A 72,089-nucleotide genomic window follows, 5' to 3' on the forward strand; every position below is an offset into this window, starting at 1 on the left:
CATATCAAGTCAGTCCATAAGTTCGTGCGTTTTTTAAAGGTGGTTTTAAAATTATTAAAAAAAGAAGTTTAAAGTATTTATTAGTCAATAATATATTTTCCTTCCTCCTGAAGTCCTGAAGTCCAGGGAAAGGTGATAATCACAATGTGCAATATCCGGAGAGTATGGTGGATGCGGCATTAGCTCCCATCCGAGCGCGTTCAGCTTGAGTATTGTTTGCCTTGCGGTACGAGGTCTTGCGTTATCATGGTGAAACAAAACTTTGCGTCTATTCACTAAAGTCGGTCGATTTTTTTTAAGTGCCTCATTCAGGTTTGATAACTGATGGGAATAATAATCAGCAGTTATCGTCTGGTTTGGTTCCAGAAGCTCATAATAAACAATGCCGACCATATCCCACCAAATAGACAGGAGAATCTTCTTGGGGTGAATGCCATTTCTAGGGGTCGGTTCTGGTGTTTCATCTTTATCTAACCATTGGCGTTTGAGAACAGGATTATTGTAAAGGACCCATTTTTTATCACCAGTAACGATAAAGTTCAAAAAACTTTCATTTTCAAGCCGTTGCAGCACACACGTTGAGAGCACACATTCATTTTCTGCTAAAGGTTGGCGACGCACAATGGGAGAAATGGTCAATCTAGCGACGCTTTAGCGAAATTTTTAAATTCAGATTTCTCCAAATTTTGTTTGTTTTATTGAAAATTTATTTCCTAATGGGGTCTTTTCTGGTTTCGTTTTTGTTTTGTTCCAAATATTCACATATCTGTGAGCTTTCGAATTTAACACATGTTTTAACAAGTGCAATAATTACTATTTACCTATTTTTAAGTGCAATTTTGTTGAACTGAAAAACTTAAATATACAATTTTTTAATAAGATTTGCGACTTAATTATTATAATTTGATATGTGTTAAATAAAAAAAAGGCATTGTGGTCTGTTAATATTTGTTTTAGATCTTTACACTGGAAAAAGAAATTGTCCTATATCAAAGTGTTTTTATATATGTAATCCAATGTTCCGTAGAAAATAACTGTGGTGGATTCGATGGGATTCGATTCAATGTTTGTATAATTTGTTAAAATATGTTGTGGTCTACGTCTTGTCAAAAAATTGGCTGCAAGTATTTGCAAGTTACTGATTTTTTTCCTTTTTTAGATACTATGGTAGAGTCTAAACGCAACCTTTTTTTAATATGGCACAGTGAACCAGTACCAACAAAAAAATTTCTAATGGTTGAAAATCATATATTTTCTAACGTCATTGATCGCTCAAAGTATAGTGAAGGGCAAACTCGCAAAATTCAAAAACAATTAAGAAATTTCATAAGCAAACTTGTAGAAAAGTGGAAAGAATGTCATAGGGTTATGTCAGTGTTCGAAGAGCGAAATAAGAAATGGTTGATGAAAATATAATTGTTTCTAAGCCAACTGTTGATCACCGTATACAAAAACCTTTTTCAGAGTGTACAATGAAAACTCAAAAAAAAATTGCATCAATTGTTAACGAAACACCTAACCAAGAGTTAATGGTAGCGGCAAGCGTAAGTCTTTACAAAGCTGCACTGTGGGCCAGAAGACCAAAAAATTTGGCCAAAAGTCATTGAAAGATTTTTCAAAATGCAATATAGTATCATCATATAGATAAGTGAAAGTAGTTATTTTGTAAATGTTATAAGTTTCAATGAAATATTTAAGCTTGTATAATAAGTTAATATAAGTGTAAGGCTTAAATGATCACCATATAGCTATTGTTCTAAACTGTCACTGTTTTACTGAAATGTAGTATTTGTCATTAATTATATTGCATTTTCTCATTAGTTGCAATCATGTAGTATGTGAAAATAGTCAATAGCTGAAAAAATAAATCTGATGTTAGAAATATTGAGAATAATTGTGAAAAATTTTGTTTTTTTTACTACTTGTTAATACGCCGATTGAGCCTTGCGCAAAACTCCAGAAGCTATTAACAATTTCTTTACATTAACGTCTTCAGTAGTTCATATGTAACAAGCTAAAGGTGCGGTTTGCTGCGGTTTTTCATTTTCTTTTTAAAAAAATGAAGTTTTACTGATCTATGCGCGAGTTGACTGTATATCAATCATTTGCCAATAGGGTGTAAAAAGTTAACCAAGTATTAAGAGTCACACAATTTTGACTTATTTAATTCATAATGACTTCATTGAAGAAAAAAGAGGTTTTTCAAATTATGTTAGGTAATAATGACATGAATATAACCATAACCGTTGATTCAATTTTGACTAAAATTGGTATCAATAAATCAGATGTAGGTCGTAAAGGATTGGAACGCTTGAAAAATGCTTTAAATAGTTTAAAATCAAAAAGAAATGCAAAATATCAGCATTGCAGTAGGAAAATAGCTGTCTTTGAGTCACAAAATTCAGAGTGGTTAGATTCTGAATTTACTATTCCTGACTTAGACCTCACAGCTAAAATAAGTAAGACTGAAATACTTAAAAGAGGTCGTCCATCGCTCGATTTTGCAGAAAAATCTACTAGATCGAAAAGACGAGAAGTGTCTAAAATCAGCGAAGAACATGATAATGATCGTCAGACACTATTAATGGCTACTAGTCATGCGGCACGAGTTTCAGGGGAAGCAGATTTGCGATCGGTACTTAACGAACTTTCAAAAAGCGAGGAACAGGCTAAGAAAATTAGAAAAATAATAACAACACCTTTTCCTACAATAGAAAAGAAAAGCCCAGAAGTGGCTTTAGCATTTCTTTTCGATAATTCTATGCTTAAACGAGTCTATCAGAATATGCGATTAGCGACCAAATCTAGTGGAGCAGACATTTGGCCTGCGTATAATGCGATTAGAGAAGTCAAAGAAAAGTTAAGACCGTCGAAAGAGTCAATTAAAATTTCTGAAACGTTAGCTGAAGTATCACTTCAAGAACTTTTAAACCACACGGTGAATAGAATAATAGAACTACAAAGAGAAGTTTTACACTGTCTTATTCAAAAAAATAAAATTACTGAGCTCAAAACTGTTCTGATGTGTTCTTGGGGATTTGATGGGAGTAGTGGGCATTCGCCTTACAAACAAGGTTATGATAGTGTCAATGAGAAACAGACTCCTACAGATGAAAATCTGTTCGTTACTACACTTATCCCCTTAAGGTTATCAAGTGAAGTGGATGTAATTTTGTGGAATAATGTTACATCTCAGTCTCCAAGATTTTGTCGCCCTATTCAAATTCGATACGCAAAGGAATCAACAGAAGTAATTCTCACAATCTGGTGTAAATGACGATATTTGACCTCGTAGAGCAAGCAATTAGTATTTACCTATTTTTAAAAAAATTTATAAAAAAAATAAAAACCAATAAAATAATATTTAAAAACTTAAAAAAAATTTAAAACAACAAAAAATTCAAAAAAAAAAGAAGGAGTCTGAAGTCGCACTTATTATGTAGGCTAACTGCAGGCGTGTCTCTTTATCTGACACCATTTTCAATTGCTTAAATCTAATTGCAGATTTGTCAACAGCGATACAAAAAATCCCGAGTAACAAGTTTCAAATTAATCAGATAAAATTTAAAAAAAAGGTCCGTATAAGGGATTCGACATTTTTAATTTCTAAAATCTGGCAGCAGATTCGTAATCAGCGCCCCCAAAAACCCCTAAATACTAAGTTTGGTAAAAAATAATTAATTTTAAAAAATGTATGTCCGCCATATTGGATCCGCCATTTTGAATTGTTGAAATCTGACTTCATATTCGTAGTCAGAGACCCCAAAACCTGTACATAGCGGTATTAAAAGTTATAAATTGCTGGTGTTTTGGGAATTATGAATTTTGGCCACTTATAAGGGTCTCCTGGCCCACTGTGAGCTGGAAAAAGAAATGCTTCAAAGGTTGTTTCAAAATTGTTTGCAGAAAGTTCGACTGCTTCGAAAATACTTAAGTCTGTAAACTCTGAACAAAAAACCCCAATTCCGTATACACCTGAGGAAGCTTTATCTCTTTATATAGATGGCGGATACTCAAAAAGGTCGTAAATAATGCAATATAGTGCCAAAGAACGAAACTGCAATATTTATCCAAGCTACGATATTTTACTTAAGGCTAAAACAGAGTGTTACCCCAGTGACATACACGTAACTGAACTTTCAGCGGAAGTTGCCCTGCAAAGTCTTGTAGGCCATACTGTTGCTCGTATAGTACAAGGATTTTCAAAATCTTTTGAAGGTGTTTTGACTGTAGGCAATATTAATGACAGCATAAAAGCAATATTTAAATGGGGTTGTGACGGCAGCAGTGGTCACTCCACTTACCGTCAACGTTTTAGTGCTTCTGATTGTGAAATAACTGATGAGTATTTATTTGCTGTATGTATTGTGCTTTTACAAATTAAAAAACGCTGTTCTATGGCAAAATAACAGGCCTTCTTCAACTCGGTTCTGCAGACCCATTAAAATAATTTTTGAAAAAGAGTCAGCGGAGTTAGTGAAGGTTGAGATAGATAATATTAAAAGGCAAATTGTAAGCATTGCTCCGACAAAGTTGAGTTTTTTCGAAGTAGTACATGAATTCCATTTAACAATGATTGATGGGAAAGTTTTTAACACTTTAGCGGGCTCATCATCGCTGGCCTGTGGAATTTGTGGAGCAACACCAAAATTGATGAATAATCTAAATAATGTTCAATTGAGACAACCACAGGAGCACTTGTATGAGTACGGATTGTCAACACTTCATGCTTGGAGACGGTGCTTTGAGAGTATAATTCATATTGCCTATAGAATACCCATACAAAATTGGCAAATTCGTGAAGAAAATAAAGAAATCGCTCAGCAAACCAAAAGAAAGATTCAACTTGAGCTAAAAGAAAAAATGGGTATATTGGTGGACATTCCCACGAAAGGATCAGGCAATACAAACACTGGGAATACTGCAAGAATATTTTTCCAGCACCCAATTTTAGCCTCTACAGTAACTGACGTAAAAGTAGAACTTATAAAAGGCTTCGTATAATTTTGCGTACTATGGCATGTGGGTATGCAGTTAACATAGAGACTTTTCGCATATATGCCTGGAATACAGCAGAATTATTTGTTTCCGAATATCCTTGGTTTTATATGCCTCCATCTGTACATAAAATATTAATACACGGAGCAGATATTATTGAAAAAGTTTCGCTACCAATAGGAATGATGTCAGAAGAGGCACTTGAGGCAAGAAATAAAGATTTTCGCAGTTATAGACTGAACCATACGCGAAAAAACTCAAGGTTGAATAAAATGGAAGACTTAATACACACTCTTTTTGTTTCTTCAGATCCTATTATTACATCTAAATCTAAAAGCCCCTCCAAGTACTCCAAAAATCACATTGAAATAAATGATGAGGTCAAAAACCTTATTTTACATATAAATGATCTACCTGACGGCAGTAATTCTGAGAGCTCCGACTCTGAATAGTTTTTCTTTTCTAATAAAACATAAAAACATAGAAATAAATAATTAACACATATTTTTAGAATAAAGTAATGTATTTTTTCATTGTATTTAAGAAGCTATTTAGAAAGCGCCGCTAGATTGACCATTTCTCCCACTGTGCGACGGAAAGTCTATGCGGAACCCATTTTCCCAGCTTTAAAACCTTCTCCAACTGAACCAGGTGCCTGTGAACTGTTCCATGCGATGAATTTAACCTCGGAGCTATCATATCGACTGTCAAATTTGGCTCAGCTTCCACGAGTTCGAGCAAGGCGTCGGAGTTAAAGACTTCAGGACGACCAGCGCGCGGGGCATCCTCCACGTCGCAGTTACCACTTCGGAATTTTGAAAACTACTTTTGCGCAGTCCTTAAACTCACGGTATCCTCTCCGTGAACAGTGTTTATTTCTGCAGCAGCAGTTGTTGCATTTTTACCACTTTTATAAAAAAAAAACACAAAATATGCCTCTTATACGCGTTCGCAGATTCCATTTTATTTTTTAACAACACGTGCTTCTATCCGCGATTAAAATCACTTGTTGAATGCACAATACATCAAATAAAATATTAATAGTTCCATTATATTCAGCGAATAATTTGTCAAAAAACATTTTGTAAAGCACAAAATATTTAATATTCATGCAGATTTATTACATTTTAATACGTTCACATATGCATTAATCACCTATAAATCCACCAAATTAATTTACCCGTTCACATATGGCAGATTACCTGAAAAATTTACAATCAGCTGTCAATACTGCTTTGAGAGGTTTTTCTTCATAGAAATTATTTTGGTGGAATATTTCAGTGTTTTTGGCTTTCTTTAATTATTACTAACGATATGAAGAAAATACAAGGAGAAGGAATAGCTAATTTAATTGCGCAATTGGCTGTTAGTAATGAGGCCTACAGGGGAGACCACATAAAAAAAAAACGCGCTGCAGACTCTACCTCTTAGGTGGTGCGGAAAGGAGTCTCAGTAATTTATATAAAATATAAATATAATTGCGTACAAAATTAACAATACAATAATAACAATAATAACATAATAACATCTCTAAGAAAAGTAGAAAAGTCTAAATGCAATGTACATATATGATATTCGTATACGCTTATTGGCTTCGCTTATGTATTGGTTGCTCCGCTTAGCAGCTCAAAATCATAAGATTAAATGAAGATAGCGGAAAAAACTTATAGACAAAAATGTTTACAAAAGAATGCTCTATAAAAAAGCTCTGATGTATATTTTCCATAAAATCAATAACAAAAAAGTTATTACGCTTGAAAAAAATGCATCCCTTAATTTTTCGCGTAATTTTGTTTATAACTTCTTTATGATTAATTTTACAATAAAAAGTTTTGAATGAAAGTTGTAGATAATATTATTATCTATAAAAAAGTATTTTACAAAATGTTCGTAACTTTCGGAATTCACGAGATAAACGCAAAAAACCAGTTGCACCCTTATTTCTAAGATGGCGGCCGCGGGACACAACCCCCGACCCCGAAAACTCAAACTTAAGTTCACAGTGATGGGCTTTACATAATAAAACCATAAACTCGCATACTCCTAAAATTACTAAGTTAAATCTTCTTTTGACTGGACTAATTGCCACATCTAGCAAGGCAGCTTTTGAAGAATGTGTTAAAAGAGTTGATCCGAAGCTTTTGGACGCCTGCGCTTCGACGACAGCTCTTTTCACCGGTAATAGTACCTCATAGTACACTTCTGGCTAAGGCATACAATACATGCATACATACATACATACAATAGTACATCATAGTTTTCATATACGACTGGATCTTACTTAAGTCATTGGTGGCAGATGAGATTTCTGTTTAGAAAAAGCAATGTGAATAGAATTCAAATTCTCTTTGGTTTCAGCAATTATTTTGCCAAGGATGCCAGTTCCCTTAAATTATATTAACATGGTCGCATAATCGCATAATCGTGATTTTGATCTGCTCTTATGAAAAAAGCATTATCGATTCATTCATTCCATTTGATGTTTTTCGTAAAAGGTCTACACTGTACTTAGAAGAAATGTGATATTTCTTTGTTTAGGCAATAGCTTAGGGTAAAGATCACTTCGCCGAAATACTTTTGATAGTATTGATCCGAGAATCCTCTTTAAGTCGCTTAAAAATAGCCATTATTAGCTGAGGAAACTCAATATACTTTAGCATTTATGCATTGGGTACAAAAACAAATAAGCGATGGCAGTGATTTAATTGATAACCCTTAGTCGGCATAACGACGCGCATAAACAACAAAATGCAAGCTCAGCTACATACAGTGCACTCAACAATTATAGCACTAGGGCTTGTTGACAAGTCCTGGCAATGTATTTGCTTCTTATTTAATTTTACTAATTTGCTTAAGAAAATATATAATAACAATGGTTCTACAAAGCCTGATTTCAAACATTGCGCAAATTAAAAAAAATCAACAAATCTTCATCAAAGTAAATGAATAAATAAAGAGTAAGTGTGAAGAGGCTCAATGTGCATTTTCTCCATATAGCGAATGCTCAAAATTTTTCAATGGAGAAAAATATAATACAAGTCAGAAAAAAAAATGATCACAAATCCATTCGAATTTTAAACCAATTCAAATTTACGCTTTAGCATCAAAATTAAATGCATACCCGAAATTGTTCTAAAAACTCTGATTAAAAAGTTTGAAATTTTGATTAAATTTTAGTTTTTGGTTCTTGAAGGAGAACGAACTATATTTTCATAAATTTAAAATCAAATAAGAAACAAATAGATTGTCAAAACTTGTCAATAATTTCCTGTGTTATATGTACTTATTAAACGTACTGTATGTAAATTTTAAAAATATATGCATATGCAGGATTATTCTCAGGTATGTTTATGCTTCGTATGTATGTAGGTATTTATGTTTGCATTTGTGCACAGAATAAAGTGATTGCCGTTTATTATAAAATGTCCAGCTACAGTCCACACCAATTTCAGTTGCATTGACTTCGAGCGACGAATAAGCTAAAAATGTGTAAAATAATTGTTCAACTGCTGAGTTTTCTGTGCATTATTTTGTGCAGCGCACAAACAGTGCACTCCTGCCAATTATTTGTGCGTGACCCGTCCCCACTTTTCTCAAAAACATTCGGCTCAAAAAACATCACTTTCAGATCCACCGAAAACCATATAAAGCTTAACAAGGGTGAATCTATACAGGCATACTGCGGTAGTGGCATAGTCGTTACAACAAAGTAAGTAGATTTAAACATAGTTCTTAAAATCCTAGAAAAATTTCCGTTGCGTTATGCCCATAAGTTTTATTATTTTATTTATTTACCCATGAAACAGCTACAATGACCAGAGACACAATCAGTACAAAATGGCTTCATTTTTTTGTGATGAAAATAATTATATTCAGATCAGAGGACTAGATTTTGACAGTACAGAAGAATATACAATCTATTGCTCCTCGTCATCTAGTTCAAGCCTTTACGAAAGCAAAAAAAAATTGCCTAATTGTGATGAAGCCCTGAGCTATGGAATTGGTGAAAAAATTCCCTTAATAGGAACGATTATTAAGCTTGCGATATGCTATGACATTGAAACATTTGAATTGAAGTATGCCAACTACATAGCATACGAGAAAAAGGATATTTTGATTTCTCCCGAGGTAAGACACTCTGCACGTTATAGCACTGTTATATGCACTGTTAATGAGTTACTAGTGACTTTTTCACACCTAATCTTGTGAGGTCGCAAAATAACACCACGGTTATATTGAGATTTTTAGCACAACTGGTACATATGAAAAAAATTAACTGTTAAAAACCCATCAATATAGCGAAAAGTAAAAAAATGGAGATTATCCAAGGAGCACCCCTTCTATTTTTTGCCAAAAAGTGTATGGCGCCATACTAAAGTGCGCCGTAGTCCACTGTGGGTATGAAACATCAAATGGTAGAAAGTTTTTTCTTCTCCGCGTGTATTTCTGGCGTGAAAAAGTTTCTTATAAGTTCCTCTCTCCCTGCATTTGTGGAACAACATCAATGCGTACACCACAATTTGAAGGAGGCGCTCAGCCAAAGATGCCCGCGTCAATATTACATTTCTACTCGTATATTGTTCGAATGCGTGCACTGCGATCGCTTTTTTCCGAAAAAATGTCAAGCATATAAATTTTTATAAATTATTTTATAAAAATACCATGACTTATCATCAGACCTTTATTGATGTCCATTAATGTTTTTTTTTTTTAATTGTGATTATAATCTAAGATTAGATTTTTATCCTAGTCCAGAATCCGCATGTGAAATTTTTGGGTGTTGCGGAATTATATCATACTTTTGAGGGAAATAATCTTGCATACATATTTGACCATGAATTTGGATACTATCGCAATAAGTAACTGCTGTATGAGTCCCACTGTGATCATTTTGAACCAAAAGCTTGACTAAATATTTCTCAAAAAGCGCAAAAGCCTTTTAATGCTAGAAAGTCCAGCGCGGTTATATTTTGGTGATGCAATCACATTTTTAATAGAGCGTCTTCAATCGTATTTTTTAATACTGAAATATTTTTTCCTCAGGGAAATATATTCTTTCATCATCCTTTCTAAGTAATTAAAACTTTCGGTCTCCTTAATGTTAACTAAAAATAATATTTAACATAGTTGGTTTTTTTTATTATTTCTTTGTCTAAAAGTCAATTTAAAAAGCTTCATCAGAAATATTTAGGCTGTTTTTGCAAAACTGTTACTGCTTTAAAGATATTTATTTCAGCATTCAATTTTAATTCATCTCTACTTTTTATTTAGCAAAGTGTAAATAGCAAACTGGGGGTGGAACTCGAACAAAAGGTTGACGATCTTCAAAATTACTTCGATTTTATGAGGTAGGTATCGTGGAGTATTTCAACTCCTCGCTTTTATAATAATTGCTAGCACTTCCAAATATTTCTAAATTAAACACCCACGTTCTTTTTGATTTTTTATTTTTTTCTTCAGTCAACAATCTTTTAATATCTCCAGAGATAGGGAACCAAATACATTTTTCAGAGCTTTCAGCTTTGATTTTGAAAGCATTCTTCAAGATGAACAGTTACGCAAACAGCTCGATAAATGGACTTATATTTTTAATATAATGTGGTGGAGCCAATTGCGCCAAAACAATTGGCGTTTTTTCCTCGATGCCTTAAAGGAACGGGCAAATTCTGAAAAATATATGGTGTTTGTTGGATCTTACGGGAACGCAACTATGCCCATAACAAGAAGCTCTAGCGACCCACCGGAGGAGTTGGCAGTGCAATCATATGGCTTAAAAGTTTCGGCGCCAATGTTCGTCTGGGCATATGTGAAATTACTTTCACCCAGTAAGGCAGAGGAATTCGTATTAATCGGACACAATTCTCCCTACGTAAACCAATTTTACTTTTATAAAATTATTCAGTAAATATTTGTTGTGTTTTTATCTTTTTCAGATGGAATCTCCAGATCATACCGAATTTTGTACGACTGATATTTGTGATAGTATTTTATGGCTGAAGGAAAGTAAATTTGGCCATCTTCGGCGTGTACCCACATTGGGCTACACGTTTTGTTGTCGGGCAGAAGAGGTAGCGAAGATAATAGATAATTTTCCTATGCCTAAAGGAGCACTCGAAACAACCACCGCAGCTGCCGTAGACCTTACCACGTCAATGACATTTTTATAATTTTTATGTCTTTTTTAATATTTGAGCTACTTAAACTTTAATAGAGTTCTGAATTGAATAATAGCGGTGAATTATAATAAATTAAAAAAATTTAATAAAACGTTAGCGATTTCCCAAATGAATGCTCTATCATTGGTAAAGTTTCTCTTCTTGTACTTTGTCGCAATATCAGCTCCTTTGGATGGGTTTTGTTCTTGTTTATTTATTTGTTTTGTGGCCCATTTTTATGTATGATACTAGCAAACCCGGCCCCCTTCGCTGGGCACACTAAAATAGAATAGATATGGTTTAGAACAGAAAATATATGGTTTTCATATTATTTATTTCTTTATTCTTTATTCAAGCGCTTTGGCATAAACAATATTTTTTGTTTTTCTATTTGTTTTTGAGTAAATATAAAATATAAATTGAAAATCAGGAAAAAAGAAGATTGTTTTTAAATTTCAAATCAACGCATATGAATAAACAATCGTCTTTTTTCCTGATCATCCATGAATTTTTCGTTTCAATTTATATGTTTTATTAAGCATTGGATCTTTTTTAACCATTATCCATTTATATTTTTCAAAAAAAAAAAACGAAAAAAAATTTGTTTTCCACGAACACATAATTTCATTCGGATTTCACATTAAATTCTCAAATTTCGTAAGAAATTATTCACTGTTCCAAAATCCACTCCAAAAAAATTCACAAACAATTTTTACATGTTGCACTTACGTTTTTTCCTTATGGCATCCAAATCAGAAAGAAATATTGACACATTGTAACTCACACTGTCAATTTGACAGTTCAGTTCCGCCCCAAGCGTTAAGGGGGGAAGCTGGTCTAGAATTTTGAAAAAATCGAAAAATTTTTTTTTGTCTTAAAAGGTGCTTTAGGGTCTTAGAAATAATATACCAAATGAGGGATGCCAGCAAAAATGTCTAAATGCCCAAATTTTTCATTCGACGGCAGTGCCTCGCAGGTATGCCCCGAACGCTACTTACAACTTTAAACGCGTTTTTCTCGAAATCACTTTTTTTAAACTGGCCGAAGACATAACTCGAACAAATCTTTACCGATTCTTACGAAATTTTGACAATACATTCGAAATACCTTTCTCCGGAGACGTACGTAGGATTTTTTATTTATATTACATAGTTTTTTTTTAATCAACAATTTTATGTCGTTCTTTATAGTGAAAATTGTAACTTTTTGTTCAAACGTGCACCATTTCGCGAAAAAACAAAATATCGAAAAAATCCTACGTACGTCTCTTTCTGTTGTTATATAGAAACAAAAAAAATTTTATTTTTTGATCCAGGACAAAAATTAAGGAGTTTACGTCTTCGGCAATGGACCCACTAGAAAAAAAGGCGCCTTAGGAGAACTGCTGGACAGCGGCCATTTTGAAATTAATTCAGACGAAAAATTTTGTATTTGTACCATGAAAGCTATATTATTAAACCTATTTCACAGATTTTCGATTGATTCCTTTGTTGAGTCAAAATAAATTCATAAAATATGCCCATTTTTTGCGCTCTAGACCAGCTTCCCCCCTTAAAAAAGTAAGCGACATTATGGATGGCTCAAAAGAACGCTGTACCCGTTGCCACTGCTCCGAATTACAACCAAACTTTACGAAACCCATTTTCAATACTTACTTAATAATGTGCATAAGTTTGGTTTAATTCGGTGCAAAGACACGGCGGGTCCACGTTTTGGCATATATTTCGAGACCCTAGTCATAAATAGGTATGAAAATTACCCCGTATTAAAGCACTTATCAACAGCTTTCATTTGATACCCATATTGTACATACACAACCAAAGGTTACCCGGGTCCACGTTTTGACCTATATCTCGAGACCCCAGTCACGTAGCGGCATGAAAAATACTCTGTACTAAGGCATTCACCAACAGCTTCAATTTGATATCCATATTGTACAAACACATTCTAGGCTCCACGTTTTGGTCTCTATCTCGAGACCCTAGTCACGGATCGGCATGAAAAATACTCTGAACTAAAGCATTCACCAACAGCTTCCATTTGATACCCATATTGTACATACACGTCCGAAGGTTACCCGGGTCCACGTTTTGACCTATATCTCGAGACCCTATCTACCAATAGGTATTCAAACTATACGGAAATCATCTTCAATACCTACTTAACAATGTGTGTAAGTTTGGTTCAATTCGGTTCAAAGACACGGCGGGTCCACGTTTTGGCATATATTTCGAGACCCTAGTCATCAATAGGTATGAAAATTACCCCGTATTAAAGCACTTATCAACAGCTTTCATTTGATTTCCATATTGTACAAACACATTCTAGGGTCCACGTTTTGGTCTCTATCTCGAGACCCTAGTCACGGAGCGGCATGAAAAATACTCTGAACTAAAGCATTCACCAACAGCTTCCATTTGATACCCATATTGTACATACACATCCGAAGGTTACCCGGGTCCACGTTTTGACCTATATCTCGAGACCCTATCTACCAATAGGTATTCAAACTATACGGAAATCATCTTCAATACCTACTTAACAATGTGTGTAAGTTTGGTTTAATTCGGTGCAAAGACACGGCGGGTCCACGTTTTGGCATATATTTCCAGACCCTAGTCATCAATAGGTATGAAAATTACCCCGTATTAAAGCACTTATTAACAGCTTTCATTTGATACCCATATTGTACATACACAACCAAAGGTTACCCGGGTCCACGTTTTGACCTATGTCTCCAGACCCCAGTCACGGAGCTTCATGAAAAATACTCTGTACTAAAGCATTCACCAACAGCTTCAATTTGATATCCATATTGTACAAACACATTCTAGGGTCCACGTTTTGGTCTCTATCTCGAGACCCTAGTCACAGAGCGGCATGAAAAATACTCTGAACTAAAGCATTCACCAACAGCTTCCATTTGATACCCATATTATACATACACATCCGAAGGTTACCCGGGTCCACGTTTTGACCTATATCTCGAGCCCTACCCACCAATAGGTATCCAAACTATACGGAAACCATCTTCAATACCTTCTTAACAATGTGTGTAAGTTTGGTTTAATTCGGTGCAGACACGGCCGGTTAGCGAACACACACAAAAAGTTGACTTTATTTTATATATAAGATTTTTTTCAGTTTGTGTCCGAAAAATCCAAATATCTTACGGAACCCTATTTTTTTCCAAAATAAAATGTAATCCATGTTACTCTTGGATAATGTAGTTTTCGAATGGTGAAAGAATTTTTAAAATCGGTCCAGTACTTTTTGAGCATATTCGTTACAAACAAACAAACAAACAAACAAACAAACGAACAAACAAAGTTTTCCTCTTTATAATATTAGTATAGATTTCGTTGTAAAGTTATTGGCCGCGACCTTGGTGCCGTCTCTTTCAAATCATGTACATTTTTCGTGAAAGAGCACTCAATACAAAAAAACTAAATATCCTAAGAAGTATTTATTATACTTATGCATACATTTTTGTTTATAGTATATACGGGTGCATACATACAAACATGCAAATGGGTTAATAAAACGCGAGCCCATTTTATAAGTATACGAACTCAGGTGTGTATTTATCGGAAGCTCATTGGCTTCACAACAAATAAAGCGTTTCTTTCGACAAGTTTGAGGTATAAAGGCAAGGATGATAGAATTCGAGGTAGTGCACATTGCAGTGTGAGAAGAGCTTAACTTTGGCGTGACGAAATTGTAGAAGAGAGCCAAATTGCCTGTTTAAGAGACAAAACAACTTAGAATCCCGAGAAAAATTCTTTATTTATCCTTAAGCGAGTTGTTTTATACATAGTTTTATTATTTCATACACACACATATTTGCAATTTGCAAGCAGGTAGCTTCTTATAATCACACTCTTAGCAACAGCAGCCAGAGTTTTCCGCCTGAAAACTAAAAGAGTCGAGACGGCCGGAACTTACAAGCCACTGAGCTCAAAGTTTTGGTTGTGTATGTAAGTGATGGAACTGTCCTCACCTCTGCAATTAGCATAGCTTAAAAAACTCGTACTTGGCTCAGTGTGTGCATTGAAAACCGAGTAATTACCACCGGCTTTACTCAGCTTCCCCGTTCTAGACCACCTGTCACTTTGAGCTCTCAATTAGAGATAGTTGGGATTGGAAGGTCAAGTGTGAGATCACAGGAAGGGCACAAAACATGAAATTTATAATAAAAAAATTGTATCCAAAGCACCCAAGTGTAATAAAAAAGTCAAGTGAATTACAAAGGAAAGGAAGAACAAAACGCTTTGTGCAAATTGCATTAGCTTTGCTTAAGTCATCCAAATTGTATACGCGAACTATTAGTATTAAATAAAGAAATTTTACTTTTCCACAAATATGAGTAGGCGTTATTTTTTCTGAGAAGTTTTTTTTTTTGTTTTTGTAAAATGATCTATATTTCCATTTATTCAATGTATTGAACAGTGGCTTTCTGAAGTTTATTATTTTAAACTAATATTGGATATTCCACTACTGGTTTTGACACCAAACTACCAAATTGCAAAAACAAAATAAATGTAAACTAAATTTTTTTACTACTGTGCTAAGAAAGGAATATGAAGTCGCATTTATTTTCGCACAGTTTTGCTTACATTGCAAAAATATTCCAATGGCAAACATATACACACATACGTAAAAGTAAATAAAAGACGTATATGCTTTGTGAAAATAATCAAAAAAAAACTAGTAAGAAAGACTAAATTCGGTACAGATAGAGCTTTATATACCCGCGCACTTTTTACCAAAAATTTATTTGGGTGGCTGTTAATTTTTGGAACCAATCAAACTCATAGGCAGTGGGAGTCATAGCTTGGATCATCTGAGAAACGGGCAGAAATTTAGTTTTATTTACAATATGTTGGATCAAAGTGAGGGGGAGAGTAGTACATGTAACGAATTTCGGTGAGTTTTTTTAAGTTGTTATCGAGATACACGCGATTATCCGAAAGTGAGAGTAGCACCACCCACTTTTCAAAATTTTGCTTGCGTCGTTTCTTTTCTTGACGATCGGTGGTTAGACATGGATATTTATTTTGGTATACTCGTATATCTGTCTCGATTCCATAATGGCGTTTTAGTGCAATTTGGAGAGAGCTAGACTGGTACTTCAGCAGCCATTTCACCTACCTACCTACAATTGTTACCAGAGTGCTGAGTTATCGTCTTATTAGGTCCATTTCCCAGTGCATGGCGGAATACATCGAGCTCTCAAAACTGCCAAGAAATCATTCACGCACGTGTCGTACAGAGGGAAATTTTGGATCACATTGGATCATTGCTCTACGCTCCAACCGGTGTTAACGGAAAATATACATATATGTATATTGGATTGTACGACGAAAAAAATATCATGCAACAAATTAACCGAACTTTTGATAGACCCCCCTACATGAAAGATGTTGATAGGGAAGTGTATTTCTGATCTACATATACATTTGTATACAAAAATAAAATAATCTTATTAATTTAAAAAAATAATCTGAATAATATATATATATATAATTGGCGCGTACACCCTTTTTAGGTGTTTGGCCGAGCTCCTCCTCCTATTTGTGGTGTGCGTCTTGATATTGTTCCACAAATGGAGGGACCTACAGTTTCAAGCCGACTCCGAACGGCAGATATTTTTATGAGGAGCTTTTTCATGGCAGAAATACACTCGGAGGTTTTCCATTGCCTGCCGAGGGGCGACCGCTATAAGAAAAATGTTTTTCTTAATTTTGGTGTTTCACCGAGATTCGAACCAACGTTCTCTCTGTGAATTTCGAATGGTAATCACGCACCAACCCATTCGGCTACGGCGACCGCCTGAATAATAATGTATGTATATAAATAGCTGGTTTTGCATGAAATCACCAATTCTGATCAAATTACTTTTGTTTCTACTGACCCTAGAGCAAAATCAGTTACCATAAATAAGTAAGAAAAACGTTGCTGCAGACGAGTACATTTTAAATCAGTGTTGCCAACATTTCGATTTCAAAACGCACCAGTTTTAATATTACCGAAAGGAATAATTCCCTTTTTAACTGAATTCAACGCAATATGACCACAAAGTATAGCCTTAAATTTATGCATTTAGCTAAATAGATTGATTAAGTAGAGCACTTTCAATTTTATTTTAAATGCAATAAATCAATTTGTTACTTTTGCAGCAAAAGTTTTTCTACGCTTTTGTTTTAGAGATGTATAGAGTATATGAGTATGCAAAACATGTTACAAATTAGACTGATCACACAAATTTTATAAGAAATGCCGTAGCATATATGGAAACATTATTTGAGCTTCAAAATCTCTCCCTCGCAAATTTTGTTCGCTGTGTGACACAATCGAGAGAATTCAAAACCGCTCTCACATCACCTGTTCCATCAGCTAATCAACTTATTCCTTTAAAATCGCTGAGAGTCGGTTAACGGTCTGATGTTGGCCACTCCTTCGTATTCTGTACATCGTGCAACTAACCTCGCTTCACACATTTTGTTTACATTTCATTCGCCTCTCTCTCTCTGGCAAACCCCTGATGTAACCGAAGTAATCTATCTTGCTGAAAAGATGTTTACAGGTGACAGAATCAGATGAAAGGCTGGCGAAACAGGGGATGGGTTTATAAACAAACTGAGATTGTGTTGATAATATACGAAGTAAAGTCAACACCGTTCTCGCTTATGTTACTGCGTTGCCGTCTGAACAACTACTGATTGGACGAGTGTATGAATACATGTAAAACGAGTGGGCAGAAATCGGCTGACGTGGGTCCTGTGATTGCTTTTCAACATAGCTAATGGTTAAACCTAGCAAATTTGTAATCCTTGGATGCAGGTAACAACCATAGTTCGCACAATTTTGCTTCGATTGGTCAAACCTTGTAATCTATGATCCTCGGCTGAGAGAGTCCCCAAGTTGGCAACACTGGTAAAGCGATATATTAGCTCGGCGAACTGATAGGATCTTCGGTTTGAAAGTATACACACAAGTGCACATATATATGTATGTATTGGTATAAATACTGTCTAAATTCCCATTATTTAACACAACATCAGTTCAGTAGCAAATTGTCGAAGCAATGGAAAGGTTAAAATTATTTGAAATCGATTTAATATATTTTTTGTTGGTGATATTCACAGGATTTAAAGTAGTATCGCCGTGCCAGCTGAATGTCGAAAGTCCCTTGCCTATATTTACGAAGCAATTTCTAACAAAAAAAATTGTTTTCAAGCCACATGGAGCATCACTACAATTACAACCTGGAGAGTCGATTACGGCATATTGTAATATCGGGATAATGTACAAGTATAATCAAGCTTCTTCCAATCGGTGCGTACATAGTTGCGTATATACATACATATATACTATAAATACATATACACCAGTAAACTTTAAACAGCATCGTGCGCAATGAAAATAGGTTTTTTCCAATCCTTACAAATTGGACATCTCATACCTTAAGACTGGACCTCAGGTTGGGGAACAGAATATTTCTAAAATATCTAAAGAAACCAGCATTAGATTCTTTACTTTTCATGTCAGTAGCCAAATATAGAGTATTCGAGGTAAGCGTTTGTAAAATATTACAGCAATTGCTTAAATATTAAGTTCAGAATTTCGTTTTAAATGAAGTTTACAAATCCTGTGTATAACAAAATCAAATTTTTCTTTCCAGAAAATAATAAATATTTCGATTTTGTCTTTTAACAAAGTATAGTACAATAAAAGTCAAATGGAATTCAAAATAGCATTTGCCTAAAAAAATTAAACATCTCTTATTGAGTCAAAAGTTAATTTTGAATTGTGCTCGCTGTCGTTTGACAGTAAAAGTGGCATCTTAAATAGCAATGAGTCACACAGTCAGCAAAAGAAATCGAATAAGAATTAAAATAAACACTAAACACAAAATCTTAAATTTTTCAAATATATTAAAAAAATACATATACCTTCTGCTCAAATATGAACGAGACGTTATCAATAAAACGGACCGCGGATGACATATGGCAAAAATAAATTTTTTGTTTTTTGGTAGGACTGTTATAAGCTTACATGGCAAATTTCAGCGTGATATGTCACATAGTTTGTTTTCTGTGCTACTGTAAACATGTCAAGCTCGAGTGTGTTCTCTTTTATGACTTCAATTGTCTCAAAATGTTTTCCACGGAGCGGCAACTTGAGCTTGGCAAACAGGAAAAAGTCACATGGAGCCATATCAGTCGAATACGGTGCTTGCGGAACGATATTAACATTATTTATGTTCAAATAATCGCGAACAAGACGTGATGTGTGAGCTGGTGCATTATCGTGATGCAAGAACCATGACTTGTTGTCCCACAATTCCTTCCTTTTAAGACGAATGTTCTCGCGCAAACGCTTTAAAACGTCTAAATAATATTCAGCGTTAACCGATTTTCCGATTTGTGCGATTTTCAAGCACAATTTCCTTTACTTTTCCGATGTTTTCGTCGTTTACTGATGTTGCTGGACGACGTTCATGAGGCAAGTTTTCAACCGATGTACGGCCCTCTTTGAACGATTTGTACCACTGGAAAACACGTGCACGCGATAGAGCAGAGTCCCCATAGGTTGTCTGCAACATGTTTAAGGCGTCTGAAGCCGAAATTTTGTTGGAATAAAAGAATTTCAAACAAATTCTTTGTTCAACTTGAATTTCCATCGTTAAATTCGAAGAAAACACTCGAGCTTGACTTGTTTACAGTAGCACAGAAAACAAACTATGTGACATATCATGCTGAAATTTGCCATGTAAGCTTATAACAGTCCTACCAAAAAATAAAAAATTTATTTTTGCCATATATCATCCGCGGACCGTTTTATTGATTACGTATCGTTCATATTTAAGCAGAAGGTATATGTAGAAAGACACAGTGTATAAGCGTTTGGCAAAGTGTGCGTATTTACGAGTATATAAACCGTTTACTTTTATTTTAGTTACGATTATAATTTTAATGGAAACGGGATTCGCAATCAAAATTTAGAAGTAAATACGGTAGAAGTCATCTGTGAGGCAAACAACCAAATTGGCATTAAAGGCAAGCTGAGCTCCAGTTCTAATCAGTTCACTATTTACTGTGCATCCCCATCGACATATGATCTTTATGAAAGTAAAAAAGCTTTAACTAATTGCGAAAACTATGCGAATTATGCGATCGGTGTACCGCTCCAGACAGCCGGGATTGAAAATGACATCAAAGCTGGTATCTGCTATGATCTTGATAGATTTGAACTTAAATTTGTTAACTTTGTGGCGTATTTGAATAGCGACGTTGCCGTCTTTGACAATGTAAGTTATACACACAGTTATATTTATGTATATATGTATAGCGACAGATTTTCGGGAGCTTTTTTTTATAATTTCAAAACATTACTTGCTCGTGAGCATTACTCTGAAAAAAAAGGTAATTGAGAATATAGTTTTAGCATTGCCAGATCATAAAAAAGTAAGTAAAAAATTGTTATATAGTATCTCTCTCTAAGGATCCTTTAGGTATATGTGCGTGTGTTGTTTAATTTTTTTTTTCAAATAATTACAGTTCCTGCAGTTAAAGCGAGAATTGACACTATTTTTTCAAACTTCTTCCAGAATAAACAAACCAGTGAACTATCCATTGACCTGGACAAAAAGATTAGTAGCCTCACAAACTATTTTGCATTCATGAGGTAAGTATATGAAATATTGGGCCCTTTGTATGTACACACTTATGTGCATATGGATATGTGTACATTCCATGGATATGTATTTGAACATGACATAAGCCCCTACGAATATGCCTCGTTTTTGTACATTTGTACATTTCCTGCTGCACTTAAAATTTTTCAATAAAAATGTCACTTCAGCTTCATATTCATAAAAATGGTGGAAGAATAGTTAGCATACTAAAAAATACGTAGTACTAGATATAAAAGAGATATACAATTTTGCTATACTTTCGAAACTGAATCATTATTGATTTAAGACTTTTAATTTTCTTAATTCACAAATTTTAAAATTTTTTCATTGCAAACAAAACTGAATGACACCATGGAAGAAATAAAAAAACAACAACACGCACACCACAAATGGGAGAACGAGCTCGGCCAAACACCTAATAAAGAGTGAAAGTGTCAATTATATATAATTTAATTCAATGTGAATCGCACTTCACTTTCACTACTCCATTTCCACTTTTTTCGTGCGAGTTTAGATGTTCTGAAAAACGAATTCACAAGAAAACACTCGGTTAGTATTCACTTCAATTTGAATTCGTGAACTCGATGCATACACAAGCACAGTTGTGAGTAAATTTAAAATTAAATATAGGAGTTTTATTAATATAAACATCAGTAAGTGTTTATAAAGACGCTACTTAGGAGGTGATCTTTCTGAAATTTATGGAAGGACATAGGAACATTTCACGTGCTTTCGTAACGCGACCATGGCTGACCTGCTTATAGCTGGAGCTTATAGCAGAGATCCCAAAAAGGATGTTCCTGGTTGGAAAAAATGCTACTAAAAACAAAATTCGTTAACGGTGAATCAAGAATGCGTTCAGAAATGAACAAACAATGCGCTTTTCAGAAAACCAAAAGTAAATTCACCCATATACAATATATATATTTTTTTATATATTATATAATTGGCGCGTATACTCTGTTTTTGGTATTTGGTCGAGCTCCTCCTACTTTTTGTGGCGTGCGTCTTGATGTTGTTCCACAAATGGAGGGACCTACAGTTTCAGGCCGAACGGCAGATATTTTTTTATGAGCAGTTTTTTCATGGCAGGAATACACTCGGAGGTTTGCCATTGCCTGCCGAGGCGCGACGGCTATTAGAAATACCTTTCTCTTCATTTTGATCTTTCACCGAGATTCAAACCGACGTTCTCCCCGAATTCCGAATGGTAGTCGCGCACCACCCCTTTGGGTTACGACGGCCGCCACACTTATTTAGGTTAATTTTCGATAGTTGCAATATGTATAGTATTGTTGTTATTTGTAGTTAACATAAAGCAAGGGACGGTTTTTAAATTAAAATCTCTTATTTCGTGACTATTAAAATAAATTTTGGAATCATGTAAGTTTAATATTAAAAGCAAGCATGCAGCGGTGGGCGTTTATTTATTTCACGATTGCAATCAACGAACAACAATGAAATTTACGGTACACATTTTTTACGTCTTCTTCTAGTGACTCGACTTTTAACGAATCTAGAGACAGCTTCCGAATAGGGAATAAACTCTTCAATGCTTTCGAATTCGATTTAGCCAGTCTATTTCAAGATGAGCCTTTGAATACTGAACTCAAAAATTTCGCTTATATTTTCAATATAATGTGGTGGCGTCAATTGCGCCAACAAAACTGGCGCTACTTTCTCGATGCGCTCCGCGCACGCACACAAGCCAGCAAGTATCTCGTTTATATGGGCACGTATGGCAATGCCACCATACCCGCGGCACAAGGTAATTGCAGCTCATTTCAAAGCGAAGTGGTGTCTGTGCGAAAAGATAAAAAGGCTGTCTCAGCACCAGCATATATCTGGATGTACTTGAAGTCCTTAACACACGCAGATGAGCAAGAAATCGTGGTTATTGCACACAATTCGCCTTACGTAAGCATAACGAGCAGTTTCAACATATTCTGGAAATTGCCTAAATTTCTTATTTTAGTTTTTTATTCCTTAAACTTTGTAGGTGATGGAGCCGGAACACAGTGAATTCTGCAGTGTCGATTTGTGCGACGAAGTTGAGTGGTTGAAAAGTAGTGCTTTCGGAAATTTACGACGCTTGCCAACACTCGGCTATACTTTCTGTTGCCGCCCTGAGGAGGTGGCCAAGGTTATTGATTATTTCCCTCTGCCAGTCGACGAAATCGAAATAAGTTCGCTTACAAAAAACAACAGCAGTGCGGAAAAAGTTTAATCGAAAGTGATTTCACAAAAAAGTGTCTTAAACTCGTATCGTATAGATTATGTATGTATATTCTTTTGAAAAAATAAAGCTTGAGTATAACAGGATTCGTAGCCTTTAACTTGTAAAAATTGTAGGTAAGCGCAAAACTACCAAATTTTGTGTTTAACTGGGATTCGTATGGTATGCTCGACATAGGATTCTTACGTTCTCAGCAATGCGAAGCAAGACCATTCTTTATTAAAAACTGAGTCCATCAATCATACGTGGCCATAATTATGAAAGAAGTCTAAATAAAAAAACAAAAGAAATTAGTTTACGATATCGTCAAAATGAATAGATGACGGTGATTGTAATTTCAATATTATGCGGAATACATTTAGTGTTAATTATGAAAGTGGACTAAGTAAAAAATGTAAAGAAACTATATAAGCATAACTTGAAAATAGCGTGTGACTTCTTCGACGCGTTTCTGAACTATCATACATAATAAGCCGAAAAATGGCAATCAATCGGAAGGTAAATAGTAGAATCATACATTTTAGTGCTTTTGAAGAATATAACTACTGAAAAACTCGTAATAACTTAAAGTGATTCAAGCCAAAATCGTAACCCTATTGGGAGAAGTATCTCTAATCAGATAACCTTTACATTTTCGATAAAACGAATGTCGCAGCCGGATTTTATTTCAACGAAATCACTAGAAGAGTAAACAACAAGTAGAATAAAAAATACCGTGGGCGAATCTGTCTCTTGGCTGCAAATACAATGAAAAGTTAACTTTAAAAAATGTTCTAGAAAACTTCTTTAGATGATTCTAAATTCCACGTTTTGGATCATTTTCATCTAAAACAGGAAGATCAAAACTGTACGGATTTGTTAAGCTACTTCTATTATACACCACCACTAGACCAGTTACGGAGGAAATATATAAAGATATTATTTGTTTACTACCACAACATTTTAGGAATCTTAAGAACTCAAAATGATAAAAACGGATTACTTTTTGAAAATAATTAATAAATGTTCATCAATTATTTCATTATACTGTTTATTTCAAATAAAACTCAAAGCGCCTTATTGCTTTAGGCCATCCATAGGACATTCAGTTAAGTTTGAAAATGGTCTAAGTCAATTCCAACTTTAAAATAACCCTTTCTTATGAAATCCACACAAAATTTCATATTCACAATAAATTTCGTTTAGGGGGGCAGATACCTGTAAACGGCCATATTTCCTTTAAAATTATTTAAAATGATATATATTTTATATATAAAATAGATATATTTTTTTTTCAAAATTGGCATACAGTTTATTTATACATTAAAATAATATACATTTTTTTTTATTTTAATCATTTTAAATGGCGGATGTAGGTACACTCAATTCTTCCAGGAAGGTCACAGCGGTGCTTCTCAATCGGCGGGCATTGTAGCATCGGCGTCAGTGATCTAAATACAAAAACCAAAAAGGTTTTTGTTTATTAATGTCATATTTTCTATAAGACTTATAAATATGGAAAAAAAATTCGCGGGATAAAATGCTTAAAAAAAATGAATTTTGGAGTGAACTTTCCTACTAATTCTCGAAAACTTGTAAATTCACATAGAAATAATATCATAAAAAAGATGTGTGCAAAATTTCAGGGAGATCGGTCAATAACTATTCGAGTTATCGTGTACGCCAATTCGAAAAATATTGTTTTAAGAAAAACGCGTCTAAAGTCGGCAACGTAACTACCGTAAATACCTCTCCCAACGCTCGAACGCAAAGAACAGAGTCGTCACGATTGACGATCTATAATATAAAAAATACTTAAATTTACGTTCTAAAATTTTTTTGACATATTCTTAAAGGATTATATTAACATTTAATGAAAAAAAAATTTGTTTTCGAAATTTTACAGGTATCATCTGTCCCCTTAATCAAGACTAATAAAATTCTAAATAAAAAATACGCATGTAAAAATTTTTTTTAATCCATTCAACTGTAATTTATTACATATCTCGAACAAGAAATACATATATGACTTAGACCACTTTCATAATTATGGGTATATACAGTTTTGGTCAAAATAATAGTAGCACATAGTCTAAATTTTTTATATTTCTCGTTCTTCTTTGTGCTGTATTCAGATTCTTAAGATTCTGTTGTATAGTTCAATAAAAAAATTCCGGTATAACTGTAAATGTTAGCACTTGGTGTTGAAATTTCATTTATTTTCAAATGTATTGGTAATGAGTCAGCCTAAATAAAAGTAGGGCAAGGAGTGAGCTGCGAAAAAAATATTTATTTATGTAAGAGATTTACAGAAAGGAAAGTACTGCATTTTTTAAGTATTTTCATTGCACTTTTGTGAAAATCGAATTACACATTTTTCAGCTACGGGACGAGGCAAGAACTAAAAACTTCGAAAAAAGTTGAAGGTAAGAAAGTTGTGGACTGTTCACCGACAATGATTTGTAATGCATCAAAATATAAATTCAAACCTGAAACTCGTGGATTGCGTGCTGTATGGTAGAAGAGGTACTATGATTTGGGCACATTTTTCATTTTATGGAGAATGTTCGAATTATGGAATATGTTCGATGTGAAGGAGGCGTGGTTGATGTTCATCCAACGTATGATAATCAACTTTGGGAAACAGTAGAGCGGGCATGGAAATCCATACCTACAGAACGATATGAAAATATCGTTAATTCGATGCATCGGCGATGTATTGAGGTAATAGAACAAAGGATGCGCTACTAAATACTAATTATTATTATGATTATATGAGTATTAATTTTCCTTTTATGGATGCCATAGATGATTTTGTTTTTGAAAGTGTAAATGAATTCAAATACTTAGGATTCGTTCTATCAGCGAGTAAAGACACATCAATTGCAATAGATGAAACAATTAAATCTGCTAATAAGACATACTATGCAAATATAAAATTGTTCAGATCAAAGGTTTTATCACGAATGCAGAAAATCAAGATGTACAAAACTTTGATACGTCCGGTTCTTACTTATGGTGCTGAAATCTGGACACTGAAAGCTAATGATATAAGCCAGTTACTGCGATTTGAAAGAACCATAATGAGAAAAATCAACGGTCCTATTCGGCTTGAAAATGGCACGTATTGAATCCGTTATAACAATGAAATTGAAAACCTTATTGGTGGTGAAAATGAAATACGTTGTATTAAAGCGCAGCGGATTAGATGGATTGACCACATCATAAAAATGCCCAACGAAAGAATCCAAAAAAGGGTGTTTACTTTGCGTCCAATTGGAGGAAGAAAAAGAGGCCTACCAAGAAAGAGATGGCTTGATGAGGTAGAAGCAGACTTAAAAGCGATGAACGTTCGTAATTGGAGAAATGAGGCAACTGATAGAGACTGAATTGGAGAAGGATTGATGATGAAGCTATGGTCCACTACAGACTGTGAAGCTAAGAGAGAGAGAGAGAAAATTTTAATTTAAATCTGATGAAAAGACAGACTTATTTTATACGTTTTTTTCATTCAAGGCATACTACTATTCTTCCGACCATCCATATGCAAAAATTCATATGAAATTTAATTTTAATAACGTTGTAATGATTTTTTTTAAGTTTACTTTCATGATTTTATTCTTAACAGTCATAATTCCTTAAAATGAAAACGAAAAAATATTTAACATACAAAAAAACTTACTTCTTCTTCATTTCTTGCCCACTGTGTGGGCACTACTATTATTTTGACCGCAGCTTTATGTCGTCAGGATATCGTTATTGTTGTGCCCTTCCTTCTACGATTTTTAAGATTATCTTAGATTTCGTCCGCTCGCATTATTTAGTTATTCCTTATTAGTTATTCCTTATTTAGCCAGCATAACTAAGAAATTACTTGGTTATGTAAATCCGAAAACTTTTTATTACTTGTGTTAATTAGAAAAAAAGATAACAAAAAAAAACACAAAGGTAAACGTATGTTTATGTATGTACATACACATAATGGTGTTATTTCATTTATTTGCTTGAATTTTATTTGAGTTGAATGTATACGGTCTATATATTACAATTGCTTATCTATGTATGTATGTTTGTAAATATCAAATTCATATGCGTCCATGTCTTACCGTTTAGTAATGTATGCATGTTTGTATATTTGAACTTAAAGCTATAGAAAAATCTCACAATTTCTGTTAAATGCAAGCATTTGTTCGTTACTTATAAATATATACATAGATATTCGTACGTGTTCACTTAGAGTCTTTAAACTTATTCGTTATTGGGTCCTAATCTACATTGAAGTAAACAGTCATTTCATCGAAGGGTACAATTAATTGTAAAGGTTATTGCAGTCACGTGCATTCTTTTCAATCAGCTATTTACAAAACAATAAACACCTTTTGCTAATTCTGTCAGAAATATGCGTTTTTGTGTGCGTGCAAGACCGTTCGTCCGCTATTATTTTTAAATGCACCAGTAATAAATAATATAGTGATAGCTGCCTTGACGTGAAAGGAATTCGGAAATTCAAAGGACTAGGCTTAGTATACAAAGAAACCGAAATAAGTCTAAAATCGCACAGAAGAGGCATCACAATGTTGTTCATATACTCGTATTACCATTCCGCCAAGCAAAATACTCAGAGAAAATTGCACGCGGTCGGTAGTATTAATTATATAATAGAAATTGATGCAGTAACTATAATTATTTCTTAATTCTTATGTTTATATTATACACCTGTCAATCTTAAGATATCAGTTGATTTTCGTACAAATTTGTTAGGCATGTGCGCATTCGGACATTGTGCAGTTGGTGCATATGCATTAGTAAAATATTTTTCAATTAAATATGTTAAATCTGTTAATATCGAAAATCATAATTCACTGTTTTTCATTCAGATTCGCTAGCAGCTTCTCCTACTGCTTCAATTACAGCAAACCATTTAATATAAGAAGCTACAAAAAATAAAAAATAAAACACTCATACTATTGCTATAAATATACAATTACTAATTAGTATATTGCTTTTGCCTTAGTTGTTAGCTACGGCAAACCTACATATGTGTATATACGTAGCTGTTTGGAGTTGATATGCTATTTTATAAGCTCGAAAAACGCCAGCAACACTAGGTTTTTTCCTATTTACAATACATTTTTTCAATATGCGCGGATAACGATTGTATAATAATTCTATTCATTTTACCCTATAATGTACCATTGACTTTTTATACTAAAATTGAATCTCTCTACCAGATCTATCAGATTAAGTCATGATGTTCATCGTGTTAATGGCATTTTTCACTTGGAAATTGAATAAATACATAAAATTCTTTACGCTATCAGTCCTTTACATGTATGTATGTATATATACATATACATATGTATATATATTTCAGTGTGTTCGTATAAGTGCTATATGCATGACTTTTGTGAAAGCTTTTCTTCCTCCTTAATATTTGCCTCCTATACGAATATGAAAGCTTCCTCATTAGCACACTTCGTTCGTTGTTAATCATCAAAGAATGTCCGGCGTACTTGTGTCGTCGTGTGAGTGTTGCAGTAAGCCTTTGCGTTCATCGGGCGCCATGCTCAAAACATTTTCGGCCACCGCCACTGGCTCTACAATTGCATCCGCATACATGGACTCGTAAACGGGATTCGCAAAATTGCCCTGAAAGCGCAATAAAAGGTGATTAATAATCAAAAATATTCAAATATTTTGAAGTGTTTACACTACCTTATCATCCTCATGCACAAAGGCTGGTGTTTCATCCGCATCGCCTCTGTACATTGGATTTGTAAGCATAATTTCAACATTATCGGTGAGTCGCGCATGTGAAAATGGTTGCGATATGCGATGTTTCCTGTGAACGATTCGCATAAAAAAAAATTATAGAACATAGCAAATTAACTTTTAAAGTCATATGTTCGCATATTTTTCAAAATTATTGTGGATTTTATGGTTTTTATATACAACAAATGAGAGGTTAATTCAATGGTTGTATTTGCAAAAATATAGAGAATGCTCTGAGATTTTATGAAATATTCAGTTTAATATATTTTCCTGTGAAATATAGTTTAATGTGAAAGACTCCCGACGCCTTATTGCTACCTAAAAACACGCCGTAGCAGGCAGTGCGTCTAGGCATGGCTACTTACTTGAGAAAATATATCGCTCCACCGAAGAGTGTTAATAACAATATGGCGACTGCCAGTACCACGGCCAATATCGAAAGCACATTCGCAGTGTGTTCCTGTCCTTGCTGTCGCTCGATGTTCACGTTTTCCGCGCTGTCAGCTAAACAGGGTGCAATCTTACCGTTCGCACAGCTGCAAGTATAAAAAATTAACAAAATCATATAATTAACAAATTTATATCATTTTTGCCCGTCTCCCGTTTATGTCACTTACAGGCATTCGTTTATTGAGCTGCCTGTGCGGCAAACACCGCAACTACTGACACATTTCGGTGGCATGTTGCAAGCACCACCTTCCCATTCACCAATGCAAGTACAATGTGGCACCGTATAGGCGTCCAAATGGCAAACACCACTATTCTTACAATAGCCTATGCACGGATTGTCCTCGGCGACAGGTCGCTGTAATGCCATATAAAAACGCAAGTGAGTGCATTTGTATATTTATATATGTAGCTGTGTTTGTGGTTTACCTCACAAAAATCACCATTCCACTGATCGGTGCAGTTGCACATGGCCATGCCTTTGATGACGTGGCATGTTCCACTGTTTTGACAAATGATGCCGGTGCAGGGATTGCGTGATGGCAACTCGGACTCATCGCAAACTGTAACAGTGAAAGTAGTAAAAATTGTCAGTGAACAAGCGTATTTATCAGATGTAAATAGTTTCATCTGGAAAAGACTGAACTTACAATTTGGCGGTGCCGACGTTTTGCACAAATCGGTTTCGCAGCGCTCGCCTTCGAAGCGCTCTCCGCAGCTGCATGTCAAATGCTGACCGTTTTCTGTGCAGGTGCCATCATTCAAGCAATATGTCTGACAGGAATCCGATTCGCATTGTTCGCCGTAGTAACCAGCGGCACACTGACATTGCGGACCACCTTTGGTGCCTATACTGCATACGCCCTGATTCTTACAGAACCCGTCACACACATTCACCTCACAACGTTTTCCAGTAAAACTGGCCCGCGTGAAATAAATAAATGAGATTAAATAAGAAATTCTTTGGCTTCAAACGACATGAATGCGCACTCACCCATCCGGACATTCGCACTGTGTGGTGCCCGTCAAAGTCTCACGACAGATACCACCATTAGCGCAGGTCAAGTTCACGCAATGCTCGCACTGTTCCCCGACGTACAACTCCGGGCAGGTACACTTCATACCTTCCTCCGTGATCAAACATGATCCACCATTATGGCAACGACTCTGACACTCTGGTACTGAGGTTTCACAACGCGGTCCAGACCACCCCGGTGTGCAACTGCATTTGAGTGGCGGCGGCTCAGATGAACCGGGCAATTGGGGTGCAACCGTACAAAGCCCATAGTTCAAACAGTGACCCGAACAACGCGAATGCTCACAGAGCTCTCCCTCGAACTGTGGCTGGCAGATGCATTTCGGCACATGATCGATCACCTTGCATGTACCCAGATTACATTTTAAGGGGCAGTAATCGGGTACCTCAGTGTGTGCTTTGCACTCATCGTCGACCATTATGAGATCGTTGGGGCATTTGCAGGCGAAGCCATTGCGCGCCTCAGATGAAAGTATGCAGAGTGCTCGCTTGGACTTGCAAGGCTCTTTGGCGCAAGGGTTTGTGACTGAAATGTAAGCGTTAAATTTAAACTTAAGTTGAATAACATTTTTATGTTACAAAGTCTCCGAATTTTTTTTTCGAAATGTTTTACTTATTGAACTGTAACTTCCATGTTACTTCCACTCAATAAAATCAATTAAATCAAATGTGTACTATACTCACTATTACGATTCTGTTTCATTGGGTGTAATATTCCAATATCGGATGAACGGTAACCTTTAAGCAAATATGTGCCATTGTCCACGCCAAATTTGTTCATTTTTATGATGCTTTGGTCGTACAATTTTATATATAGGAAATCCTCAAATACGTCAATTTTTTGCGGCTTCTCTGCAATTAAACATATTTTCAAAAACGTTCTCTACTGACACATTCTCAACTTATTTTACCTTTGTTAGAAAAACGTCGCACGACATTTCGATCCTTGCCATTGAGTCGACATGTTTCGATCGTGCCTTTACGATAGTCCGCCCAATACAAACGACCGGTTGGATAGTCAATCGACAAACTAATGGGCCAGCCAACATCGCGCTCAACCAAACTTTTCTTATTTGTGCCATCGAGCGATGCCACCAAAATACCATTTTCCAATGTGGACCAAATCATAATACGCGATTCTGGCTCGAGTACTATATCGGTCGGATTCATGCCAGTCGATGCCAAAGAGACGTACTTTTTCCCGTCAATATCCGTGGTAATGATTTGATTGTGGCGCGAATCGATTATGTACACCATTTGCGTAATCCAATCCACCGCTAATGATTTTGGATCATTCAAATCGGGTATCTGGATAGAAAATATTATTTGTGAATTTATATATGCATATAATTTTTATTGATTAGTTGTAGTGCTCACGTTAAATGCAGTCAGCTCCTTTAAGTCTCTGCGCACTCGCGTACCTGTCTCAGCATGCGGAGTGGCGATTTTCATCGTATGCACTTTGCCATGGTGCGAATCAATCCAAAAGAGGAGGGTGTCTTTGGGCCGGATGAGTATATCGAAGACATCGATTTTCAAGCTGTCTGTATGGAAGAACCCTACTACAGTGGTACCTTCCTGCTTGGCAGGCAAAATGAAACGGAACTCTTGCTCAGAGGCAAGTAAAAGGATTTGATCGGGTCCTTGAAAAAATAAGCAAACAAAAATTCAATCATAAATAAATGATAAGTGTTCCTTTTATTATTTGCAAATTCCCATTACCTGACGCTAGGCATGTGTCGTTCTTTTTCGATCCTTTCTGATAGCCTTCCGTGCATTTGCAATTGTAGTGGCCTGCTTTTTTCTCAATACAAATCTGTGAACAAGTCCCAAAACCACAAACTGGTGGCTGGCAATTCATCTCATCCGAACCGTCTATGCAATTGTATTGGCCATCGCAGCGGAAAGTTTTCGAAATACAGTCATCATTCTCGCATTGAAACTGATCGTGTCGGCACTTCGGCAGCGCCGCGCAAACTTCATCTGATTCGTCCTCCTGATTTTCGCAATCGTTGACGCCATCACAAAGTGCCGATTTGCGAATACATTTCAAATTGGAACATCTACAAATTTGGAAACCATTAGACATGAAATCATATGATTTCTCACCCCTCGCTCACTTGAATGCATTAGCATGACAGTGTTCATGTGCACATGTAGCGATGCTTTCATCACTGCCGTCGGTACAATCATCCCATCCATCGCACTTCCATCGTGACATTATGCATTTACCATTAGCGCAAGTAAAATAGTTTACCGGGCAAGTACAATTCACTTCGTCCGAACCGTCCGGACAATCGTCATCACCGTCGCATTGATATTGCCTGTGGGTATAGAAAAACTTTGGTAGTATATCAATGTTTGCGTTTAATTCAAGGCACCTACTTATTTATGCAAGTATTAAACGCCGCACATTTGAACTGATTCACCTTGCAGGTGATGTTGCAGTTGATCTCATCGCTACTATCGTCACAATGTATCTCGCCATCACAACGATAATCGTGTTTAATGCACTTGCCGGTGCCACAACGGAATTCGCTCTCCGAGCAATTACGCATCTGACAGTTCAGCTCGTCGCTGCCATCGCCACAATCATTCTCATAATCGCAGCGCCAACGACCAGGTATGCATTTGGAGTTGTTGCACTTGAAGTAGGTGGGATCGCAGCTCTCTTTCGACGAATGGCAAGTAGGTGGCTCATCCTCGCCATTGGGGCAGTCGTTCTCGCCATCACAACGCCAAGCCATCGGTATGCAACGACCAGAATTGCATCTAAACAAAATATTAAATTATGAATATGTAAGAAGTCCCTATTGCACGCGTAATATAGATATGTATTCCACTTACTGAAAATCGTTTGGCTCACAAGTGACCAAATCGCAGCCTTCCTCGTCCGATTTGTCTGGGCAGTCGATGTCCCCATCGCATACCCACACGTAGGGCATGCAGCGATTGTTCCCACACTGGAACTGCTCTTTATTGCAGACGAGTGGCGTACAACCCGCCTCATCTTCTCCGTTCGGACAGTCACTCAGCCCATCGCATTTCTTTCCATTACTTATGCAGAAAGCGCTCGTATTTGTCGACGCTTCGCATTTCATGTGATTCTCGAAGCAGGTAAATTTTTCACAATTACGCTCATCCGAATTATCGCCACAGTTGTTGACGTTGTCACAGATAGCCGACGGATAAATACATTTCTTGTTATCGCATTGATATTGCCCAGGTTCACAGTGAAAAGCGGGACAAGTTGCTGGTTCATCGCTGCCATCTCCGCAATCGTCTTGCGTGTCACACTTCCAATAGAAAGGTATACACTTGTATGTGTTGGCACATTCGAAGTGGGCCGCAGTGCAGTTGGCATGACACGATTTACCATCCTCGCCCAGCACAAAATTGTTGGGACAAACGCACTTGTAATACGGCGCATCTGGTGAGAGCAGGCAAAGCGTGGCACAACCAGCCGTCAAGCAAGGATTAGATGTTGTCGGTTGTTGTTGCCGATATGGATGATAGACGCGGAGATCCATCGGTCGATGTATGATGGTGACAAGCGTTGAACAATTTTGTCCGTTATATTTGTTACAATATTCAATTGACTTTGTTTCCCAGTCGGACCAGTAGATCTTATCTTCCCATACGGCGATGGCGAAAATGTGATGTAAGTTTAACTGTGGATTAATGCTACGCGCTAGCAAAAGTCGTACATTTTTGCCATCTAAATCAGATACGGAAATAGTGTCTTCACGTGCATCACCCCAAAATAGTTCATTCGTTTCGAATGAAATTGTAATCGCGTTTGGCCAACCTAAGTTGTCTCTTATAATCACATGTGGATTAGAGCCATCCATACCCGCTTTGCCAATGTGCGGATTATCACCCCAATCCGACCAAAAGATATACCGATTGAAGGGATCCAGTGCAACGCCACGTGGTTCGCGCAAATTTTCATTGATTAATACACGCCTATATTTACCATCCAGCTTAGAAACCTCAATGGTGTCCAAACCTTTGTCGCACCAATATAGATTTTTGCCCGCCCAATCTACGGCCAAGCCATCGGGATTCTTCACCATCGCTTGATGCAATGTCATGGTTTTATTTTCGGCTGGGCAATAACGTTTTATCATACCAACCGTCGACGTCACATCCGACCAGTAGAGGCATTTACTTTCCCAATCAAAGTCCAAAGCTACCACGTTGGATAGCTGATGTATGAGTATAGAGCCATTGCCCCGCATGTCTACCTGCCGTATGTAATAACGGTTAGCGAAAATGAATTTCACAGTCTCATTACTGGTGGCCTTGCAAGTGTTGTGATCCACCAATTCATAGCCTTTGCCACACAGACACTTGTAGGAGCCATATGTGTTGACACATATCTGCGAGCAGGGATGCTGTTCATGGCATTCATCTATATCGTCACATAAATGATGATTGGAAGCAAGTAATTTATAGCCAGGATTGCACTGACACTCAAAGCCGATAACCTTATCCACGCAAGTATGCTCGCACAAATCGGGAATAACGCATTCGTCCACATTGCAGAGTTCTTCATCTGTGAAATCCGCACAATCGTTTCGTCCATCGCATAACAAATCTGTAGAAATGCAAGCACCATTTTTGCAACGGAAATCACCAGGTCCCTGACACAAATTATGTGAGTGGGCGCAAAGCTGTGCATCCTCATCGGAACCATCTACGCAGTCGGGTTTGGTATCGCATGTGAGATTCTTGGAAATGCATTGCGTATCGTGACACTGGAACTCAGCATCGCCATCGCATACTTGCGCTAATGGAAATGGTTCACAGTTTTCATACTCATCATCGCCGTCCGGACAATCATGGTCACCGTCACACACATAACGCCGGTCCAAGCACAAACCATTCGAACAAAGAAAAGACGGTGACATGCATTCCAATTCATGCGGTACCGACCCCGTAGCACAATGTTTACCTTCATCCTCATTACCTGGTGCAGGACAATCATGTTCACCATCGCAAACCCATTTCTGCGATATGCAACGTCCAGATGATTTGCACTGGAAAGAGTGTGGCTGGCAATGTCTATTCGGGCACTGCGGACCTTCGTCCGAACCATCTTCACAATCTGGCTTGCCGTCACATTGCCAACTACTAGGTATACAAGTGTTGCCGCAGTGGAACTCGTTTTTCCGGCATTGCATTCGGCAGCCCACTTCATCAGCACTCAATGAACCGACCACGTCTTTACAGTCGTTCTCCCCATCGCAGCGCCATTTCTCATTTATACAACGTCCGTTTGGGCATTGGAATTGACCAGGTCCACAGGCGACCTTGTGCACGCTTTCACAATTCATTTCGTCACTGCCGTCGGGGCAATCTTTGTCGCCGTCGCATCGCCAAGATGGCATGAAGCAAGCGGTTGAGTTAGCACAGTGTTCGAAGAGTACATCGCCACTAGGACATTCTCGGGGCGGACAGTGTTTCTCGTCGCTAAAATCTCTGCAGTCACGCACGTTGTCACAAACAAACTGCATGGAGATGCACTCGCCACTATTGCAACGGAATTTGTCGGGCTCACATTTGCAAACCAGCTCCGACTCGTCAGAGCCATCACCACACTGATGAACGCCGTCACATGTTTGATTCTGTGGTATGCAACGATGGTTGTTGCACATAAAGAAATGTGCCGGGCACTCGCGTATGATGCAGTAACTACGGAGTTCGTCGGACCCATCCAGACAATGCGTGACGTTGTCGCACGTTAGCTCCAGTGGTATACATTCCCCAGAGACACACGAGAATTGGTCTTTTTCACAATTCGAATTAGGCACTAGTAAGCAACGGCGCCCATCTAGCGCTAGTGTGCCTCTTGTGCACTGACAGCTCGCAGTGCCGTTCTTACTCAATATGCACACATCTTCACAGCCGCCATTCAATATCTTGCACTGGTTCGAGTCACAATTGATGGTTGTGTTCTGGACAGCAATGATACCCATCGGTCGATCGATATTTTCTCGCAAAAATACCACATCTGCGCCTGAGTATTTGCTTGCACGCACAACAGCGTGTAGTACCCAATCAGTCCAGAAGAGCAAATCCCCATAAATGGCCATCGAAAAGGCGTGCTTTGGGGTGGAATGCGCTAGCACAGTGCGATGTGTGCCATCATAGTTGGCACGTTCGATTTTATCGAGGCGCGCATCAGCCCAGTACAATTTATGTTCTTCAAAATCCAGAGTTAGCGCATTTGGCATTTTTACGTCCGTACGAATAATAGACTCTACGCCGTAACCGGTGACGTAAGCACGTTGTATGGATGGTGTCTCCTCGTTCCAATTCGTCCAGTAAATCATACCCATGCAAGGTTCTACTGCTATGCCGCGTGGCTTGTCATTAGAGTTTAGCATCAATACTCGCTTCACAAACTGCGTATTATTGTCCGCGTTCTCGGTAATATACTGCAACTCCAAGCTACGTATAGACGCATCATTATTTGATGTCCAAAATAGCATTTTATTCACGATGTCGTATGTAAGGCCCTCAACACGTCCTTGATGGCTAACCAGCACCTGATTACGACTGCCGTTAAATTGCACCGAGTTGATAGTGCTCATCTGTACGTCCGAATAAAATATGATATTGTTCTCGTAATCGTAACTTAACGCAATCACATTCCTCATAAAGGTCGTATTGTGTACGGCATGGATTGGCCCATTTTTGTTTGTATGATCTGTCATATGAACACTTTCGATTGTGCTGCGATACGAAAACAATAGAAAGTTATCATACGGTTCACAGGAACTACCATCTGCGGCAACTCGACTGTGGGAGCAAGCGCAAATGGCGCTGGTGCCATTGAACAGACACAGATGCTCGCAACCGCCGTTGTTTTCTGCACACATGTTGGTGCCTTTTTGCACTCGATGTGAAAATACTTTTAAATCTTTCAGTGCGTTACCTTCCGATTTGAGTAGCTCTTTGTAGTCGGACAAATTGGAAAGTGGTGCCACCTTTATACTGCCCTTATTGTTATTGTTGTCCGCCCAGTAGAGATAATCATCGAGTATGGCCAGTGCCACCGGATTATCGAGACTGCGATTAAGTAATGGAGTCTTTAAATTGCCATCATAATCCACTTTCATAATACTATTTGCCCCACCATCGCACCAATATACCTTCGTCGCTTCAATGTCCAAAATAAGATTACCAACAGTACCCGTCTGATTCACTAGTATGAACGATTGGCTACCATCTAAGCCAGTGCGTCCTATAATGCCATTGCCCACATAAAAGAGCAACCCCTGTACAGGATCCACAGCCAGTGCTGTTGGTGCTTCCACATTGGAGACAACGACATGTCGATAAGCACCATCAAGACGTGCAACCTCGATAAGATTACGTTTCATATCACTCCAGTAAATATTTCTAGCTACCCAGTCTACTGCGATACCACCCAACCAATCTTGTTGCTTAGGGTCTATGGTATCCATGGCAGGTAGAATGTCAACGCGCTGTGTACCATCGCGTTTAATGCGCGAGATTGTGCCGCGTTCATTATCGCCCCAATATAAAAAGTCGCTCGCGGCGAGATAATCTATATAAGTGGCGAGTGAAATACGTGAGATAGGACCAAGTGCCTGCAAAGGAAGTCAAAAGCATTCAGAAGTTGCATATGTAGTGCTTTCATTATTTTAACGAATTATCCGTAATGGTTTCTAACGAGTTATTTACTTACCGGCCTCTCTTCTACATAGTCGGGGTTGCTCGGGTTATAGAGGTCAATGCCCTTGAGCTCATGATTGGAATATAAAATGAATTCAGCTTTGCCTACGCAGCGAGTGATGTTCGAAGTAAGTATATCATAGCCGATAGCACAGCGGCAGACATGTTCCGTAGAGGATACGGCCAAACAGAGGTGTTCACAGCCTCCACGTTCCGGGCCAGCGCACGTATTCGAGCCGGTCTGAGCCTCGGAGTAAAACATCTTCAGTGATTGAATACTTTCTGTAATTGTAAAAGAAAAGTGCGATTTAGAAATTTCGCACTCAACTATTTCACACTAACTATTATGTAGTGCATACTTGTATTCTTGCGTAAATTAATCAAGTTTTGGCAGGAGTCTTTTTCGCAGCTCATAATGACACTTTGTATGTTTTCTGGAAAGTATAAGGAACCGTTGTATACTGTCACTGAGCTTATGGTCATGACATCACTTGAGGGCAACGCTTCCACCACACTCTTTCGCAAAATATCATAGTAGGCAATGCCGGAGTTGTCATAAACATAGTACAAACGCTGCGAATCAAAGTCAACGGTCAAGCTCAACAATGTCTTGTTATGTTGAAAAATGGTGCCACGTGAGGATCCATCCAAATTGCTCTGCTCAATAAGCCACAGTTTCGAGTCGCGTTCTGAATGTATCCAATACATTTTACCACTATAAAGGTGAATAAAAACGAGCATTTCAAATTATTCATTGCGCTTTTTCGGCAAAACTTACATCGCAGGATCCAACGCAATACTCTCCACCAAATTGAGGTCCCTATGTATTTCAGTGACGAATTCTCCTTTCAAATTACTTGCCAATATTTGACATTTCGTCTTGCCCGTTGAAAAGTACATGTTCCGCGCTATCCAATCAATGGCAAATCCATATGGCTTCTGTATATCCGTGTTGATGATAGTCTCGATAAGTCCATTGGAAATACCAGCCGTTTTGATTTCATTTAATTGTATATCAGACCAATAAATGCGGCTATCATCCACGGTGAAGTCAATTCGTTGAGGAGCTAGCACCTGAAAAGTTTTATAGCATTTAAGAAATATTCCATATTGAAATTTAGTATATAACTTACTTGTGGCGATTGTCGTATTGTGGGTATGGTGTGATGATTGGGTTGCATTAGATCAATACCGCGTATCTCATCGCCCATTATGAAGAGCAGCACCTGCTCATTGGGCACACACGTACGTTGATCTGAGGGATCCAGCCGCATTATGTGTGGACACTCACATTTGAAGCCCTTTTTAATACTAAAAAAAAAATTATTGTTTTAAAACTTCATACAAAACTTTTCAAATTCTGCTTACGTCAGCAAACACAAATGAGAGCAACCGCCATTATTATTGCCACATGGATTTTCATCTTGCGGCTGTCGACTAGAATGCAGCACTTGTATGCCAAATGGCTGCGTTTGTGTGCGTTGTATTACTTGTATGTTCGAACCATTCCACTTGTTGGCCCGTATAACGGAGGTAGTGCGCCAATCCGTCCAGTACACGTAGTTTTCGAAGACGGATATCGCGAATGGATGAGATAATATATCCTTGTCCCGCACCACTAAGTGGTGGTCGGAACCATCATATTTGATTGTCGATATTGAGTCTGACTTCGCATCAACCCAATATACACGTTTTTGTGTGTAATCCAAGGTCAGTCCATTTGGCCAACCGGCCGACACCTGTGAAGTAGTTGAAATAGTGCGACGCTGTTCACCGGCCATCGAGCAGCGTTCAATACGTGGGAAGTTATCATCCCAATCGGTCCAAAAGAGTAGGCCTTCGCGCGGATCGAGCGCTATAGCACGAGGGCTCTCCATATCGCCGGCAACCAGCGTACGTCGAAAACTGCCATTTAGCTTGGCCACCTCGATCTGATCTAGGTTCGAATCAACCCAATACAAATTCATACCAATCCAATCTACCGCCAAGCCCTCAGTAGTCGACAAACCCGAATGCACGACTGCCTCCACTTTGCGCAAACTCTCGCCCACCAAATAGCCACGATATATCTTATCGTCGATTACATCTGTCCAAAATATCTGCACCGACTCATTGTTATACAGAAAGTCCAAAGCGATCGTATTACGAAGCGACGTATAGAAGTTGCTCACCATCGACTTTTTCAAATTAACACCACGTATTTCCTGGCGATTGGTAAATATGACATATGGTTCATCAACAGCTGTGCTCTTACAACTGAAGCGATCGTATTCGAGCGCATAGCCCTCGTGGCACCTGCACTCGTACACTTTGCCAACAGTCTCACAAATTTGAGAGCAAGTATCCCAGTGCTCACAGGCATGTTGCATGCTGCAACGACGTCCATTAGGTTGTAAGTACATATGGGCCGGGCAGGAACATACAAAGCCCTCCGGCGCATTATGACAGTAGTGAGAGCACTCGTTTGTTTTGTCACACATTTTGTCGGCGCAAAGGAACCCCTCATCGGTGGTGTCCTCACAATCGATATTGCCGTCGCACAATTGCTGTACACCAATGCACTTATTCGACACGGCACAAACTCGATCCGGTGACTCGCACGAAAGTAGCGTCTCATTGAAGTCCACTTTAGAAGGATGCAAAGACGTGCAGTTGAGCTCGTCCGACTTATCATAACAGTGCGCAATACCGTCGCAGCGCAAGAACTCTGGTATACACTCGAACGGGCCGTTGCAACCGAATTCGAAGGGTCCACAAACGTGCACTTCACCCAAATCTATTGGATGATTATCACTCTTCGTCTCATTACAATTTGCTTCATCACTAAAATCGAAACAGTCCTGTATGCCATCGCACATATGAAGTTCTCCGTAACAGCCAATGGGTACACAGTAATGCTCATCGCGTCCGCACTCGAATTCACAACCGCGCTCATCGGAATTGTCGCTGTAATGTGAAATGCTAGTGACATCGAACTAATAATAAAATATTGTTGCGCACCATGAATTGTGTGCTTCTTTATTTTGCTGGTACTCACCCGCACTGATCTATGCCGTCACAGACATCAGAAAATGGACGGCACTTGCCATTCTTACAATCAAATTCTGGGCACTTTTCGTCCAATGTATAATCCGATATCTCGTCCGAAGAATCATCGGGGCCTAAAAATTGCGCAATTTATGTATTTATATACATATTTATACCAGCAACAAAAGTTCTATCACACTTGTGCCAGTTACAGACTCATGATATTTATATTGTACTATACGAGATATTTCATATTTACACATATTTCTGTTACTCATATAGCACTCACCGCAATCGGGCACACCATCATTCACCCATGACAGCTGGATACATTTTCCACTTTTCGCACACGTAAATTCATTGCTGTTGCATGTGTGCATCTCACAATTCATCTGATCGGTCCCATCCTTGCAGTAGGCAATTGAGCTGCACAACAACGCTCTCTGATAGCAACGATTATTGCAGATGAAATGCAAACTTAAATCGCATTTCTTTGTATTACACGGCCCATTCGGTTCGTTGCTCTCATCGCTGCCATCATTGCAATCATCAAAACCATCGCAGACATCCTTCATATCTATACACTGCTTGCTTTTAGTGCATTGAAATCCCGAAGTGCAATTGCCCGCTGGTTCACTTAGCACCATCTGTGGAATACACTGCAGTCCATTGGCGTTAAGGGTAAATTTATTTGGGCAACGGCAGATCGGGCCCTTTGGGGTGTTCAAACAAATGCCCGGGCACTTAGATTTTGCACATGCATTCATGGCAATCGTTGCAGGCTGGCTGATGGCGTCAAATATCTTCAAGTGTGTAGTCTCGCCGCGTTCCAAAAGATGTACGTCCGTTTGACTAAAGTAAAACTAAACTTATATAAATCTGAACATTTATTTATTCAAGTGCATATCAATCATCTACAGGAGGAGTACCATAATTAAAAATTTAAAAAATGCTTGCCGGTATATTATGCATTACTGTTTTTTAGAGAATTTGACGCGTGATATGTCTGCGGGTATGTGGCACTTACCTTCCCTTTAGTGCTGCTTTAGTAGGGTGGTGCACTGTAAAACGCCTTATAGTTCCATTTTTCTTATCCACCCAGAAAACGACGCCGTTGTGAAAGGCCACTGACAAAGGCTGATACTCGGCATCCTTGAAGAGCAGCACACGCTGTGAACCATCCAAATTCATACGTTCTATACTATTCGCTTTCACATCGCACCTATTGTAGGGAGTGGAAACATGAAATGAGTTATTCATTAAATGTCAAATAAAATGTATCAGCATACCAATACAACTTTTTGCCCCTGCGGTCGATGTTTAAACTGAGCGGCCACAGCATGGGCATATCCTTCACACTCTCAGCCAGCATCATTTTGTGTGTGCCGTCAAGCCAGGCACTAAAAATTTTTCCTTTCGCATCACCCATCCAATGTGTGAAATATAGCATACCATCGGTGGGATGGAGCACCAATGAACTGAGTTGGCATAAAATAACAGAGTATTCGCATATTCAGATTTGTCAAGGGTACACAATTGAATTAAAATACAGCTTCTCTACTCACATTGGCATTTCAACTAACGGCAGTGTAAAAATCCTGCTCATATTTCTGATTGGCGCCACACGCAAAGACCTGCCCTCACCCCAATACAAATGCTGCGCAATCCAATCGAAGGCCAAAATCGAAGAACTTTCGCTGCCATTGGCTAGCACTTTACGTTCTGCAGTTACAATGGACTGACTATAGAGTGCGTAACTTGAGCTGTGAATTGTGCAATGAATAATTTAGTGTCATCAATAGATGAGTACCACCACTCACACTCACTCTCTGAGTAATCAAAAATCACACCAGTACTTACGCTTTCATCACAACGAAATACACTAATTTGTCGCGCACATTTACATCAATACTCAAAGGTCTGGTTACATTATAGATGGGCCTGATAGCATCGGTATGCTCGCCACGTTTGAGCAACTGTTGCACATCCTGTGTGTTCAACGATACTCCGGCGATGCTGGCCAAACGCTCCTTGCCATAGAGGAGAAATTTTTCATTGCGAACCGATATGCAGTCGGTTCGGTTGCGTAATTTATAGCCTGCCGTGCATTGGCATTGGGCCGTTGCAAAATTTTTCGTCCATAGCGGAATACAAATTTGATCGCAATTGCCATTGTTATCCCGACATGGATGTGCCACTACAGAGGAAGATAATGTGGAAATATGTCAAAAAGTAACTTACAGCGGGCAAAGAGACAGATACTTAAGGACTAGGAATGTTAAATTTTTGAAAAGTTGTAATTAAATAAATGTAATACAACTTTCTAATTTTAGCTTCACCTACCTTCGGGCTGTTTCTGTCGATGAAAAACCCGAAAATCGTATGGCCTCGCTGCATCCTTAACTATTTCTTCTGCTTTCAGCGTGGATTTGTTGATTTTAACAATCACGGTGTCAACCCAAGGCGCTAGGTAGACAGTGTTCTCAAATACCTCGACGGCATGCACCGATTTCAACACAACGTGCGTCTGCATAAATGCAAGGGAAGAACAGCATTAAATGGATTTTCACACAGCAAGAAAGAAAACTATGTAAGAATAGAAACTTTTCAAAAGCCCATTAGTTTTCCTAACCGATTTCTAATCATAACAGAAGTTCATTTAAAATAAATATACAAAACTACAAAAAACATTTACACATATATCAGGTATTTTTTTAAGAGTTTGGGACTTAAAATGATAATACAAACGGAAATATTATTGGAATGATTTTTTTTATTATAATCAGATAGATAATTTCATGGCATTTATTTTTTGAGTATAATATCTGGCATATGTCCGCCGCGGATGGAAATGGATTGTTGAGCACGTTGGAACCGATGTTTAGCTGGTTAATTTTTGGAAACAACAAATCAGTCAGTAAGCCTCGATAGCGCTCGCCATTCACCGCATCGGCAGTTCCTTGCTTATTTCGAAAGAAAATTTATTAAGTCATTTTTAAGAAGAATATAAGAGTACTTTTCAATATCACCGAATTTATATCATATGACTGCATTTGTTATATGTAAAAGCTTTGCCCTTAACTCCATTGAGGTCTTGCCAAATCTCTATACAACTCATTTTTCACAGTTTCTGATACTAGAATGCTCCATAGACATGAGTTTGAATATCTAATATTTTATAAAGCGAAATTTTGATTATAAAATTTTTGCAAATAAAAAATTATAAATGAAAGTTGTTATGAAGAATTTCCTTAGAATTTCTATAGATTTCATTATATTGAGATCTTGAAGACATATCTATAAATATTATATAAAGTATTTATCCATCCCCTTCAACTCCGTTATATCGGCATTTCACAATAGCACAAACTGCACGACTCATTCGCTCTGTAGGTTTCCTAACGTTTTCATTCACATACACAGCTTACATACACCTACAAGCACCCTGCAACTTTCGTGATATCATACATCAACTCGTTAATGAATCACAACTTACATCTGCGGTCTTCTTCATGGCCCAACGATTGCATCCCTCGTAATCGACACGCTCGATGAAATCCTTGTAAGTGTCTATCCAGTAGATATGTTCATTGGGTAAATCCAATGTCATGTGGCTAGGATAATAAATTTGCGTGGAAACCAAAATGGTGCGATTACGGCCATCGAGAGTGACGCGTGACAAACTTGGGCTCCATTCGGTGAAAAACATGAAACTATATAACAGTCCGTGGATTTGTTGATATGTATGCAATGATGTAGCAGCAACAGCGGTAATTGTAATTTACAGCAAAGGTGGTATGTAAATAGGAAAAACCACAAATTTACTTTTTATCATTACGGAAAAGTTATAGAAGCGCTTGCATACCCTTTGGTGGGATCCAAAACCATTGACGACGGATTCATTACGTCCTCCAGCAACACATTGCAGTATTGCATCGAATTCGTGCACATGAATACGAGACTTAGCTCATTGTTGAGAAAATACCAGTTGCCCGATATCCAGTCCAAGCGCAATTTATCGATGGCTTCAAAGCGATAATGAAATCACATGAAAAATTTGTGTGGCAGCTGTAGTTCAAGAATACTTACAATGCATGCCGGCGACCATCTCCGGCAACGGCATCGGCCAACTGACGTTCAGATTATCGATGCGATGGCAACGCATGATGACAGTCGTCCAAGCACTTGAGTACATGGCACACACCGTTCGATTGCGATGCCAAATTTCAATAGTAGACACCTCACCCGACACAATTTTTTCCAACAGCTCACCGTTGCTGTTGATGCGACGCATATCATTTTGCGTGAAAAACACCAGCGAGGCGTTTTCACTTGGCGGAACTGTGGGGGAGGACAAAAGCATTTTTTGCAGATTACAGATTCGTACAACTATCATTTTTTTACACTTCTTCTTACCATTTATCGCCATGCAGCGATTTTTTTGCTTCACATAGCCTGCCACACAACTGCACTCATACGATCCGGGCGTATTGCGACACAATTGGTCGCAGGTACCCTCTACGCTGCACTCATCGAAGTCTGCACACTGTGTACTATTGACAGGCTCCTGGCCCGGCGGACAGTAGCAGGTGGGTCCCTTGCGCGTTGTTAGCTTGCAGTTGAAGGAACAGTTCAGCTGCGCACACTGCGCATCCTGTGTATCTGAAAATGGCCGTTCGAAAATGGTTGTAAGCATTTCATGCAAAGCGTTCAATATTCTCATTATGCACTTACCGCATTTAAGCTCGTCACTATCACAATCCCAAATACCGTCACAGAAACGCGATATGTCCAGACAAACACCGTTGCTGCACTCGCTCTGATACGGAAGACATTTCAATTCATCCATATGACCTATTATTTTAGAGTAAAAATAGAAAAATATAAGATTACTGTTATACTCAGCCACGGTTTGAAAATATATTAATTTATGAGTTGAACATTTACACTTTCTACGAATGGGAAATTACTTAGTCTAACAACGCAAAGGGTCGCGAGAGTCAACTGAAATATTCTGTACATACATGCATACATCCCTATATATGAGTATAAAGATATCAATTAGCCTTTGTTAACTATTGTTTGATACTCACAGTTCGTCTCATCGGATGTATCGTATCCGCCGCAGTCGAAATCTCTGTCACATACCCAATTATTGGGTATACATCTGCGTGAATGCGTACATTGAAATTGCCCCTCATTGCATTTGGGAGCATTTACTGTAATTAAAAACGAAATAAAAAGATATTTTTTTAATTAAGCTAAGTTCTTTGTGTTAGTTCAAGAATTGACACAGGCTTGAAGAAGGGGTTAAGGTCAAAATATTGCCTTGAGTAAGGCGAGAGATGAGAAATGGTACTAGGAAATAAGAAGAATAAGAAGAGAGAAATAGAATTCGAAATTTTTAATTAATAAAAGAAAATAAATTATAAATATGCGACTATTAACTATCAACCAATCAAAAAGTTATAATCATGAAATAAATGAATAATAAATGAAATCAAATGGTAAATCTATATATATATAAAAATTCAGTATTCGCGTTGTGATGAACTTTACGGAGAATGGCTTAACCGATTTTAACCAAACTTTGCCACATTGAAGAGACACATGTGGAGAAGGTTTGTGTTTTAAGAATCGGATACCAGGGTCTCGAGAAATAGGCCAAAACGTGGACCCGGGTAACTCTAGGATGTGTTTGTACAATATGGGTAGCAAATGGAAGCTGTTGATGATTTCTATAGTATAGAGTATTTTTCATACCGTTCCGTGACTAGGGTCTCGAGATATAGGCCAAAACGAGGACCCGGGTAATCCTAGGATGTGTTTGTACAATATGGATATCAAATGGAAGCTGTTGGTGAATGGTTTAGTACAGAGTATTTTTCATACCGCTCCGTGACTGGGGTCTCGAGATATAGGTCAAAACGTGGACCCAGGTAACCTTTGGTTGTGTTTGTACAATATGGGTATCAAATGAAAGCTGTTGATGATTTCTATAGTATAGAGTATTTTTCATGCCGCTCCGTGACTGGGGTCTCGAGATATAGGTCAAAACGTGGACCCGGGTAACCTTTGGTTGTGTATGTACAATATGGGTATCAAATGAAAGCTGTGGATAAGTGCTTTAATACGGGGTAATTTTCATACCTATTGATGACTAAGGTCTCGAAATATATGCCAAAACGTGGACTCGCCGTGTCTTTGCACCGAATTAAACCAAACTTACACACACTGTTAAGTAAGTATTGAAAATGGGTTTCGTAAAGTTTGGTTGTAATTCGGAACACCCGCAACGCGTACAGCGTTCTTTTGAACCAGCCATAATGTCGTTTACTTTTTTAATGCTTGGGGCGGAACTGAACTGTCAAATTGACAGTGTGAGTTACAATGTGTCAATATTTCTTTCTGATTTGGACGCCATAAGGAGAAGACGTAAGTGCAAAGTGTAAAAATTGTTTGTGAATTTTTTTGGAGTGGATTTTGGAACAGTGAATAATTTCTTACGAAATTTGAGAATTTAATGTGAAATCCGAATGTTCAAATGAAATTATGTTTTGTGGATTTATTTTTTCGGTTCATATGCGATAAGCTACGATACACCATGAGTGAAAAAAATGGTAAAAAAAATTAAAAAACAAAAGAAATTGTTAAAGGATGCAAAAGAAGAGCACGAAACATGTGTAACTTTGATGAAAAAATTAATAGTCTTATCATGCAAATTGTCAACAATTTTCAGAAGAATAGAGATGATTTAAGAAAATCAGAACAAAATAAAATAATCCTGACCATGTGGACTTGGGCTTTTAAACACATATGCATCGAAAATATAATCCACAAAATTGAAAAAAAACATGTTTTAAAATCTCAGAATACCATAATTACAATCATGTTTATTACAGTACAAATGCCAAGACAATCACGTAATCATATTGGTCGTTCGACAAATAATAATATTGGTCGTTCGACAAATAATAATAAAGAACGTCAAGAACAAAATGAAGTAGTCAAACGATTGATGAATAATGTTATCCAAGCAACTATTTTAATTGGCAATTTCAAGAATGAAGACGTTCTAATACCAAGAATTCCAATGATTCCACCTGAATTGCCATTTGAATTCAAGCGTTTGCAACTGCCCATTCGTTTAGCATTTGCAATAACTATCAATAAATCACAAGGGCAAACTTTAGAAATATGCGGGATGAATTTAGAAGAACCAGTATTCACCCATGGTCAACTATACGTTGGCTGTTCACGTGTTGGGAAGCCAACAACATTATATATTTACTCAAAAACAAAAAGAAAAACAAAAAATCTTGTTTATGCCAAATCGCTTGAATAAAGAAATAAATAATATGAAAACCATATCTTTTCTGTTCTAAACCATATCTATTCTATTTTAGTGTGCCCAGCGAAGCGGGCCGGGTTTGCTAGTAACTTGATATAAAAATGTGTTTTAATAAATAATAAAAAATAAAGAAAGCAAAAATTAAAAAAGGGAAACATAAAAAAATAAAATAAAAACAAGTCAAGTAAAATAAAATAAAAACTTAAATAAATCATAAAATTAAATAAGTCATAAGGTGGCAGGAAGCAATAACAGTCCTTTTTAGTGTACCGACTTGGCAGTTATACCGAAGTTCTTTTTTTCTTTCTACCTTATTCTTCAAAAAATGCTAAGCTCACCTAGAATTGTTTTTTAATATAATTTAAAGTTCACGTGTTGTTTAGAGTTTTTTAGACCTAAAATAGATTATTTTCAAAAAATATTTTTGTTTCCCATGGTTTTTTAAGAACCATGAGACTATGTCTCTTTCAGTTTCAAAACAAAACGGGGTTATCAGCCGATAAATGAAGCACATAAATTATTTTCTTCAATTTTAAATCGCTACGAAATAAAATTTTCATTACAATTCATTTTCATTCGCAACGCGAAATTTTGATTACTTTTCTCTTTAATTTTATTCATAATTTCTTTACGAAAATATGCTATTTATTTATTCGTATTTGTATTTAATTTCAAACCTTTAAATCAGAATAAGAAAATGGGTACACTGTAGTCCATGAAATTTAAGTATAATATGTTAGAGTGAGTGTTTGTGTGGCGGTGTTGTGCATTTTCTCCATATAAAGCAAAAAAGCATGTATTAAAAACTTGTTTGAAAATTATTTATATAATATCTGTTGTAAAATTAACAATATTTTTATCAAAAATTAGTATAGAAATATAATTTGTTTATTTACCAATCGTGTCACACTTAATGGGCCTTTTTGCAGGCTGAACCACTGATTATTCCACAAAAAAAAAGAATTAGTTCCGTCATGAAGTTTATTTAAATCATTTGAAATTTAAAATTTCTTCAATTTGAGAATATCCAATCATAACGATCACAATCATCAAATAGATCACACATTTTTCATCAAAATCATCTACATACATTACTTCTCAGCAACTAAAAACCATTCGTGAATTTCATAATTCTTCAAACACTCACCGCATTCACTCGGCTCATCTGAGGCATCAGCACAATCGGGTTTAGAGTCGCATTTCCAGCGCATAGGTATGCAACTGCCATCAGTGCACGTAAAATACGAGGACGGGCAGGATCCTAAAAGAAATTAAACAATACAAAATTTAAGTGGAAACTGATTTGAAATGCTAAGTGACGAATTTTATAAATTAAGTATAAATAAACAAATATTCTATTAATTAATTTTAAAGTTAAAAATAAAAAACTTTCATGCACGTACTAAACGCAATGATGCGTAGGAGAAAGTCAAATTGCATTAGCATTGGAATCGCATTGCCACATAGTCGCTCTTGGAGCTCTGTTTTGAATCCCAAAGCATTTTTACTACAAAATGAGCTGTCTAAAATCCACTTTACATACACAAACGTAAGACTTGTATAGCTAAATTTCTCGGCGTAGCCCAAATAGGACTATTATACTCGCCCAATATTTGATACCTTCTTTCATTTGTACGTGCTTTTAGTTAAATAAACCCCACAATGACAAGCAAAACAACTATTGCCAAGAGGTTGAAACCAAATGCTTTGCATTCGCAAATTTTCCTATTCTTATGCAGTGTATTTTTTTCTGCCTTACAGCCGCCAAAACGTGGCTGAAAATTTGAGATTTCTGGCCAAATCCACACACTCTCACACATTAACATGCATTAGTAAATACAAATTCAACTACAAAGTTTTCTTCAGCCAGGCAGATGTAATATTTTAATGCAGAAAGCTTCTAAATTGTTTAATATTTTCAGCTTTGAGCCGAACTCCAATTGTTGTACTTCAAATATGTAAATGGCACACCGCATTGGTTTAAATTCATATATAAAATTCGGTTATTATATTTTCTAATATACTGTTACGTTCCTCGATGGTTTCACAGCAAGTAAAATACAACTTTCAACATACCCTAACGCACATACCATATATAAATTTTTTTATATTCTCCGGTACGGATTTTTCGGTCTTTAATGGCCTTACATACACAAGACGGCGTCCGAAATTCTAAAAAAGCAGTGTGAATTTCGATATACTTGAAACTTGCACTTCTTAATGAAATTTTTGACTGTTGACTGTATGTACATAACTGCTCAAGTGTATTTTTGTATGAGAATCGTTGACGTTGTTTAGCTAAGCCAATATAGAAACATTTACCATTAAATAAAAAGTTTAGCAAATTATAATAAGAATGATTAGTGAACTCATAAATTAAAAGCACCCAAAGGGGTATTGAAATTGCCACAGTTATTGTTGTTTTCAACACATTTCAACACGATTATTTTTTCACACACTGATCGAGCACTGGCGCGCGCCAAATCCCATATTCAGAATACCGAACCTACATATATACTTATACACATACATATGTACACACAGTAGTATCTATTGACTCGCTATTGCCTTCTCATAAATATGCATTATATCCACGTTTTATCCGACGAATTGTCTGTCCACTTGGACGTCCGGTAGCCAAATTGCTAACAAATTACCCTGGTTGTTGTTAGGCACACATGGGCAATAACAAAAACTACAACTTTGTTTTTACTGTGCTGCAACACATAATGAATATAAAAAAATGTGCGCTCGGTGTTTAATTAATGTTGCCGGCATGGTCAATGGCAGTTACCGGAGTGGAGTTTCTACTGATGCGGAATATGCCGCCAAATGTGTGAAATGCTTTGTGCGCTAGCGGCGTGAAGCAGTATCGAGGCGAAGACTGCACATCGGCGTTGAGTACCAACAAATGTTCGCTGGGCTTTTATTGTTGTCTAATGGCTTTATTGTTTTTAGTGTTGTTAGCGTAGCCAATGCTGTGTCTTATACAAACATACAAGCAGATACAGTTCGCTTCGCTGACTTTGCGCCAATGATGGGAATTTAATAATTATCACCATTCATTCATGCGAAACCGAATCAATAATCATAATTAATGAGCGCAAATGATTGAAGGCGAATGTTGGTAAATGAATTAATGCAAAATACCATCAATGTGAACGCGAATGAATTGTAAATTTAACAAAGACGATGCTAATGAAAGAGTGCGATAGAAAAAATGGGAGCACGTCGCGTTGACAGATGAATGTGTTTTGTTTTTGGAGCACATAATACAAAATGCATGAATGAATAAATTCAAAATTGATAGCAATACTAAAAGAATGAATGAATGAGTGATTGTTTTGACGATGATATACTATTCATACTTGGTTTTTGTTTTGATTCCAAAAGATGTATTGCTTCGAAAGGAGGTGAAGGCAATTCGCGTAGTAGTGAATGCGGGTATTGAGGCTTATATTCTTGGCTACTTTCAAAGCGTAGAGCGATTTTTATTAATGAAAAACTCGTAAAACTTGCTTGCCACTTTTATTGCATTGTGAAATGTGAAGCACTCACGCACTATCTAGTAGGAATTAATGTAATGGAGAAAAATATTTACAAAAGAATAACCGGTTCTATTACATTATCGGGATGGCCCGACAAAGGCTGTCACTGAATTGTACAGATCTGCATACTCGTAGACATTTTTTCCTAATAAAGTGGCTCATTGCATGATCCAGTCTGAAATAGGTTTGTGTAGATCTATCTTTGTCCCAACGATGTCTCTTCTTCTTCTTGATTACCGCGATAGCACAAAGCGCGCCAGTCACTTTTTTCTCGTGCTAACCGGCACCAGTTGTACACACCAAGTGAAACAAAGTCCTTCTTCACCTGATCTTTCCAACGCAGAGGACGCTTTCCTCTGCTACAACCAGCTGATACCGCATCGAATACTTTCAGAGCCTAGCCAACGAAGCAGCTGGACCTTTATTTGCTGCGCTCTGTTTATCTCGTCGTAAAGCGGTTCCATCGCACGTGGTGCTCATCGCCGTCGCAAAAAACACTCCAAGAGACTCCTCATCGGATATTATCATATGATGTCTCACTCCCCGATGTTTTGTCTCAATATATCTCATGTCTCATTCATCATCAGTTGTCCTGATGATCATTTATACACCGCTAACATTTTCTAACTCGCTTCCTACTCTTCCATGAAGACTAAAATGGGATTGATAAGAAAAAGATCAACTATCCAGTGTTGAAAATGCTTCGATCTAAGTTCAGCTAAACTCGAGATTTAACGTGAAAGGTGTTCAGAACGACGAGACAGTTTGCAAGGCAAAGTCGGCATTCTCTTTCACTTGACTGACCCACAAAGTTGGCTGTAACAACACCCAATTATCATCAATGTTCTTTTTTACCGGCTGATTATTTCAGAATACTGTACTAAGAAAAACTTAATGCAATGGCACTAATTGTCAAAAAACTATGTGTCAAAAAATTATGTTTAAAAATTCATTATAACTGGCATTAGCCCGTGTACTTTTCCTTACCAGGCTATAGAATAAAAGTGATGCCTTTACCTTTTTTGTCATCTTTGACAATTGTCAAATTGACAAAATTCTAATTTTACACGATAGAACAACGCCTTAAAGTAATTGAAACTTGTTACGAAAATGGTTGATATCTAAGAACATATTCGGAAATTCGAGATTTTTTTTCTAGAAATAATCGTCCGAATTAGTCAACGATTCAAAAGTTGATAAAAAAATTCAAAAAACTGGTTCTGTCGAGGATAGATAACTGGCAGAGGACTGGCAGACCAAAAACTGGACGTTCTGTTGAGAATATTGCTGCTGTAACGCAAAGTTTTGCTGAATAAAAGCACTGAAACCTGAATGAATCTAAATTTGTACATGTTTTATTTTAAAACAACATCTGGCCGCGTCTTTTAAAAGGTCCTTTACAAGATGGCGCAAAGTGAATCATCGAATTTTATTTTGGATTTTATTTGACGATTTGAGTGACCAAAGTCTTTATTTTTGACCTTTACGGGCTCCATTGCTGGTCTATTTACATACTGCAGCTGTTTAGTTCACAAGTATCAAATATGATTGATGAGCGACGCCATTTTATAAATCTTCCGATTAAATAGGCGCCAATTTGTATAAACATTTACGTAAGGCATGGGGCATGGGGAGTTTTTTTTTACTTTATTTAGTTTACAAAGTGTATATTGTATATATATTCTTATGTCCTTTCAAAAACAAAGTCGTAAATTTTGCATTTCAATTCGTACAAATTAAATTGCAGGTGCCGCTCGCGCCTGTACTCATATTCACATGCGCACATTCATATATAGTTATTCAATAGGTGTGCTTCAACTTTTTTCCGATAGGGAGGGCGAACGACGCAATATTTTTTATTTTTCGCTTATCATTTGTAAACTTCATTAGTATACATTTCATCATGGAACGCTACACACTTGAGCAACGATTGCAAATTGTGCAAATTTTTTATGAAAATAATCGTTCTGTTGCTGCTACTTTAAGAGCATTACGGCCATTTTACGGTCCATTTAACAAGCCGTCCCGTTTTGGGGTTATGTGAAGTCATTGGTCTACAGTAACAAGCCGGCGACGATTTGTGAGCTCAGAGCCAATATTGAACGCGAAATTGCTGAAATTTCGGCCGATTTATGCAAAAGAGTGGTCGAAAATTGGGTTCAACGATTGGACTTCGTAAAACGTGCACGCGGTGGTCATGCAAAAGAAATCGAATTTCATACTTAAATGTATATGTTCAAACTCGATAATAAAAAAAAAATTAGTTAAAAAAGTCAAACCGTTTGTGTTTTATTCAAAAAAGTTCAAAAGTTGAAGCGCTCTTACTGAAAACCCTATATGTAGAAGTATGCATACCTATGTTCATACCTATATAGTACGTATTCGTTTAAGTTTGTGCATGCATTGGATTTTGTCATTACGAATATTACTTTTGTTGTTGCTGTTTTTATATGGCACATTTCATTTGTTTATGGTAGTAAATTTTGATTTTATTGCGAAAAAGCTCAAAAGTAATTTTTCGGATGTGGCTGGCTGTGTGGTATGAATAGCACTTGTGCACTTTCACATTCACATTTGTATGTACGCGTATAAGTATAAATAAATATAGTATAAGGTTATCTGTACATATGAGCTCGCATGGAGCGTCATATGGTATTTGTTGCTTTATACTGTTGCCCCAGCTATCAGCTCGATGCGCCTTTTCACCTCTTCGCCTGCTATTTCCAGTGAGAACTTTGGATTGTACTATATGTTAGCATCATAAATTTGTACTTTTATGAGCGTGCATGCTTGCCGCGTAAATTATTATTATTGTTGTGTTTTTGTTTGCACATCCATTGTTATATTAAATTCGTTTTCATAAAAGTTTAATTTTCTTTTTTTTTTATTAAAATTATTTCGAGCCAGAGCTGGCAAAACAAATACAAAAAAAACAAAATAACTCGAGTTTAATTATTAACTCTTGGAAGAGTTCGAAGTACAAGTTGTTTTTACTCGTTCCAGAAAAAAGCATTCTGATTCCAAAGGTTCCTAATAGGGATGTTATAATGAAAATGCTCAATTAAATGAAGAGAATCAATCGAACCTCTTATAACATCAATTTTTTAGCTCCATAAGAACCATCGACATCGATTATTATGGTTGGTCAACTGAGAATGGCAAACTGTATTGAATCGTTTAACGCCAGAACAACGCTTCCAAATTATGGAAATTTACTTTGAAAAAACAGGATGACAAGGATGGTTCCATGTATAGAAGTCCACGCAAGTGGGGAAAGTTACTGATCGCCATTCACTTGGGAGTGGCCAGGACGATTCTTCTGCATATGGCACAAGCAGCTCACAACGTCCGGGATTAGCCCACGTATCCTTTTGGTAGCTTCCGAACACCCGTTCTGGGGTGAGCTAACGTGAGAAGGCGAAGCATTTCAGGATAGCTGGTTGTGCGCTGGGTTTGGGACCCGCCACTTAAAAAGCCCCCCCCAACGAAAACATCAACAAAGCCTCGGATGAGAACTTCCAACACTGATGACGACCCCTGCAAACGAAATAGGGAATACGATTTGAGGGCATCCACCTGGAATGTCCGGTCCCTTAATGGGGAAGGTGCCTGTGCCCGGCTGGTTGATGTCCTCGTGAGAGTAAAGGCTGACATCACTGCCATCCAAGAGATGCGATCTACGGGGCAAGGAAAGAAAACCCTAGGACCTTGCGACGTCTACTGCAGCTGCCATGTAAAGGAGCGCAAATTCGGTGTCGGATTTGTTGTGGGAGAGAGACTTCGTCGCCAAGTACTGTCGTTCACTCCGGTGGACGAGCGTCTCGCAATAATCCGCATCAAAGCGCGATTTTTTAACATCTCGCTAATTTGCGCCCACGCCCCGACGGAAAAGAAGGACGATGCAACCAAAGATTCCTTCTATGAGCGCTTGGAACGTTCCTATGAGCGCTGCCCCCGCCACGACATAAAAATCGTGCTTGGCGACTTCAACGCCAGGGTGGGCAAGGAGGGAATTTTTGGTCCCGCAGTCGGAAAATTCAGCTTGCACAACGAAACATCCGGTAACGAACAGAGGCTGATCGACTTAGCCGGGGCCCGAAACATGGTAGTCTGCAGCACCAGATTCCAACATAAAAAGATCTACCAAGCTACCTGGCTGTCCCCTGATCGAAAAACACGAAACCAGATCGATCATGTTGTGATAGATGGAAGACACGCTTCTAGTGTATTAGAAGTGCGTACGATCCGAGGACTCAACATCGACTCGGATCATTACCTTGTTGCAGCCAAACTGCGCACACGCCTCTGTGCAGCAAAAAACGTGCATCTACCTACGCAAAGAATGTTCAACATCGAAATACTGCAACAGACAGCCAGAAGATTCGCTACTCGACTCTCACTCCTGCTCTTAGAGAGCACTGCCCAACAAACCGGCATGCACGAGCAATGGGTCAACATTTCTCGTTCCCCACGTACCACCGCCGAAGAAGAAATCGGATTCCGGCGAGCCCGAAAAAACAATTGGTACGACGAGGAATGTCATGCTGGCGCAGAAAGAAAGAATGCCGCCTATAAAGCCAAGCTGCGATCGGGCGCAACGCGAGCCATGTGGGATCGCTACAGAGAGCTAAAAAAGGAAGATAGATACAATCCGAAAGAAGAAACGAGAGACCGAAATACATGAGTGCGAAGAGCTTGAGATGCTGGCCAACAGGAACAACCCCCGAAAATTCCACCAGAAAGTTCGGCGGCTTACAGAAGGTTTTAAGACAACAAAGACGGCGAACTGGTGACTGACATCCAGAGCAATCTTAAATTATGGAGAGAACACTTCTCGAACCTATTAAACAGTGATAGCTGCGCATGTCACAGAGAATGTGGAGATCCCAATAGCGCAATCGACGACGACGGAATTGACGTTCCGCTACCCGACCATGACGAGTTGAGAATAGCGATAACGCGGCTAAAGAACAACAAAGCCGTGGGCGCCGACGGACTGCCGGCTTAGCTATTCAAACATGGCGACGAGTAGCTGGTAATGTGCATGCATCAGCTTCTATGCAAAATATGGTCGAATGGAAGCATGCCTGCCGATTGGAATTTAAGTGTGCTCTGCCCAATCCATAAGAAGGGCGATCCTACAATCTGTGCCAATTACCGCGGGATTAGTCTTCTAAATATCGTCTATAAGGTTCTAACGAGTTTATTGTGTGAAAGGCTGAAGCCCATCGTCAACCAACTGATTGGACTTTATCAATGTGGCTTTAGACCTGGAAAGTCTACCATCGACCAAATATTTACAATACGCCAAATCCTGAAAAAGACCCACGAAAGGAGAATCGACACACACCATTTTTTCGTCGATTTCAAAGCTGCATTCGACAGTACGAAGAGGAGTTATCTGTATGCCGCGATGTCTGAATTTGGTATCCCCACAAAACTAATACGGTTTTGCAAGATGACGTTACTCAACACCAGCAGCGCTGTCAGAATTGGGAAGGACCTATCCGAGCCGTTTGATACCAAACGAGGTTTCAGACAGGGTGACTCGCTGTCGTGTGACTTCTTTAATCTGATGTTGGAGAGCATCGTACGAGCCGCAGAACTTAATGGCTCAGGCACAATATTTTATAAGAGCGTACAATTGCTGTCGTATGCCGATGATATTGACATCATCGGCCTTAACAACCGCGCTGTTAGTTCTGCCTTCTCCAAACTGGATAAAGAGGCAAAGCGAATGGGTTTGGTGGTGAACGAGGACAAAACGAAGTACCTCTTGTTTTCAAACAAACAGTTGGCGCACTCGCGTATCGGCACCCACGTCACTGTTGACAGTTATAATTTCGAGGTTGTAAAAAACTTCGTTTATTTAGGAGCCGGACGTGGCATTCCTCATGTTCGGACGTGTTAACACCTCGCTCTCGAGTGTAATCTCCTTAAAGTGGTAAATCCCTAAATTTAAAAATCCTTTATTTTGCGAAATAGACGCTTTAACGTGCTAAACACAACCTAGTATTGTTATTAAAAAAAACACAACAAACATAAGTAAAATAAACAATATAAAAATAAAAAACAACGATATAAACAAAATTAAAATGCCAGTAGAGCGCACTCCACCGCGTGAACGGAGTACGCCGCTATCTACCGTGCAAACAAGAAAATCAAATCAGTGCTCAACTTACTCTGATAATAATAAAATAAGAGAAACAACAACACCGCTATCGTGGAGTGATCAATGCAAAACACCAATAGCGTTAACAGCTAATCATCATCAATTGGAGAGTCCGGAATAAAGACTGCTTTGGCGCCCTACAACTATCCGCAAGAAACAGCAGTAACATCATGCACGACAGCAACAGGTACTCACTACTCCATTGTCGCCACATCAGCAACAGTTCTAAGTTCAACAACAACAACAACTTCATCCACTTCTGCTGAACCAATTCATACACCTTCAACTCTCATCCAAACCGCAACACGTAGTGCTGAATGTAGCGCACCAACTACACTGATCGCATCGTCATCACCAGCAACGCACAATACAAAAATGCAAATACAAAAAGAAAAAAAATAGTTTAAAAAAACTAAAACCACACTTTTATTGCTAATCGAACTAAAAAGTAAAAAATAAATTTTAATGACAAAGGGACCTATAATGAAGTAATAGCAAATCGAACGATCAGTCATAGTCAACTACCTCAGAACAGAATTATAACAAAAATTAAGATACAAATAGAATAATTCAAATTAGAGTTAAAAGCGTGGGATGCTTGATATAGTAAATATTACAATCATTCTATTGGCAACTACCTATGTACAGAGGGTTATGAAAGTGAAGCAAAATCATCTACTCCACTGTAAAATTAGTTTTGAGCCACCGCGTCAAAAAAGAACAATTCCTCAATGTGAAAACTGTCAGAGATACGGACATATAAAAAATTACTGTATGGTATAACCAGTCTGCGTAAAATGTGCTGGCAAACACAAGACAAATATGTGTAAAATTAAGAACAAAGTGGAAACAGACCATATTAAATGTGCTCATTGTGGCAAAAACCATACAGCTAATTATAGAGGCTGTGAAATCTACAAAAAACTCCAAATACAAAGATATCCGACACTACGCAAAAAAGAAATTCACGCTACACAAGAACAAAGCAATAATGAACATCAACAGAAAAATCTTGGCACAAATACAAATCAAACCCTTATACCAGGCGCTTCTTATGCACAAGCAACATCAACGAAAACATTAAGAAATGAATTTAACAAACCTAATACTACCACATCAAGTAACGATGATTTAACTGAACTTAAAACTATGATGAAACAATTGATGACACAAATGGCCACCATGATGAACATTGGAACCCAGGCCCGTGCGCAGAAAATTTCCGAGGGGGTGGTTTTAACTCAAGTTACGTAATCAATGAAAAAAGAAAAAAAAATTTTTAGAGTACAGAAATTGTATTGTCAAAAGTAATAATTAGCTACATTTAGGTATGTAATAAATCAACTCTTCGAGGTACTGAAAAAAAACTCTTTCAAAATTATTTGCGGATCGATTTTGACATCGCGATGTACATTGAGTGAAGCTAAGCCGTTCAGGCGATCTTCAGATATTGTTGATCTCAAATACGTTTTCAGTCGTCGCAAAGTTGAGAAGGATCGTTCATTCGTCGCTGTTGTCACAGGCAAAACTGCCATCACGCGAAGCATCTGGTTAACATTTGGAAACGCATCTTCATTACAAATATCGAGTGCTTCAAGTGAGTTTTTTATTTCCTTTCCGGCAATGAGCTTCCGCCAAAGTTGTACTTCGTTCACCCAGGTTGAACCCCCAAAACCCCCCCGCCCCCCCTGCGCACGGGCCTGTTGTAACCATACTAGTATCGAAGCTAGATGGGACGCACTAAGTAAAATAAAAATTGCAATTTGGAACGCAAACGGATTTACGCGCCACGAATTAGAACTCAAGGCTTTTATTCTGGATAAAGCAATTGATATTATGCTAACATCCGAGACTCATGCAACTCACAAAACTTTTGTAAATATACCTAATTACAACATACACTACACAAATCACCCAGATAACAAGGCTCACGGAGGAACTGCAATAATCATCAAAAAAACAATTAAATACCACGAACTTGATGGTTATAGTAAAAATAACATACAAGCAACGACAGTTTCAATAAATAGCTCAAATGGACCAATAACAATATCAGCAGTATACTGTCCGCCAAAATTCAATAACACAAAAGATCAATACCTGGACTATTTAAACAGTCTTGGAAGCCGATATATCGCTGGAGGTGACTACAATGCGAAAAATTCTATTTGGGGATCAAGGTTAACAACTTCTAAAGGCCGAAAATTATTAGACGCTATAAGAGAAAACCATGGACATTTCATAAGCACCGGAGAGCCGACATACTGGCCTACAGATACAAAAAGCAACCAGATTTAATTGATTTATGTATTGTTAAAAATATTCCCCAAACTCATCTGACCATTAAGTCATGTTTGGAGTTATCGTCGGATCATTCACCACTCCTAATGACAATTCTTGGAAATCTACACCAACAAACTTTTACAGGACTATATAATAATAAAACAGACTGGAATTATTTTCGACAAAGTGTGGAAGCACAATTGACTATAAATATTTCATTAAAAACGGAAAACGAAATTGACTCAGCAATAGCTTTTTTCAACGATTCCATCATCAAAGCCCTCACCCTTTCGACACCAACTATAAAAATTCTACAAAAACAGTCTATTCCAATACAGATCACACATAAAATACAACAAAAAAGAAAACTCCGTAAAATGTGGCAAACTACTAAACATCCCGAAGATAAGGCAAAACTTAACAAATCAACAACTGAATTAAAAGCATTATTAAAACAACCCCAAGATAAAAAGCTTCAGAATTACATACATAACTTGGGGGCGACGGCAGTTAACAATTATTCTCTATGGAAAGCAACTAAAAACTTACTCAAAGCAGTTCCACATCAACCTCCCATCAAAACACAACACGGAACTTGGGCAAAGACCAATAAAGAGAAGGCAAACACACTAGCTGAACACTTTAAAACAATATTCTCAAACGAAAAAGACAATCAGCACATTGAACAAAATGTAAATACGAGTAACCCAGAAAAGAAAATGAAAATGACAACCTCAGCAGAAATCAAATATCATTTGAAAAATCTGAAAAGTAAAAAAGCACCGGGCTACGATCTAATAAATGGTAAAATACTAAAAGAACTACCTGATGTAGCAATCATATATATACGACAAATATTCAACAGCAAATTAAAGACACAATGCTTCCCACGCCTCTGGAAAGTTGCACAAATAACGGCCATCCCCAAACCAGGTAAAAATGCATCAGAAACGACATCATATCGCCCCATCAGTCTCTTGCCCATTGTTTCAAAAGTATTTGAAAAAATATTCTTTGCCAGATTAGACGAAGTTCTGATAGAAAAAAATATAATACCAAGCCATCAATTTGGATTTAGACGACAGCATTCAACTGTGCAACAAGTCCACAAAGTTATAAACAAAATACTAGATGATATGGATAATAAAAGGTGCTGCATAGCTGTCTACCTAGATATTGCAAAAGCTTTTGGCAGGGTGTGGCATAAAGGACTACTGCACAAGCTAAGCGAAATATTGCCACGGAATCACTTCACCATTCTCAAAAGTTATCTGGAAAACCGACATTTTTTTATAAAGTCGAATGCCCAAGGTAGTGTCCTAGGCCCTCTATTGTACCTGATATTTACAGCAGATATACCGATCCCAACAACAAAAAATTGCATGATAGCCACATTTGCGGATGACACGGTTTTAATGGCATCAGACAAAATAGAAAAAAAAGCTACTGACATTCTTCAACAAACAATAACTGACACTGTATCATGGCTCGATAAATGGGGAATAGAGGTCAACAAAGATAAAACGGTACAAGTAATTAATACAAATAGAAAGCCTAAGAAACACAAACTAACTATAAAAAGCAATGAAATAAAAATCCACCCTAGTGCAAAGTACCTTGGCATAACTATAGATGAAAAACTAAATTGGAAACGACATATAGAAAACAAGCGAAATGAAATCAAAAACAAATTCAGACAACTGTACTGGCTGTTGGCTAAAAATTCAAAACTAAGTCTTAACAACAAAGTAGTGATATATAAATCTATAATCTCACCCATTTGGAAATATGGGATAGAAATCTGGGGCACAGCAAAAAAATCCTATATCAAAATAATTCAAAGGACCCAATCTAAAATACTTCGAACAATAACAAAAGCAGGCTGGTATATACCAAACGACGTGATCCACAGCGACCTCAACATCGACACAATAAATGACACAATTAGAAAATACAGCATCAAGCATATACAACGACTAACAAATCATCAAAATGAACAAATGCGCAAACTACTACAATCGGAGAAAGCGGGAAAACGAAGATTAAAACGGTTAACTCCAACAGGACTCACAATTTAACAAAACAATAAAGAAAAAAAATTTATAATAATTATTATTATAACACTTAGAACATAATATAATGTAGCATAATCTGAAGCAAAATTGAATGTTTATCTAGCATTGGTTAGAGAACAAAGAATTCCAATACTACTTTACAAATAATTACTTATTGTTTAAATTTAACAGATTGTAATTTACAAAGGGAAATAAAAAAATAAAAAAAAAAATTTAGGAACCAGCATTAACACCGATAACAGGCTGACATTGTTAATCCAACGTAGAATCTCTCTTGCCAACAAGTGCTACTTTGGACTAAGTAGGCAACTGAGCAGTAAAGTCCTCTCTCGACGAACAAAACTAACACACTACAAGACTCTCATCATGGCTAAATCTGTTCGCGAAGTTCATAGAACGAAGTATTGAAGAAGACACCGAAATGTCGATTTGTCGTCCTTCTTAACTTGTTGGCCTTTCTCCTTCGACTACGTGGAAAATTGTATGTGAGGGTCTTGGCTTACAAGCTTATAAAATATAGCTCATGCAAGAATTGAAGCTAAATCACCATCGTTTGCGTCGCACTTTTGCTGATTGAGCAGACATATGCCAGATATCATATTAAAAAAAAAAGAATGCCACGCATTTTCTACCAATTATAATAAAAAATTCATTCAAAATCCTAAAGCTCTTAAAAAACATCCGATATATGCCCCAAGATGTCGTTGCATTATTATAAATTATAACAGTTTAACGCTCACACCCTTACTCTACTTTTTTATTAGTCACATATTCTTCACAATTTTTATTTAAATATTTTGAAAACTCTTTAACAAGAAGAATTTGATACAGTGCACGCCACTCTACACAAGAATTTCATTAATGCCTCTCATATATGCCACTCACATGTACATTAGGATGACTCAAAAAATTGTTTTCATGTCCCCTCGTAAATTTGTTATAGGGCAAAACAATGAGACACCTAATTCTTATATTTATTTTATTACCATTGAAAAAAATTTGCCTATGGAAAAAATGGAATTTTCCGCAAATTTTGTATAAAATGTATATATATATATATATATATATATAATTCGCGCGTACACCCTTTTTGGGTGTTTGGCCGAGCTCCTCCTCCTATGTGTGGTGTGCGTCTTGATGTTGTTCCACAAATGGAGGGACCTACAGTTTTAAGCCGACTCGGCGATATTTTTATGAGGTCATAAACAAATTTATGGAACAGCATCAAAAAAATATATGTACGGCGGCCGCCGTAGCCGAATGGGTTGGTGCGTGACTACCATTCGCAATTCACAGAGAGAACGTCGGTTCGAATCTCGGTGAAACACCAAAATTAAAAAAAACATTTTTCTAATAACGGTCCCCTCTCGGCAGGCAATGGCAAACCTCCGAGTGTATTTCTGCCATGAAAAAGCGCCTCATAAAAATATCTGCCGTTCGGAGTCGGCTTAAAACTGTAGGTCCCTCCATTTGTGGAACAACATCAAGACGCACACCACAAATAGGAGGAGGAGCTCGTTCAAACACCCAAAAAGGGTGTACCCGCCAATTATATATTGTATATATATGCATATATAAATATTTTTTTATATTCCTAATGTACAATTTGGCATTTAAAACTGAACGTAAATATTTACTGTTGTGCATTTTCTAACCAAACTTTACTTGAAAACAAAAAGTTTAAACTCTAAAAGTTTAAAGTCACTTTCACATCCAAAATGCCACATCACAAGTTTTTTCAATCATTCAATTTATGTTGTACCTTTTTCGAAATATTACCATAATTTTAGCTTTTTGGGTATTATCATAAGTTTATAAGTATATCTACTTAAATGTCCGAAAGAATATCCGTCACTAGAAAAGAAAGCTTTCCCCCTTCCGCACCAATTCACGCAGCATATCCTCCAGCAGTTAAGTTAAGTCATAAATTTTCACTTTCATCTATTATTTAAAAATTTAAAATAAGTGAAAAAGCGCGCAAAATAATGTTGAGGAAAAGAGATTTACAAAGTGTTTGCGCATTTGAGGAAATTTTCCTTTGCGTTATGGAAAAAATTAGTGCAATTTCTGCCAATAAGAACCTTAAAATTCACAAGTGAAAGAAAAGTTTGCAAAGCGGAAAATATAAAATGAGAAAAAAATTCATTAAAGGACAACAAAAGGAAACTGGACATTGTGTAGATGCAAGCAACCGGCGTCAAGAAACTTAACGAAACTCACGCAAAATTAAAATAAAAATAAAAAAATAAAAACATGGTAAATTCAAAGAAAAATTACTCATTCACGTAATTTGTGTGGAACTAAAAAGAATTTGTAAAGCTGCATAACTCAAAGAAATTAAGAAAGCATAGAAAGAAATCGCAACTAGATATGCACGGTTGGGTTATGTGATAATTAATTAAAAGTTACACAATATATACAAAATAATTATAAGGTGCAAGAGAACTTGGCCACCAAAACAAAATTTTATTTTCTTATTCTCTATGATTTGAGGTGCCGCGTAGTGTAATGTCCCCATATAAACTACTATGGCCGAATATAGAAAAATATGAGATTTGGAAACTCAAAAAACAAGTGAAATACCACAGATTGCCACGCCTCCCCTGTTTTGGGCAAAAATGCTGAATGCAATCCGTTGCTGATTAAATTTGAATTAGTTGCAGACCCATAGACACCCATGACAAAATAAGAACTTTTTAAAGGCTTTTGTTTGCAAATCTACTACTTGCAGAAGTGGTTTCTGATAATTTGAAAATAAGTTAATGAAAACATAGTTTGTTATCGCATTACTAGAGTGTTTTTAAGGATTAGTATAGAAATTATATTGTTAAAGGCTTTCACTTCATTCTTACTATTTTTAGTCACTTGTCCATTAAGGTACATTTCCAAGTAAAAACTTCAAACTGCTTACTTTCCAATTCAAAGTTGGAAACTGTGCCCGAATACAACCTTAGAATCGCATGAAACACCTTCGAGCCTTGCGGTTCAACGCTATGGTGTATAACGGCAATGAAAGCGCTGTTACTTGGTGTCCAACGCACGCGAGAGTATCCAAGAGCTCTTACTTCTGGCGCCGAAAAATACACAAACTACGAACTTTATAGGTTGCCGGAAGAAATGCCAAGACCTAGCCTATGTATTTACCTGACTAATAATACCTTCGGATATGAATATTTAATTTCCTAAACTGTCTAATGTTGAATTAATTTTAATTTACAAACAGCACATAGCAGCTTGATATACTATACAGCACACGAGAATAATAATTATTTCGGATTTAAGGCTTTGGACACTCCGTTAAGAAATATTATATAAAGATAATGCCAATTATCTATAGCTTTGACTATATGGATGATATTTCAAAAGTGACGCCTAGATGTCAGTAGTGAATAATTCCTAGACGAGACCTTTCTTATATCATTTTTTCACATTTTGTCAAATAGACAGATGTACAATTTTTCGCTATAGGACAACACGTTCAAATTATTGAAACTTATTATGAAAATGGTCGTTCTTTAAGAACAACATATCGCAAAATTCGTAATTTTTTTGGTGGAAATAATCGTCCGAATGAGTCGACAATTCAAAGGTTAGTGAAAAAATTTCAAGAAACTGGTTTCGTCGAGGTTAGAAAAAGGACTGGCAGACCAAAAAGGAGACTATGTTGAGAATATTGCTGCTGTAGCGCAAAGTGTTGCCGAACAACCATCAAAATTGATATCATTCATGAATCGACTGCTTGGTGGATTTTACCGTTAGATGTGCTCATGGTGGACACTCACTTATAACTGCTAAGGCCGTATTTTGAGTTCAAACAATGAAACATGAAAGAATCTAAATTTTTACATGTTTTATTTTAATATTTAATTTCAATTATTTTTGTAAATAATAAAATATATTTTATCCCCCTTATGATGTTGCGCATTTTCTTCCTATAAAAATAAAGGTCAAGAAAAAAACTATCAAAAAATAAAATTTGCACTTTATTTTGGTTATTTTGCACTTTACTATGGACAAAATCTGTGAAATTTGTTTATTGAATTGGATGGAAATCGAAGGAATGTTTACGGGGTCCGGCACTCGAAGTGTAACCAATTAAAAAGGCCATCAAATTAGTTTGGAAAATTACTTTTATTCAATTCAAAGTAAAAAATGTGTGAAAATAATACAAAATTAAGAATCAATTTTCCCATTTGACAACCTTTTGCCTTGACTATGGCCTTGGACGGCTCAGAAATGAATCGCAAGCTGCCCGAATGTGACTTGCAGGTATTTTGGCCCACTCGCGGACAATGGTTTTTTTAAGCTTCTCGAAACTGGTGAATCTTTTAGTTTGGGCCTAGCTCAAAGAGAACAATCCATCGGATTCGTGTCTGGTGCATTTGAGAGCCATTGTGTAGACGTTTGTGAAACCGGGCCGAGTCCTGTTGAAAGGTTCATGATCTGCCACCGAAATGTTTGTCTGCCCACGGATTCAAAGCAACCTCCAGAATACTTTACAAATATTAAAAAAAAAAATACATTTTTAAAAAAATAATTAGATTAATTAGATTCCTAATAAGAATATTAAATAAAATAAGGGTAATAATACAAAACAATCTAATCAAGAAATTTGTAAAACTTTTATCAGCGCTCTACCTGAGCAAAACCAAGTTTACGTGTTGGTACACAAGCTACAACTTCATACTTTTTGCTGCTTTGGAAACATTTTTTTACTCACAAAGAAAGCAAAAGCTTTTGCATTCATAAAGAATTTTACCTCAAAATCTTTTGAACACAAAATATAAAAATAAACAATAACTATGTTGTAAATTTTAAATAAAGCCTTTGCGAGTGCATAAAACACGCGCAAGAGCAAAGTCTAGAACCAACTCAAAATAATTTTCAACAAACCACCAACAGCCACAGGCGAAAACCCACAATCACCGCCCAACATGCTTGATGCTGATAGTGAATTTGTGTGTTGGAGGTGCTTGTGGACGTTAGGTGAATTCGCAAGAAGGTTGCTGGAAGTTCTGAATATTTTGTATGGCCTTAACTTCAACTGCCTTTGACATGCTTTCGTGCATTTTTAATAAACTACTACCAAGCATTTCAAATATTCGTGCGCGTTTAGAGCAGAAAGCAACATATTTTTGGTCAAACTGGTTAAGATGGCTCCTCTCATGCGAAAATTTGAGCTCTTAATTATAACTTGCTTGGTGCTAACGTAATTTTTGAGCCTTTTGTAGAAGGAAATTTCTACAAGCATGTCACGCTTTAAATTTGTTAAAATTCCTTTCAGGAAAGCGTGAGCACGCAATGCATTTTTTTATTCAGAGACGTATAAATATACATAATTATGCATATATGTATGTGAGTATGTATGCAGGTAGAAGAGTGTGAACAGGTCCCTCACAACCAAAGCAACCAAGCTTACTATCTAATCTGCTTCCGCAGATTCTGTTCCTCCCTGAATAAAAGATGAGACTGCTAAGTAATTTTATAGCGATACCCGTATAACCATTCAGGTTGTGAACTGCGAGTATGTTTGAATACCCGTACTCCCATTCCAGCATCCGTACATTTTATGTTGAATGCATTTTGCCAAAAGCTTGCCATTATTCTCTTCGCTGGCATACGTGAGTTCATCTTTTAAGGTCTACACATATTCATCTTTGCGTCGCAAGCATATCTTATGAAATGCAGTTAAAATCAAAAACTTTAACTACCGCTGTATTCGTTGTTGTCGTTGTTGTTAGCAGTACATCAAGCTCTACCAGTACGGTGTAGTCACCGACCATCATCGTCTATCTTATCTAACGGTAGGCCCAGGAAACATGCTGTTTCGACGGGAGAGGAGCGTTTGTTGAGTGGGTTTAAAAGGGCATGTGAATAAGTGACTAGTATCGTGCGGTGTACCTTCGCATATGTACCTACATATATGAGTATAAGTTTAATCTGCTACAATATCCAGAACGATATTGAGCCAAAATTACGTTGGTCTCAGGAGGCAGTTGAAGCTCTTCGTCTGCGATGGGTGGGCTTGGACTCCGATGACGACATTCGAAGGTAAAGAGTTTAGGAAGGCGGTAAGAGTCTCTCGATGAACGTCAATTAATCTCTGTCTATATACTGTCCGATCCAGTAGTTGCAATCGCGTCTGGTCTTGGATCTTGTCATTGAAGTCGAAGAGATGTCTCCTCACTCACCTGGAAGATGGCTCAGCCTCTAGCAAATGCCAGCAGTTGCAATTCCTGCAGTAGCATGCTGCACAGACGTGAAGAAATTGAATTGAATTGAGAATTTGCCCGAAAGTTCAATGTTAGAGCGATTACTGACTACACAATACTTTTTTTCTCATTTTTTTACTGTTATTGCTATAACATTGAAACGAAATTCGTATATGCGGGCAGTTAGCTGTAACCCAAAAACAGAAGCTGTTAGAGAAACACTTTTGCCATATTCGAAAAACGCACACCAAGCTGAGCCAGAAACAAAACAAAAAATTTTGGTACTGTACATAATGAAATTTATTATAACTTAAGGACTAAATCTTAAAAAAGAGACTAAATCGAAAAACAAAAAAGGTTTACCCCAAACAATTAAATAGTTTTTATTTTTGCACGGACTTTTCGAACGACTCTTGTATGTATATATATCGATGTACGCCAATACGCATTTATACTACATAAAATATTCTTATATCCAATAAGGCCTTGTCATAGAGTTTTAATCACGGTGCACATAGTCGAAAGTCTATGGAAATAAAATAAAACTTAGTAATTTCGTAAAAAAATAGTAATTTAATTTGCATACACCGCACTAAAAGTCAATTAAAAATCCTTCAAATCTAAGTGCTATCTATTTTTGTTATCTAATTGTATTTCTTGATTATTTTTTATAATGTTTTTCCATTTTAATTGCCAATTAAAAACACACACATAAAAACACTGCGAAGTTGACCTAATTTGTAAGTGGCCATCGGGTTTTCTCGAATCTCTTTTATTAACATGAAAATGCCATCTAAAACGTTACTAATTCAGTATGTTCGTCCTTCGTAGTTAAATGGAATTAGCAACATAGGGAACGTCTGTACTCTCCGCTTCCCAAAATTTGTATTTCATATGCAACGCATCGCTGGGAGTGAGGGAGTGAGTGAGGGTTACTAATAAGTACTCGTAAATCTGCTCAAGCGAGTCATGCAATTTCGCGCAGGAATTTCTAGAAACTAAACTGAAATAGCAACAACAATGAAAGAAAATGATACGAAATGAAAACTTTAACAGTAGCACAACAATACCAATAAGAATATGGGGGACGACGAATATTATAAGCAGTCACCCCTCAGGGACAAAGCTATTAAAGCCAAATTGAAGTTGCACATTGCGTCTTATTGGCGCGCGGGGAATCACTGAACGAATGAACTGAAACGAAAATAACTTTTTATCTAGTAACAGAGTGCATAGCGAATTTAAGAACAAGAATGGTCAGACGTTTCTATGTTAGGATATTCGAAATTTGAACAATTCGTGATAAGTTTTAGTAAATATCATTCAAGGGAAGAAGTTTCTAAAAATATACTGCCCACACAACCTCTGAGCATACAACCATAAGAGCCATGAGCTCAGCAGCAGCACAGTGCAGCTGATTAAACGCATTATAAAATACAGACAATAAAGGGTAAAAGTTCTACTACTAATTTTTTTCTTTGTTTTGTGTTTTAATATTAGTCATCAATAGGCCCAGCCTTGAAATATATAATATTTTCAATGAGCTTTGATACTTTACAAATATCTAGTGGACGATCTAAGATTTAAGCAACTGAGAGCCTAGCCTAACTGCGGCCCCCAAGAAGCCTTAAAAGTGATAACGAGGTCTTGCCTGCCATACCATAGTGGGCCTTGAAACTATACTCGACTCGATAACCGATTTTTCCATAATTTTTTTGCGAATAGGGCGGTTTTTTTTCAATAATCTCAACTTTTAACTGTAACTAATTTTCCACTGCAAAGCTGTCTACTAAGCCGAAGTTATTTCCAATTAAATGCGTGGAAAAAAATTAGACAAATGGAAAAAATTTAGACTTGCAAATGTCTCACTATTTACGCAATATTTATTCCCCATTCAAGTCAAGCTTGTCTATCTTGAAATAATATTATCCCTGCAGAGGGAGGCACAAAGCGCTGCAATTTTAGTTCATAAACACTTCGCTGGCGCAACTGCTACGAGCGTTAGGTTCCAATAACGCACTCCAAACTATTCATTCACACACAGCAAACAACAACCTCGTTGAAAAAACCTCATCCACCCCTCACCAATATGCCGACCCTCTTACGCCCCGACGTGGATGGCCAAATACGCGCCAGAATATCATTTCGTCCTTGTGCCTTATGCCACACTCAAACAGCAAAGTTATTTATTTCAATTCCACTTCAACAGGCAAAAACTCCTACAAGCACACATTAAACGCATACAGATGTGCAAGCGTACATACACATTCGCAAACCAAAACACAAATACAAATACAGTGGTAAAAGCGCTCACACATACGTATCCTTTGAGCTTGTGCAAATGGCTTTCTATGTCGTAGGAGTGTGTGTTTGTGAGTGAGTGTTTTCATGCCTTACACACACGTGCCTTGCTTGCTTTAGAATTTATTGAGGTAGTCCTTGCGGCCATCAAGCAAGCTCAAACATAACCGAGAATCGAACGTAGCATACCACCACTCCTTTGCGCCAACCCATAGCTCGCGCCACCTCCGCCGCTGCTCGCTTTAGCGTCACATTGAACATCCAAAATGTCGCTTGTTGCTTTTGCATGCCCTTTTTGGCAGTTCATTCGCATGGCGCTTCATTCATTCATTCATTCCCTCGCTATTGTGTATATATGTGTGTGTGTGTATTTGTACTATCGTCTTTGTTGGTTTGCTCTTTCAATTGCAGTTGAATGGCGCAGTAAGTCCCATCATGGCTTCAACATTTGTTTTTCATTTCCCTTTGCCCTTTTCACTTCCTGCTTTTTAAATGCTGTTTTGGGCGCTGGCTACTGTTTATTTAGTTGGCGGGTTGCCTGACTGCATGAGTATCGCCTGCAACAATTATTGTACATACAACTTCAGCAGTACGAATTGCACGTATTGTGTGAACTTTGACGTTGGAGAATCTGGTGGCACTACAGCATTCACCGCGAAAACTTCAAGGACATTAAATAATGATGAAAGGTTATTGCTGCACAATAATGCAAGTTCGTGAGCAGGAAATATATGTGTTTCCGCTCATATGGATATACAATAGCTATTAAAAAGCAAGTGACCTCAGTTAGCAAATGTACGAAAAAGAAAAAGAATTTAAATGAAATTGAAAGCAAACTAACTATTCAGCAAAAAGGTACTCGGTATGGATAAAAATCTTACAACACTGGCTTTGAAAGTCTCTAAAATTTAGAAAAGTCTTTCCAAAGCAATAATTATCCTTCTATTGAAATATTGATTCCATGCTTTATGAACAACAAATAAGTGACGATTTTGAAAACTCAAATCAAAAACCAAAACGCCAAGAACCAGACCATTCACTACCTATGTTAAATCAGTCGCTAAGTCCCAAAAATCACAAAACTGTTTTT

The 72,089-nt window shown here is 37.2% G+C and overlaps 3 protein-coding genes across 3 annotated transcripts; 2 read left to right on the forward strand and 1 right to left on the reverse strand.

Moving 5' to 3' along the window:
- The first annotated feature begins 8,432 nt into the window (after positions 1 to 8,432).
- Positions 8,433 to 11,283, forward strand: LOC128866175 (uncharacterized). Its single transcript, XM_054106703.1, has 5 exons — positions 8,433 to 8,707; positions 8,805 to 9,126; positions 10,270 to 10,346; positions 10,459 to 10,867; positions 10,932 to 11,283. The coding sequence occupies exons 1-5, from the start codon at positions 8,484 to 8,486 to the stop codon at positions 11,163 to 11,165; spliced, it is 1,266 nt and encodes a 421-aa protein (XP_053962678.1). The 5' UTR covers positions 8,433 to 8,483; the 3' UTR covers positions 11,166 to 11,283.
- A 6,934-nt stretch (positions 11,284 to 18,217) lies between these two features.
- Positions 18,218 to 23,175, forward strand: LOC128867609 (uncharacterized). Its single transcript, XM_054109009.1, has 5 exons — positions 18,218 to 18,491; positions 20,115 to 20,466; positions 20,767 to 20,843; positions 22,350 to 22,770; positions 22,853 to 23,175. The coding sequence occupies exons 1-5, from the start codon at positions 18,241 to 18,243 to the stop codon at positions 23,078 to 23,080; spliced, it is 1,329 nt and encodes a 442-aa protein (XP_053964984.1). The 5' UTR covers positions 18,218 to 18,240; the 3' UTR covers positions 23,081 to 23,175.
- Positions 23,176 to 27,032: 3,857 nt separating this feature from the next.
- LOC128867291 (prolow-density lipoprotein receptor-related protein 1) lies at positions 27,033 to 49,673 on the reverse strand (the record flags this gene model as incomplete). The annotated part of the gene is made up of 33 exons (XM_054108400.1): positions 27,033 to 28,717; positions 28,784 to 28,910; positions 29,206 to 29,376; positions 29,458 to 29,645; positions 29,717 to 29,850; positions 29,938 to 30,206; positions 30,282 to 30,849; positions 31,008 to 31,175; positions 31,235 to 31,631; positions 31,701 to 31,966; positions 32,046 to 32,386; positions 32,444 to 32,647; positions 32,709 to 33,095; positions 33,171 to 37,945; positions 38,044 to 38,312; positions 38,390 to 38,745; positions 38,809 to 39,104; positions 39,164 to 39,341; positions 39,399 to 40,976; positions 41,068 to 41,191; positions 41,347 to 41,909; positions 42,085 to 42,279; positions 42,347 to 42,535; positions 42,623 to 42,820; positions 42,918 to 43,254; positions 43,401 to 43,584; positions 44,554 to 44,770; positions 44,923 to 45,082; positions 45,147 to 45,398; positions 45,474 to 45,719; positions 45,792 to 45,911; positions 46,151 to 46,276; positions 49,556 to 49,673. Coding segments are annotated over 33 exons (13,857 nt in total), but the record flags the coding sequence as incomplete, so codon positions are not given.
- Between the last annotated feature and the right edge of the window lie 22,416 nt (positions 49,674 to 72,089).

This window comes from Anastrepha ludens, chromosome 6, assembly GCF_028408465.1.
Source record: "Anastrepha ludens isolate Willacy chromosome 6, idAnaLude1.1, whole genome shotgun sequence".
In the NCBI taxonomy this organism is placed as follows: domain Eukaryota; kingdom Metazoa; phylum Arthropoda; class Insecta; order Diptera; family Tephritidae; genus Anastrepha; species Anastrepha ludens.

What these genes read in the sequence shown, in the direction of transcription:
- LOC128866175 (XM_054106703.1), top strand. Translation starts at nt 8,484, where the DNA reads ATGTGTAAAATAATTGTTCAACTGCTGAGTTTTCTGTGCATTATTTTG. An exon ending in GGCATAGTCGTTACAACAAA is followed by an intron (nt 8,708 to 8,804) that starts GTAAGTAGATTT and finishes CCCATGAAACAG; the next exon opens with CTACAATGACCAGAGACACA. An exon ending in ATATTTTGATTTCTCCCGAG is followed by an intron (nt 9,127 to 10,269) that starts GTAAGACACTCT and finishes CTTTTTATTTAG; the next exon opens with CAAAGTGTAAATAGCAAACT.
- LOC128867609 (XM_054109009.1), top strand. Translation starts at nt 18,241, where the DNA reads ATGGAAAGGTTAAAATTATTTGAAATCGATTTAATATATTTTTTGTTG. An exon ending in AATCAAGCTTCTTCCAATCG is followed by an intron (nt 18,492 to 20,114) that starts GTGCGTACATAG and finishes CTTTTATTTTAG; the next exon opens with TTACGATTATAATTTTAATG. An exon ending in TTGCACACAATTCGCCTTAC is followed by an intron (nt 22,771 to 22,852) that starts GTAAGCATAACG and finishes TAAACTTTGTAG; the next exon opens with GTGATGGAGCCGGAACACAG.